At 38.5% G+C, this 72089-nt stretch overlaps 2 protein-coding genes and 1 long non-coding RNA gene across 5 annotated transcripts; 2 read left to right on the plus strand and 1 right to left on the minus strand.

The window, feature by feature from the left end:
• The first annotated feature begins 12583 nt into the window (after positions 1-12583).
• LOC137813672 (uncharacterized) lies at positions 12584-16073 on the plus strand. Its single transcript, XM_068616050.2, has 2 exons — positions 12584-12802; positions 15829-16073. Exons 1-2 carry the CDS (start codon positions 12651-12653, stop codon positions 15905-15907), a joined length of 231 nt encoding a protein of 76 aa, XP_068472151.1. The 5' UTR covers positions 12584-12650; the 3' UTR covers positions 15908-16073.
• A 10750-nt stretch (positions 16074-26823) lies between these two features.
• LOC137813673 (uncharacterized) lies at positions 26824-27701 on the plus strand. Its single transcript, XR_011081477.2, has 2 exons — positions 26824-26981; positions 27524-27701. It is a non-coding gene; the product is annotated as an uncharacterized LOC137813673 (long non-coding RNA).
• A 5524-nt stretch (positions 27702-33225) lies between these two features.
• Positions 33226-36809, minus strand: LOC137813674 (putative squamosa promoter-binding-like protein 19). Of its 3 annotated transcripts, none has more exons than XM_068616054.2 (5): positions 36510-36699; positions 36355-36430; positions 35667-36092; positions 35414-35550; positions 33226-34087 (listed from the first exon to the last, which is right to left on the minus strand). In XM_068616054.2, the coding sequence occupies exons 3-5, from the start codon at positions 36023-36025 to the stop codon at positions 33489-33491; spliced, it is 1095 nt and encodes a 364-aa protein (XP_068472155.1). In that variant the 5' UTR covers positions 36026-36092; positions 36355-36430; positions 36510-36699; the 3' UTR covers positions 33226-33488. The 3 variants fall into 3 exon arrangements, with proteins under 3 accessions (XP_068472155.1, XP_068472154.1, XP_068472153.1); XM_068616053.1 differs by having other exon boundaries at positions 36501-36650; XM_068616052.1 differs by lacking the exon at positions 36355-36430 and having other exon boundaries at positions 36501-36809.
• Between the last annotated feature and the right edge of the window lie 35280 nt (positions 36810-72089).

Genomic DNA, 72089 nt, shown 5'->3' on the forward strand with positions numbered 1-72089 from the left:
GCTTGAAGTAATTGACCATAATTTTCAGAGTTTGATGAGTTAGATGAACTTACACTACTTGAGTCATCTTCCTTTCTGGTCATGAAGCAGAGGTTGAGGCTTTTCGTGTTTTTCCTTCTTTTCCTTCTTGCTTGGCTTTTTGACCTTGCCTCCTTTGGTTCATTGTTTCCATGAGCAGCCTTGAGTGTGTCCCACATCTCTTTAGCAGTTTTGCATTTTGACACCCTGAAAAACTCATTCGTATCAAGTGCAGAAGCTATTATGTTTTGAGCAGAACAATCAAGCTTGGCCATTTTACATTCATCATTAGTCCATTGACACCAAGGTTTTGCAATGAAAGAACCATTCTTTTTAAACTTTGGAATGTAAGCACCATTCTCAATTGAATCCCAAATTCCTTGATCAATAGATTCCACAAAGATTTTCATTTTGGCTTCCCAATACTTGTAATTCAATCCACAGAATAAAGGTGGTTTGTAGATTGAAACACCTTCCTCAAAAGATTGTTTTCCAGCCATAGACAAAAAAGATTTTTGGATCAACTTGAATAACTTTCAAGAACCAAGCTCTTGATGCCAATTGTTAGAATATATGGCCTTAAACGAGAGGGGGGGGGGTGTGAATTGTTTAAGAGGGATTTTCGCAAACTTTGAAGTTTTGAATGAAATTACTTCGTTAAAACCTTGATTGAGCAATCAGTTTTTCAAAACACAAAGCTAAAAGCACAGCACCAGTAAAACAATCGGTTGTTTCGCAGAAACAATCGGTTGTTTATATCAGTAAACAAATATCAAAACTGAATTTAAAGAGTTAGGGATAAAGAGAATGCACACAGATGTTTATACTGGTTCACTCTAAACCCAGAGCTACATCCAGTCTTCTCAGAAACCACTTAGGAATTCCACTAAGCAATCAAACCTAGATCACTTATAACACAACCAAGAATGTGACCTTGATCCCCTCAAGACACACACTTCTCTTGGCCAACACACCAACACTAAGAATGTTGATCTTGATCCCCTCAAGAACACACAACACTTCTCAGCAAACACAAATAAACTTGTTCAACAGAATACAAGGATTACACTTGTTACAGAAGCAATTGTGAAATCAATACAAGCAGAAATCCTATCTCACACTCTTTGATCAATCACAAACTCTAAGAAATCTCAACTCTTTGAAAAACTAAAAAACTTGTATTCAAAAGATTGTTACTCAAATCTGTTTTTCTGAATATATTCAAAGATATTGTTTGTTATCAAATCTTAACAAACTTGTTTATTGCATTTAATGATGGGTCAAAGACTGGAGCGTAAACAGTTAAAGCATTTAAAGCTCAGTCAAAGCTAAAACAATTTTTCTGTTATGGTACCAAAACAAACAATCGGTTGTTTCCTCGAATCAATCGGTTGTTTTGGTTTTAACAGCTTAACCATTTGAAAAACAGTTTTCAATCTTTTCTCAAAACATCTAAGTATAAAACAATCGGTTGTTTCGACAAAACAATCGGTTGTTTTTCACTTAGTTTGAAAAACACGTTTTCTTTTAAAAGATTGAGAATGCCTATGCTTTGGATTCAATCTAGAGTGGATTACAAAACTCAAACTACCCCAGATCCTAACTAAGACAGCTCAGTAACAGCAAGCACAACCAAGTCTTCAACATTCTTCAAAGGATTTGGATTCTTCAAAGCTTGAACACCACTTGGTTCAACACATTTGTGACCAGCCCTCTCTATTATAAAAGGGATGCTCGGGTCTTTGAAATAACAAGTTGAAATTGATTTTTGAGAGTAAAGAATCTCTACCAAATTGGTGAGTGAGTGTGAGAGACTTGTGTCTTCTCCTCTTCGAGTCTTATCTTGGGAGATCTTGGGCTCTCAAGTGGCGGCAACACTTATCTTAAAGTCAATCCACCCCTTCAAGTGGCGTGCACAATTCCAAGAGCTTCATCCACATAAGTCCATTTCCCCCTTCACTTTCCAAATTACCCATTTTTGTTCTACTTGTTTGTTTTCACTTTCAATCGGTGCAATCTCTTCCTTATGATGTCCTCTTTCATTTGCTGTAATTATATTCAATTTTAATCAGTGCACATTGGTTGTTCTTGTTGTTTTGGTCACGGTCTCCATGGGTATAAATGCTATATGTTGTGTTCCTGAGCTTCTATCCATGGGTTTGTTTTTCTTGATGGGTTTCTATGTGAGTTTGGCTTGGTTCTTGTGTTCTTGATTAAGTTCTTGAATGGGTAAAGAATCTTGATTCAATTCTAAAGGTGCCTAATCATATTCCAACTCTTATTGAATCCATAACATGTTCATATCATATCCATATCATGTTCTTAGGATCACATCATGTGGTATCATGAGTCTTAGGTGTGTTCTTTTGTATGTTTCAGTTGTTTTGGCACTTTTAATTCAAGAACTTTACATTCTTGTCTTTACCTTTCTGTTTTAGGTTTAGTTTTGGGTATTTCTTGTTGTTTAACTGAGTGCAGTTTTATGTGTTTGTTTTCTTGATCCTCTGGTGCCTTTTCTTTTTAGATTTGAGTTCTTACTTGTATTTTAGATCTATACAAGTTCTTGAAACATCAATTCTATTATTATGTTTTTGAAGTTTCTCAATTCTGTTTTTTAATTCCAGAATAGGTTTCCTCCGTTTTTCTTGAAAATGTGCTGACTGTTTGGTTTATAAAAATTTCTATGCTTACTAGAAAATTCTGAAATTCTGGATTTAAGTATTTTGCGGTGTTATAAAAGAGTGAAAAAAAAGAATTACATCAAAATTCAATATACAAAAAATATGATAAATGAAATACGTAAAGTGTGTAGAATTCTGACGCTGAAACACGGTAATGCGGCAATAATTTTCGGAAATTTATCACAATTAATTGGCTTACTTTTTTTGAGTGATTCCAGTGCAAATTTTTAGATAACATCTTGAATTTCTAGTGGTTAAAATTTCACATTCCAGTTCGCTTTCTACAATTCCAGTTAAATCTTTTACAGTCACGCACATTTTATTAAAAAAAATTCCAGTAGTTCTGTTTTTTGTTTTCTTCGTGCTTTTCTTTAGGTTTCTTTTGTGTGTCATCCTTTAATTGAGTACCTTATTTTTCTTGATTGTGTTTTCTTCACTATTCTTTGAGTTTGTCATATATTTTCTATTCCTTTTGATATAGCCCTTTCTTGTTTACACCTTTTCTTGCTTGTCTTTTATTGTTCTTTAAGTTTTGTGGTGTTTTGGCTTTAAGAAAGAGTGGTTTGTTTTGACATATTTCATTTGAGAGTTACCAAATCCTCAAGAGCAGATTGGTTGAGGAAAGTATTCTTTCTTGGAGTGATTTGAGTGTCTTTTAATTTTCATTACAGCACCATAATTGTTCCATTTTCTAACCTTGTTTTTCTTGAAATTGTTTGTTCTTGTGTTTGCTGTTTTCTTTTTCTAATGGCTACATATTCAAGTGGTGACTCTTCCAAACCACACTCTCCTCATAGAGCTTATGTTCTTAATGAATTAAAAGAGGCAAAACGCGCCCTTGCTCTAAAGGATGAAGCTATGAAAAAGTTGGAGGAAAGATTACAAAAAGTTGAATTGAAGCAAGATAGGTCATCCCATTCCATTCATGGAAGACACCATTCTCATAGACATTCTTCTAAAGGTTCTTCCAATGCTCCCGGCCATGAAGAAGAACATAGAAGGAGGATACATCACCATCATTCTCATGGAGATAGACGTCACCATGAAGAAGGACATCACCAAGAAGCCAAATCTCATTTATCTTTTGTAAAAGTACCTAGCTTTAGTGGTGATAGTAATCCTAATGTGTATTTAGATTGGGAGGCTAAATGTGAACAAATTGTTTAGGCCCATGGGGTCAATGATGACCAAAAGGTGAAAATAGCCTTTTTAGAATTCTTAGATTATGCCATGAAATGGTGGCGTAAACTTGTAATGGACATTATATATAGCAAGAGACCTCCCGTGGTTTCTTGGAATGATTTGAAAGAGTGTATGCGCGCGAGGTTTGTTCCTCCTTCTAGGAAGGAACACTTGTTGAAGTTCCAAAGGCTTCCTCAAGGATATAGGACGGTAGATGAATACTTTAAAGATTTTGAAATAACTTTAACTAAAATGAATATGCATGCTAATGAAGAGTCAAAGATAATATGGTTTGTACGTGGTTTGAAAAGAGATATTAGAGAATTTTTAGAATTAAATGAATACTCTTCTGTAATGAAAGTGCTTCGCGTAGCCATCAAGGTGGAATTATACCTTTTGAAAACAATTTTCAAAAATACTCATGATGATGGTTTCTACAAATCTTCAAAGAAGGATGAAAACAAACTTTCACCTAAACCTTTTCCTTCAAATTTTTCAACGCTACCTTTTCTAATCACCAAGTTTCTACAACGAATTCTTCTACATCTCCTAAGTCACCTACCAAAACTTCAAAAATAAAATGTTTTAAATGTTTAGGTTTTGGGCACACAGCTCTTCATTGTCCACAAAAACAAACCTTAATGATAAACAAGGTAAAACAAGACCTAACTCAACTACCTACCAGAAGTGACAATGAAAAAGACAAAGAAGGCCAAGTTGACATGGGTCTTCTCCTTTCACCTCCAAGGTGTTTTCCTTCCTTATCTTTTTCATTACCAAAGGTTCTTACTTCACCACCATCTTGGTTAAAAAATGTTAGGGATGCTTTTTTCATACCTCCTAATGGTTTTCACCATTTAAGAGGACTTTTTTTCAAAAGATATCATCATTCCCAAACAATTTTTTCCAACTTGGTGTGTCTATAGGACCTCCTTTTCTGAACTCCTACTGTTCACAAATTCTAAGTCATGTCTGCCTTTCTCTTATTCAACTGTTAATTTTGATAGTAAACTGACTTTGTTATATGGAGGGATTTAGAATTCGTGGACGAATTCTCTCCAACTCGGGGAGCATGATGGAGATAAAAAAGAAGAGGATTTCACTAATGGAGGAAGAGGCCATCCACCCAAGCATTTAAAGTTCTTCCTTCTAGTCTTCTCAAAAATAAAGAAGAAATTAAATAAAGAGAGGACCAAGCCTAAAAGAAGACTACAAGCATTCAAGAATGGGCTCCAATTAATATCTCTCTTTGTAATTTCTTTTGTATAAATTTGTAAATAAAATAGAAATAGCTTTAGGAAGGTGCTAAGAGGGAAACCAAAAAGACACCTCTTTTGTAAAGTGCCTTAGGCGCTAGTTTGTAGGAAAATGCTAGAAGAAGTGATTCTTCTTAATTCCTTCTCTTTAGGGTCTAGTTTGGAAGGGACTAGAAGAATGACCTTTCAAACTCCTTCTCTTTTGTACATTTGTGACCAGCTCTCTCTATTATAAGGGGTGAATCTCTACCAAATTGGTGAGTGAGTGTGAGAGACTTGTGTCTTCTCCTATTTCTAGTCTTATCTTGGGAGATCGTGGGCTCTCAAGTGGCGGCAACACTTATCTTGAAGTCAATCCACCCCTTCAAGTGGCGTGCACAATTCCAAGAGCTTCATCCACATAAGTCCATTTCCCCCTTCACTTTCCAAATTACCCATTTTTGTTCTACTTGTTTGTTTTCACTTTCAATCGGTGCAATCTCTTCCTTATGATGTCCTCTTTCATTTGTTGCACTTATATTCAATTTTAATCGGTGCAAATTATCTTGTTGTTTTGGTCACAGTCTCTATGGGTATAAATGCTATATGTTGTGTTCTTGAGTTTCTATCCATGGGTTTGTTGTTCTTGATGGGTTTCTATGTGAGTTTGGCTTGGTTCTTTTGTTCTTGATTAAGTTCTTGAATGGGTAAAGAATCTTGATCCAACTCTTATTGAATCCATAACATGTTCATATCATATCCATATCATGTTCTTGGGATCACATGAAGATGCCACCATGCCCAACCTCTTTAGAGAAGGTCGCCCCAACAGCAGGTTATACGCGGAAGGGGTATTAAAACCGAAGTACTTCATCGTGATCGTTTTGGCTGTGCTTTCATCAAAGAACGTTGTCCTTAACTCAACATACCCTCGCACCTCAACTTGGTCACATGCGAAACCGACAAGGCAACTGCCATATGGTCTTAGCTGGTCTGGGGACATATGCAAATTTATGAATGTTCCCCAAAACATTACGTCAGTCAAGCTTCCTTGGTTGATGAGGACCTTGTGCACATTTCGTCCTACGGTGATGACTGATATTACTATAGGATTATCTTCATGGGGAAACACGCCCTCCAAGTCGGACGATGTGAAACAAAGAGAGGGCTCGACAAACTGCTCGTACTTCTTTATATTTAAGGACATCATAACTCTAACATAGTTCCTCTGGGCCAACCTCAAGGTACTTCGTCAAGAACCCCTCTTTGACTAGCTTTAAAGCTTATAGCCTAGGAAGAGGCATCGTTCAACATTGTACCCCCACGCCTTGTGAAATTCACACCAGCTCTCCTTTTGCGACCCCAAAAACCAATTTGTATTTTTGTGGAAAGTTTAGCTTATCCACTACTTCAGCCATGCCCATGAGTTCCTTGTAGGATATTTAAAACTTAGGCCAGATTAGCCTCTCTTTGCTAGCTTGATTCTTCGGCTCATTTTTCTTTTCAATATAAGGAACGTACCTCTGGTCAGTTCTCTTACCTGCAGACACTTCATCGCCTCTCGAGGAACAGTCATGGCTACTCTCCTTATCCCTAGGTTATTTCGATCATGAACTGCCATTTTTCCTAAGTACGACTTGTTTTGCCTCAATATGAGTTGTAGCTCATTCCCTTACTCCGCCCTGTTTCGAATTAACGAGTCGCTTAAGGGGCTTGTCGTTATTCCTTTAATGAAAGCGGTGACCATCACTTCCTCATTTGAAGTCTGAAGCCATACCGCGTAGAAACGATTTATGTATTCTTTGAGAAGCTTTCCTTCCCTTTGGTTGAATTCAAATAGATTGGGCAACCGCTGGGGGTCAACTTTATTATCCGAGAATTGCTCCTTAAACATTATGGAGAATTTAGGGAAATAGGTGATATGGTCGTCTAGGATCTCACTGAACCATTGCAGAGTAGTTCCTATAAAGATGTCCATGAGCATCTTACATCATATAGCATCTGAACCACCCGAGATGATCATTTGTGCCCTGAACGCCTTTAAGTGGCTCTTAGGATCTTCCACGCTAGAGAAATGGGTGATCTTGAGCGTGATATACTGAGACGATATGGATTCTTACATGATTTCCTGCGAGAATGGTTTGGGGTCATCTCTCGAGGATATGTCCGAGGAACGTGCTCGGATGAGGCGTTCGCCATGACGGTGCATATTCCTTCGCAATTCCTCATTGGCTTTCCGTAACTTCACATTGGCCTGTGTTCTCTTCCATGGTCTTTTGAGAGGCCTCGATTTCCACCACAAGACATGCTTGATTAAGTCACGTTTCCTCCCGAAGGAGATCTTGGTCGGCTCGGGCTTATGCCCATAACCATTCTTGCTCGGCTTAGGCTTCTTCCCAAATTCATTTTTTCTCCCATTAATATTCTTCATTCGCTTGCTAGAGAGCTCTCATGGTCTCCATTATTTGTTGCAAGGCTAGGATGTGGTCCCCCTCAGGCAGTTGCGCCCCTTGCCTCATCGCGTCGGGTTGCTTGGTGCTTCACGTCTCGATAGTAGAGTGTTGGTGGGATCAATTTTTACTTGGACCCCACGATGGGCGCAAATGTTCTTGCTGGCTAACCTAGATCGAAATTTGGTGGTGGACTCCGGGCTGACTTTTCTTTTTTGTTGTTGCTGCTTTGAGATGCTTATAATTCATAGTAAGGGGAGCTCCACCTGTTCACGAGACTCTGACGATCAAGTAACTAAGAGCATATAAGTATTTGAATATAATGTGTGTGTATAAGTGTAGTATCATAAGATTGAACTTACCTTTGTTCAAGGTCTTAAGACCCTTTTATATCATTCTTAGATATCCCTTCAGAAGTTAATAAATATAAAGATATTCTATTAATATACCCATTTACTTTAGGGGTGCAGGTAGAACATTATCTCTAGCTATTTATTTTCATCCAATCTCATAGTAAATACTTGTGCTTAGTTAATTCAGTTGTTTTTTTTATTTTAGTTATCTTCATGGGCCAACCACTTGAAGCGTCACTGGGCCTATCACTGTTTTGGACCGAGCTAAGCATTCAGCTTTTATAGACTAGGTGGGTCAAGATGGTGCACTTAAGTGCTCGGGTCGGGCCCCAAGCATGTCCAACTAGTACAGTAACCATGATATGATTAAAAAAATGAGGCATCTGCTGTAAAGACAAAATAATATTCCAATCACAACCAATCCAAAATTGAGAGATTGTATACGGAATGCTAGCACCATAAGATAGCTCTGCAATATTAGCTAATGTGTTGAAGATGGGAGCTTTGATATATCACATCCACATGAAGCTTGAAGTTGTGTTGCTTTCTAGGTTTGAGTTTAGATTAGGCTGTTTAGAATCTTTGTAAGATCAGTCCTTGAAAGCCTACACAAAACTTGATTAAATATGTTTTAAACAACTAAGTGTTTTTTTTTTCAAGTAAAGGAAAAACAACTGATTGATTTGTCGAAATAACCGGTTGTTTGTCACTTAGCTGGCTGGAAGTTTTTGAACTGCTTTTTGAATCAGTTGTGTAATTGCTTGACTCATTCAACCGGTTAAATCGTGCTTTTAACCGGTTAAATGTGTGTTTTCATAACAGTATTTTTGAAAACCTGTTTTAACTAATTTAGTGAAACAAAACTGCCTACAACGGTAGCTTTTCAAAGGCTATAAATATAGCTTCGTTTTCAAATCAAAAGACACGAGAATTACAACAAGTATTCATTCAGATTTGAGAAAGAGTTTTGGTTTGTGAAAGATTTTAAAAAAAAACAAAAGTGCTTTCAAGCTTTGCTGTGTGGTGACAAGTGCTGATCATAGGATCTCTGGTTCTGTAAATCCAGGTGCTTTCTATCCTGTTTAGTATCTTGTAATTATTGATATTACATACTGTTTGTTGTTGAAATCTCGTAAAGGCGGAGGGTGTTCTGTCTTGAGGTGTTTTGTGTGCAAAGGGGGTGAGTAGGCTTTGTGGGATTCAAAATCACCTCTTTGTGGTGTTTTCTTGTAATCTGTGATTGATTGCTAGTGGAACTTAGTGGTTTGACTGAGAACTCTATGTAGCTCAGGGATTGAGTGAATCAGTATAAACTTTGTGTGTAAATATCTCTTTTTCTCAAACTCTCTAATTGTTTGATATTTTCACTGCTATAAACAACCGATTAAATCGTGACTTTAACCGGTTGAAATTCTGATAACTGTTTTGTTGGATTGTTTGATTGCCTTCTTTAAGTGCTTATCTGATTTGTTTGTTAAGGATTCATTCTGAAGCAAGTATTTGCGAAAATCTTTGATAAAACAATTCACCCCCCTCTTGTTTAAGCCATCAATTCTTACATAAAGAAGTAGTAGAACACCATTTATCCTTCCAGAAATTAATTAAAGTACTTGTACCAACAATCCAAGAAGTATTATAAAGTAAAGTAGCATAAAACTGCTAAATTCCAGGCCATGGAAATGAGGATGGACAAACTATTCAAAGCTTGTATTTTGATTTAAGAACTCTAGCTTTAAGGAGAAAAGACCAAGGCTTGCTACTATAAGCAAGTTCCAAGCAAGCTTAAGAAGATATGCATTATTTTCAAGATGAAGATTAATAGTCTTCAAACCTTCATTCTTAAGAGAAGAACAAATAGTAGCCCAATTAACTGTAGCTATACTTTTTTTCAGAATATCTCCAGTTCAAATAAAATTTCTACACCACTGCTCAACTTGCTTAAGAAGGGAAACATGCCATTTATACATATTAAAGCTATAAGTTAGAAATCTAGTAATCACCACCAACTGAATTCGACCCATCATGCTAAGAGATTTGCCTTTCATAGATGCTAGCTTTAATTTGACTTTATTAGCCAAAGGTTGAAGAAATCGACATTTTGGAGCACCAACAAAAATAGGCACTCCTAAATAAGTAAAAGGTAAAACAACCAAGACTACAAAAAAGAAGATGTTGAATTTTGGTGACAAATCTTGCAGAATTATCCATGGTGAAAAAACTAATCTTAGGGTTATTAACATATTGACCGAAAAATCTTCATATATTTTAAGAAAAACACTCAAATTTCTAAGAGACTTATTATCCGCCCTACAGGAAACAAATATGTCATCAACATATAAAATATGAGAAGGAGTGACATAACCTTGCAGACTAGCCATATGCAGAATCTTCTTATCATTCACAAACTTAGAGATACCTCTATTGAGAACTTCCTCTACAAGACAAAAAAGTAAATGAGACAATAAATCTCCTTGTCTGACACCTCTACTACAAGGAAAAAAAATCCACCAAACTACCATTTATCCTGATAGAAAGCATAGCTGAATGGAGAATTGTACTAATCCAACCGAAGAACAAGGGATGAAAACCAAAAGCGTGTCAAAACTAATAATAAGAACTTTCAACTCAGAGTGTCAAATGTTTTATGAATGTCAACTTTGTAAGCTACATTACCTCCTCTACCATTTCTAGAAAGCATGTTAACAACTTCAGAAGCAATACCAATACAATCTTGAATTTGTTTATCCTACACAAACCCATACTGATTAGGAGAAATGATTCTAGCAATCAGGATTGCTTTATCCATAAGTATTTTGTAAATAATCTTAAATTTGAAATTAACAACAACAATCGGCCTATAATCTTTAATGGATTCAACATCCTGAAACTTAGGAATAAGAGATACCACATTACTTTCGTTCCAGGAAGAACCCAATTTTGTTTAAAAATTGTTGAACAACTTTGCAAACATCTATCCCAATAATTTCCTAACAAGAATGATAGAAAACACCACCAAAACTATCAGAACCAGGAACACTATTACTAGTAAGATTAAAAACAACATTCTTGATTTCCAAATAATCAAGGCATTTAATCAACATCATATTCTCCTCAGAGGAAACCAACTCAAGAATATAAGTATCAATAAAATTTTCCATATTACCTGTATCCTAATCATTAGAAACGAACTTAGCGTAAAGATCTTTTATAAAAATACAAATTATGATCCTCAATGAGTTGAAGACCCTCAATAACCTCATTATCAATTCGTACGCGATGAATTCCACTAGAAGTATTTCTCCTTTTAACCACAACATGGAAAAAATAGTATTTCTATCCCTATCTTTAAACTAGAGCATCTTGACCCTTTCTTTCCAAAACAAATATTGACAGTGAAGAGCGTGATCAAACTCCTCCTTAGCAATCTTTTCTTGATAGAGAAACCCATCAATATCAGACAAACTAACAGTCTCTAAGGTTTGTTGAATACCAAGGAGGAGACCCTGCTTAAGAAGCATTGTATTGTGAATATTACCAAAAGCCCTTCATTCATTCAGACACACTCCATTACATAAAGTCCTATCCAGTTTTCTATGAATTATGTGTAACTCTCTCCTCCCATTACACCAAGTATAACAAGATCCAGTAAAAGACATACAAGTAAGATCATTATATTAATCCAATCAAAAAAATTCATTGCAAGAAACTTAATTAGGAGTCATTCCCCTTTGCAATCATCAGTCGAAAGTACAACATTAAAATTTCTCAAAATACACCAACATCCGGTAAAGAAACTAAAATCCTCCATAAAAGTAGTCTATTATGCCACCAATTTAGAAACTTGTATATCTTTATTGGTACTCCACCACCCCTTCTACTTAAATCATTTATCTTTAAATTTTACATCAGTAGGTAAAATTATTTTCAATGCTTATAACTTTCATATATATATATATATATATATATATATATATATATTTTATAAGCATTGAATAAAGAACTGACAACATATCTTAGTATAGAACAATCTTGCAATTACTTTTATTAATGTTCTATTCAATAATTTAATTTATATTTTAATTAAATATTTTATTATTAAAAATGATGGTAAAAGGATTGTATAAGAAAAAATGTTTTTAAAATATATTTTTCCTATATTCAAATTTTAAAAAAACTTTAAATTTAAGGATAAATTTAAAAAATAATAATTTTAGTTAAAAAATATTAAATGATGTAACGTACTTACACTAATGCGTGTTAAATTGGATTGTTGCAACATTTTTATAATAGTAAGAAAATACTATAAATAATTATAATAAATTAATAACTTAATAAGTATAGTATTTACACTAACAATATATTTTTTTTTTCTCTATCATGTAATTCAAAATTATCACGAATTGTGTAAAAAAAATCATCATAATACGTTTGTTTTTTTTTTTTGTAGTAATTGTCTTAAAAATTATGTGAATAAATATTTATATTAATTGATAATGTAACAATATTTTAGATTAACAATGAATAAAAATTAAACTCTTTTTGATATTATTGTAAAAGTAAGAATCCATCTTTTGGCCATAAGATGATGCAAAATAGGAACTAAATTAGCAAAATATACTATTTTAAATCAAATGGTTGAAATTGAAGGAACATTAAAATGGTGTAACCTTTGTGTAGGTGCCGAATTCCCCAAAGAAAAGGAAGCCCTTGTGTTGAGTGGGAAGCGAAGGCATGGGGTTGACGAATTTTGTCCTGACCGTGGCGGGTGTAAGCGCCGTTGTGCTTCTCCTCAGGAGTGACGTCAAGCAATCTGCCTCCATCTTCCGCCGCAACATCAAGCACGTTCGCAACTGGCTCGAAGAAGAATCTGCCGCCTCTTCCAAGTTAGTACTTTTACTCTCTTTCTTCTTCTTAGTTGTAATTGAAGTTTGAATTTTTTGGTAATTGTACAAGAGAGACTGAATGGGAATTTGGGTTTTGGAGGAGTGAAATTTTAACTGAGATTGAACATCATAAATCGTTGAGTATAAAACATTTAAGGGGTATGGTTTTTTTTAATGCAAGCATATGGATTAGTATGGTTGTGCTTCGGGGTGAGGTTATTGTTTTAACAAGGAGAGAGAGCAACTGCGAACACCCATTTGTGCCTAGCAATGCAGCTGCTGCTGATTTTAGATGATGGTGTCTAGTCAAAGGGATTAGTTTCTCTCAACGTGGTGATCTTAGTTTCGAATCCCTGCTGTCTGATTGCGTCACATGATTTTCCCCCAAAAAGAAGTTCAGTGAAAATAAATAAATTGATTTTATATGGCGATTGTCTCATGCGCTTGCTATTGTAATAGTTTTTCAATTTTCAATATGGTTCTATAGATTTCATTTTCTGGCCATGACGGGCGTGACAATTTGAGAGAGAAACTATTTGATTGTGATTCTTTGGACATCTTTGAACATCTTCAAAAGTGAATTTTAAGTCAAATTCAATTGCATAAAACTTACTTGTATAAGGTGTATATACTAGTACATAAATTTGTCATATCTCTATTCAATATGGGATCTTCAACCATATAAGCTAATTTGTAAAAGTTTTGATAAATATCTAACCTCGGATGGGAGAAGAGAAAAATTAAGAAAATAGAAAATGTTGAAGGGGATTAGAAATGAAGATGACACAATCAAGATTGATGAGTCGAAGAGATCACAATTAAGATTGATAAGTAGAGGAAAATTTGTCACTTTGAATTAGTAGTTCAAAGATAAGGATCAAGAGTTGTTTTAAGAAGTGAAATTCTCTCACCAAAGCTCATACTTCATTCAAAATAAGTTTAAAGTGATTAAAAAAGTCAACATAGACCTATTTATATGATAGACCAAGACTATTCTGCCCATCCACTACTTAGGCTCTTCAAATAAACCATCTAATATTTAACTAATAGAAACTAATGTCCATAAAGTCTCTTATTACAAAAATATAAATTCTTATTCTTACTTCAAGCTCCTTCTTTATCTTTAATTCATGTACTCATCAAGTCTTTTATTCTTATTCCTCTCTCCTAAAAATGCTTATGGAGAAACTTATCTAAACAGACTCACTTATTCACAAACCTATGAATTGGATTGAGGCAAGTACAAAATCTTACTATAGTCCCCAATAGAGTACTAGCTAAGTATACCTCACTTGTGCTGCATACTTTTCAAAGTGATGCATTGCATATCCATTTTTGTAACACTTATCAGAGAGTACTGTGAACCTGGTAACTCTGTGCAAGACTCTTGCTTTTCTTGCATGCAATTAGAGCTTGTAACTAGTGTATGTAGTACATACAATGTAGCACCAGAAAGTTTGTATTGTTGGATGAAAAACACAATTTCCGATAATTTCCATTGAAATAGCTAACTTTTGTTCTTTATCTTTTTCTAATCTTCACCCTCTCTCTCTCTCTGAATTGAGAGGCTAATGTGAAAACACAAGTGAGGTATTGTTTCACTTTATTAGTACAAGGTAGTCATGCAAGGGATGAATGTTTATAGTTCTCTTATTGATATGCTGTCAAAATCTGTTTTGGGTGATGTGCAGATATTTTTATGTTGGTATGGGCCTCTTACTTGAGCATATGCTGTCTGGGAGAGTAGGGAAATCTTGTTCAAAGAGCCCTGTAGACATTTTGGTCATACTAGAATAAAAGGATACCCAAACATTTGAAAGTACAAATTTTTAAATTAAAAATTATTGTGATGTAATTTAAAAAGTTGCAATGATTGTTAAATCTTGCATGAGTGATCTTGGAGGAAGAAACAAGAAGTGATTAGTCACTAAACGTAATCTAGTAATTCCAATGCAGAGTGGCTATTTTGGTGTGCTCGCACTTGTTTGAGATTTAATTCTATCATGAGCAGGTAGGTGCAGTGTGAATTATTAATTTACGAGAAACAGTATGATTGAGATTGAAATACTAAAGGATAACAGTTCTCTTAAGCAATAACTTTTTCTTTTAAAAACCCAATTAGCAGGAATAGAAAAAATGAGAAAAATGACCATGTGTTAGGTGTCTATATTTTAAGTTGTATGATAAGTATTAATTAATAGATCCCAAACTAGCACACCTTAAGTATATACAATAACAAGAATACTAATAATATATATTGTACTTGCTATAATATGATGGTTAAATATTAAAGAAAAAACCTGTATGGAATGATTCCTGAAGCATATGTTTGCTTTAATGAGTAATTGATTTGTGGGCAAGATGATAAAAGAATATGTGGAGGCGGAGATTTGTTTGATTATTTTCAATGAATTATGATATGTCAAGAGTTGTTTGATGAGTAATGGAATGAAAATAAAGGTGAGTCATGGATTGCAAGGATTCCACAGAAACGTTATTATTTATGCGCATTTTGATCAAGTACCTGTAACCAGTGAGTCACTGATGGTGGGTGGGCAAAGTTTTCCTTGACCAATATCACTGTGGGTGGACAATGTTCTTCGATCGCATTCTGCCTCAGACAGATAATACATCCTTCATGAAGCGGATATGATCAGTGGCCTGATCAATGGATTATTTGAAATGGGCTAGTGGTCCCATAGGACATGCATGATATTTAAAAATGAAAATGGAATTCTACAATGAATGTTTGTGCGGATTGAAATTTATTCCCACTTGGATTATTCAAATGTCTCCATGAATCTGTTTTGCTATAAACTCTCTCACTAAGATTTGGATATTGAATGTATTCTCTCCTCTATGCTTTGTGCGTATTTTTGTGATTTATCTTTTTAAGGTATTCTTAGAAAAAAAAAACCCTACGCAGTTTGCCTAATAAAATAATGTTTTAAACTTGTAATTTTGTTCTACTAGTAAGAGCGTCTCAATGCTTATGTTGTAACATGATTTTTGTGCCAACTTTTCAGGTCAATGGAGAAGTCCACTCCCAAAGAACTTGAATCAAAGGTTCCTCCGAAAGACACTCATAAGGAGGACAAGCATTAATGTTTATGCAGGTGATGCGGATCTTAGTGCAGTAATTGTTTTTTTATGTTTCTCTTATTGTCTTTTAATGAATACTTGTTTTTGTGCCTTTACTGCATACTACTCTTGAATGACCCTTGTATTCGTATATATATTTAGCAATAATATGACATGACAGTTTTGGTTATTCCTCATTCCAGTTTTTTTACATGATTTGACTGCTGAGAACCATCTTGCTGTAACTTGGAATTTAAAATATTAACTTTGGAGTGCAAGTCATTGTACCACTACTGTAAGGTGATTTGTATTTTAACTGAAACTTAGGTCGTTTTAGGAAAAAAAATCTCAGGCTTATATATCTAAACTTAGGTCGTTTTTCTTTTGCTATGTTGGCGTGTATAGTGATGTAGTTCAACCCCAGACCTGCCCAAACCAATCAGCAACAAATGTTGAGTTGGTTTGATTGTGGTTGAGGTTTGGTCTGATCTGAAATCACTGAACCATTGAGCTTGGGTCAGTTTTCAGGATGTCTCAATCCAGTTGAACAGTCATATCCTAGTTCTTATCCTGTTCAGGTTATGGGAATTCATAGGGGCATATTTAATGAGGGGTTAGGATCCATTTAAGGCTATTGATCTTGCACCCCATAAGGTGTGGAAAATATTAAAAGTACCTTTCATGCAATTTTTTTGGGAAATTTTGGGTTCATTGATTTGGAAAGTTTCCAAAGAATTACACAGTCCGAAAGTTAAAATTATTTGATGTTACATTTTGGATTGTATAATTCGATATTATTTATTTTTAATGTCATTTAATGTTTAATATTTTGGATTGTGCAATCCGAAATATAATGTAAAATTTGTGTGGAGAAGCTGATTTAGAAACACCTGGGAAATAAAAATAAAAATAAAAAATAAGTTGATTTTTCATAAGTTAAAATTAGTTTATGCCTAAATTAAAAATATGAATTTAGAAAAGTTATATAAGAGAATTTCTACAAATTAGCTTATGTATAATAAACTAATTGTAGTTCATGATGAAGTTTATTTCATTTTGTTATATATTTTTTCTTTTAGAGTTGCTTTTTCATAAACTTATCCAAATATGGCCAAAGTTTATAGACTTAAACTAAATCTCACCTTTTAATTTTATCAAATTTGATGGCTTAGGGTATTCATTAGGACTTTCCATGTAATCTAAATACATGAAACATATAAATGATAAAAATTGATATAAAATGTTATAAAATTAAAAGGAAAGCAAAAACTTTAAATAAAAAGAAAGAAGGGATAAAATGTTAAAGAGATACATTTTAAGATAGTTTACAAATGAGAGTAAACTAAATGTTTTATAAATATATTATTGGTTTTACAAATGTGTATTAAGTTAACCCTTTAACATTTTGAAAAATTAAAACTTCCATCAACCTCCATTTCATACCTAAAACTTAATAAATGTCTTGAACATTGTTATGAATTATATGAGAGTTGTTGTGCTTGTAATAGTCCTTTGACTCTTTGTCCTTTTAATAACTATTTCATTGATCTTAATATTTAAATTTCTTTGAAGTTAGTTTACCTTCAGGTAGTTACATTTTTGTGAATATATTTTATCGCGAGATGGTTGATTTTTGAATTATTTTGAAATCAGCTTTATTGAGTGATGTATCTTAAGATTTACTAGTTTCTCGAAATACATAACATTATTTGAGTCTTTCTCAAATTTCATAATTTGTTTTATACACTCTCCTCTATTCTGGAATAAAAATGTCACACCTTAACACTTACAAAAGAAAATCATGGACTATTTACTGAACTTATTGACTTAAGAAATGGGTTTACGACTTATACTTATTGTTCTCGCCCGTTGATCTTGGTCGGACTTGAAAGTGGGCTACAAGTTGAAGCGAATTTGCTTGGTATTGTTGAACCAAGATGTTAGCGATTTGTGACGAAGGGGGCTCCACCTGTTGATCACACTCTGACGATTAAGTCAGTGAGAGCATTCAAACTAGAAAATATGTATCAGTGTAGAGGTCTTTGAAAACATACCTTTACTTAGGGTCTTAAACCCTTTTAAAGACATTCCTTCACCAATTTCATCAACAGGAATATAATTTCATCAACAAAAATATAATTTCATCAACAAGAATATTTTGTTATTGTATACCTTTATTTTTCGGGTACCATGCAACATTATTCCTAACAAATTTTATTTGCATTTAAAATATATATACGTTTAACTACTTCAGTTACCCACCTCAGTCGGTCTTTGATCGTAATTACCCCTTCTTCGGACGAGGGAAACTTCATATTCATGTGTGTGCTTAAGGCCACTGCACCCAACCTATTCAAGGAAGGTCGACATACCCTCGTACCTCTACTTGGCCACCTGCGAAAATGACCAAACAACCATCATAAGGCCTTAACTGGATAGGGGATATTTGTAAATTTGTAAATGTTCCCCAAAACCTTACGTCGACCAAGCTCCCTTGATCAATCAAGACTCTATGCACTTTTCGTCTACCATGATAACAGATATTACCACTGATCATCTTTATGGGGAGACACGTCTTCTTGGTCAGAACTTGTGAAACAAAGGCAGGGCTCTGTGGGATGACCAAACCTTCTTGTATCTAAGGACATCACTGCTCGAGCATATCGTTTGTTTTTAGAAGTTGAATTTCCACCTCCAGAGAATCCAACTGCGATGGTGTTCAAGTTCCCATGGATCAGAGTTTCATGTGTCTGCTCCATGGATGTAGTTTCCCCTTTCGATTCCTCCTGGCTGAGCTCGAGATATTCCTTTAAGAAACCATCTTTGACTAAATTAGCCAGTTGATAACTTATGGCAATGCATCACTCAAAGTCGTGCCCAAAGGTCGTGTGAAAGGCACACCAGGTATCTCTTCGCAATCCCAAGAATCGATCTCTCTGTTGTGTAAACTCTAGCCTATCTGCTACCCCTGCCATGCCTATGAGCTCTTTACACGGTACTCGGAACCTAAGCCTGATTGTTGTCTCCTCCTTGGCTTTTGTCTTAGGCTCATCCTTCTTGGCAACATACAAGATATACCTCGAGTCCTTTCTCTTCTCAGTGGATGTTTCATTTCTCCTGACAAAGCGATCTCAACTGTTTTCCTTGTATCCGGGTTGTTTCGACCGTGACCTGCCGTTTTTCTTGAGCACAACCTCTTCAGGCTCGATAAGGGTTGTATCTCGTTCATGCACCTCAGATAACGTCTCCGCCCGATTCTTGATTAATAAATCATTGAACGGACTTGCTGTCATCCCTTGCACGAAAGCAACGACCACCATCTCCTCGTCTTGAGTTTGGAGTCTTACTTAGACTGCACATAATCTATTCAAGTATTCTTCGAGCAATTCCTCTTCCCTCTGTTTGACATTGAAAAGATCATACAATCGTGGGATATTGCCCTTTTGTGCAGAGATGGCCTTTAACGCGGAGAAGAAAAAGAAACAGGCTGAGCTGTTGGCCAAGCGTAGGGTTGCTGCCGCTGGCACGGGTGCTTCAAACTCTTTTCCCCTGCCACTTTTGCCCCCAACTCGTCTGATCCAGCCCCTGTTGAGAATAGGCAGAAAGAGGTGGTGGTGGTTACTGGTACTGAAGACGAGGAGACCGACTTGGGCCTCGTCTTCAAGAGGTAAAGGTTTGGCGACAACAAGGCGCCATCGCACTCAGAGATCCTTCAGAGACAACCCTCTGAGCGCCTCCTCCCCACGCGACCTTATCGTGCACGAAGGTGGGGGGGGAGGGGGGAGAGAGAGCGCGCTTTCGCCATCCTCCAACGAGCCCTTGGACGCTTCCAAGACAAAGAGGTGGTGGAGAGCTTGGGTGGGAACCTCCTCCAAGATTGTGTGGCTCAAATCCTTGGAGACTTCCTCATCGCGTCCAGACGCACAAGACTCGCAGTCTCAGTCTGCGAAGTTGAGGGAAGAGCTAACTCTCCAAGCAAAGGTCTTCGTCAATCTGAGAAGGAGGTCAAGAGGTTTCTCTTTGAGAAGTCTCAAGAGGCCCTTCAACTTGAGGCGAAGATCTTGCCTCTCCGCAATGAGGTGGTCGACCTGAAGGAGAAGGTCGAGGAGACACAAGCTAAAATGGGCAAGCTGGAGGAGAGAGCCACCCAACGTGAGGTCCAATTGGGGCAAGTGGAGGGGGAGCTGGCTGAGAAGGTTTAACTCTTCAAGAAGACAGAGGAAAAGCTCACCAACGATGCCGTCGACGCTTATGGCGAGGGGTTTCAAGATGCCATGACTCATTTTGCCTGCGTGCATCCTGAGGTGGATCTTTCTCCTTTCGCAGAGTCGAATTGGGTCGTTGATGGGCAGCTCATGCCTAGAGAATAACTTCTTGTTGTAATTTACCTTCTCGACAAACAATTCGCACTTTGCATATATATATATGTTTATGAATATCTGTCATTTCTTGATATGCTCTGTCTTGATCATTTAACTGCTTTTACTTGCATTAATTTCGACTAACAGCGTCTTCGACATAGGTTTGCCTCTTAGGTAACACGCTTAACTTCGTCTGTTTTAACTTCTCTTAACCTTTATTGTCTTCAAGGCAATTGGTGGCACGTGCGCAAATCCCTTAACGAATTTAACCTTTGTCGTACAAGGATAAGGAAAACTCCTCTTGCTTTTTTTGATTTTCCTCTTGCAAGGTAAGAGAAAGGTCTCCCTGCTAATCTCTCCTCTGCCCTCTTTTAGATCATCGGGCCTGCCTTGTTAATTACACTGGTGAACCACACGTTCTCGACCTTGCTTCGTAAGGGCAAGAGTGAACTTAACTGTTGAACCATACTGTTCTCGACCTTGGCGTTCCCACGCAAGAGGGAGGCTCACTGAGGAACCATACTATTCCCAACCTTGGTGTTTCTAACCCAAGTGAACGGTTCTTAACTAACCGCATCCTTGTTGTACGAAGTCAAGGGACAAGTCTTAATAACTAACCGCAACCTTGTTGTATGAAGTCAAAGGACAGGTCTTAATAACTAACTGCAACCTTGTTGTACGAAGTCAAGGGACAGGTCTTAATAACTGACTGCAACCTTGCTGTATGAAGTCAAGGGACAGGTCTTTAACGGTTGAACCATACTATTCTCAGCCTTAGTGAACTCACTCAAGAGGGAGGCTCACCGAGGAACCATACTATTTCCGATCTTGGTGTATCAATCCAAGGGAGAGGTTCATTAACTGCACTGCACAACATATTTCTTAATTGAATAACAAAATTTTTTTTGGGTGACTTCGTTAAAAAACCCTTATAAGGGAAAAAGAGTGTCCCCTAAAACTGTTTACAATGCAAACAACTTAACTTAAATAAAACTTGAGGTGAGTCGCGTTCCAAGTGCGAGGGATCGCCCCACCTTCTAATTTCTCGAGCCTGTATGCTCCATTCCCAAGGGCCTCTGTCACTCTGAAAGAACCAGTCCACTTGGGGGACAACTTGTTCTCTAGCTGGTACGGGTGGCCTTTCGCATCACCAGGTCGACGACCTGGAACTGGCGAGGTCTCAGCTTGGAGTTGTACTTGTATTCCACCCTTCTCTTCAAGGCTTCAACCTTGATTCTTGCTTCCTCCCTTACTTCGTTCAGTAGGTCCAGGTTCACCCTTCTCTCTTCGTTGGACTCTTCAACTACGAAGTTCTGGAAACGTGGCGAGTTCTCTTGGATTTCTACTGGAATCATCGCGTCCGAACCATACACCAAGCTAAAGGGTGTTTCTCTGGTTGTGGACTGGGGAGTAGTGTGGTAAGCCCATACAATTCTTGGAACTTCTTCTTCCCAGGTCCCTTTGGCTTTATCTAGCCTTCTCTTCAGACCTCTGAGCAAAACTCGGTTGACAGACTCAAATGGGGGTGTTCGACAAATGTGAACACCTGCTTTACCCCCAGCTTTGTACATAGTTTGCCCAACTGTTGGCTCGCAAACTGGGTACCATTATCAGACACCAACCGTTTTGGGATTCAAAAGCGACACACTATGTTTTTCCACACAAAGTGTTGGATCTTGTGGGTTGTGATGTGCGCTACTGCTCTATCCACTTTGTGAAATATTTTATGGCAACCACAAGGTACTTCATCTGCCGCACTGCCAAAGGAAAATATTTTGAAAGAAACAGCCAGTGTATGAAATGCTTTTTTCATACAATAAAAGCAAGAAACAACCAGTTATTCAACTTATCAATTGGTTGTTTTTCTGCAATGGTTGAAAAAGATTTTGAAATGCCACTGTTCTTGCTATGTGGATTAAGGCTAAGTCCAGATTTTCCAAAGACACAATTTTGAGATGTTAATACATTCTCAAAGTTGGATTTTCCTTTTGAATGTTTATCCACAGTTTTCACAAGATAATGAATCTTATTTTCTAGAGATTCATAGTTTTTACAAAAGCTTGAGTCACACTCACAAGAAGAGTTTTTGTAAATCAGTTCAAGAGTTTCAAAATCATTTCTGGAGTTTTCCAGCTCTTCTTCTAAGGTTTTGACTTTAGTTTCCAACCATTTATTTAAGCCTTTCAACTTATTGCTTACGTGGGCCAATCTATTAGCTTCTTCATGAGTTTCTTTGAAAGCTTCAAGAAGCTGACTATAGTTTTCAACATTAATGGAAAAGTTTGAACTTACAGTACTTGATTCATATTCTTCCTTTGCCTTTGAACAAAGACTGACTTCTGCATCTTCTGAGGAGGAGCTAGAGGAAGACACCTCATTATCTTGCCAAGCTATGCATGCCTTCTTGGCTTTGCCTCTTCTCTCACTTTTCTTGATTTCTGCTTTCTTTTTGTTGTCACTGTTGGGACAGTCTGCTTTGATGTGTCCCTACTCACCATAGCCAAAACATGTATACTTGTTAGTGTTAAAATCATTTGACTTCTTGTACCTATTAGAGGAGTGATTCTTGTTGTTGTTCTTCTTCAAGAATTTGCTGAATTTCTTGGACAACAGGCTAAAGGTATCTTCATCACTATCATCACTTGATTCTTGACACCTTCCATGACCAGCAGTCTTTAGAGCAATGCTTCTAACATGCTTGTCTTCATTTTCTTGAACAAACAGCCTGTTCATCTCCAACTCATGCTCTTTAAGCTTCCCAAACAATGAAGTTGTAGTCTGGAAGTCAAATCTCTGGATTCTGAGATTGTTCTGACCTTTGGTTGCCATGTTTTGTCAAAATATTTGAGAATCTTGATATTGAGTTCCTCTTTCTCAAAAGTATTTCCTAGGCTCATAAGATGATTAATAATATGAGAGAATCTTTTCTACACTTTAGAGATTGTCTCTCCCTTCTGCATTCTAAACATTTCATACTCTTAAATGAGAGCATGCTTCTTTGCTCTCTTCACATCATTTGTCCATTCATGAGTGACTTCAAGGATATCCCACATCTCCTTTGCAGATTTACACTGTGATACCCTGAAGAATTCATCAGAACTGAATGCAGATGTTATTATATTTTTCGCAACCCAATCAAATTTAGCTTTCTTCCTATCTGATTCAGTCTATTCAGACCAAGGTTGATTGTACACAAATTTTCATTCTAATATTCCAGAACTGATAGTTTGCACCACAGATATTAATAGAAGCACTCTCCCCAAAGGGTAGTTTATCAGCCATGTAGAAGAAATTTTTGAATCAAAACTTGAGTGACTTTCAAGCACCTAGCTCTTGATGCCAATTGTTAAAATTAAAGGTTTATACAAGGGGGGGTGAATTGTTTAATGAAAGATTTTCGAAAATACTGGACAAGAATGAGGATTAATGCAGATTGCAGAAGAAGGAATCGGATCAACCATGAAACAAAATTGTTTTAAATTGATTCCAGAAAATCAATTGGTTCTTTATGTGAATCAACCGAATGTTTTTATCAGCGGTTTACAAAAACACAGATCAAACAGTTTTAAAGCAGTGAGGGATAGAGAGATTCACACACAATGTTTATACTGGTTCACTCTTAATTTGAGCTACATCCAGTCCCTAGAAACCTTTTGGTATTCCATTAGGTAATCAATCACAGATTACACAACACAAACACCAAAAAGGTGATCTTGAACCCTTCAAGAACACTCACCCTCTTTGAAACACAAACATTACAAGTTAGAACACCGTCTGACTGTACACACCAGTACCTTACAAGTTATCAAATATGAAATGAAATACAAGGAAGAACAGGAAAGATCACACCTAACAAAAGGATTACAACAGTTCCTATTCCACTCTTGACCAAAGCAAAGCCTTAAGCAATCTTGAAAAACTTTTAAACTTTTTGGTAATCTAATCTCTCTCATTTTTTAGTGATGTAAACAACAATTATATAGCCTAAAAAATAGTCGTTTTAGACTTTCAATCCACGGCAAAAAAAGTTTTGAATCAAGGAAAACATATTTACCAGACTTACATATTTACCAGACTTACCAATTTTGTTAAGATTTTTAAAAAAACAATCAATTGAAAGCTCGATTAAACGATTGAATTGGCCTTGACTGTGAGGTCAGCCAAATTCAGCTTTTTCAAATCCTTTTTAAAACCACCTAGTGTAAAACAACTGATCGAAACGATAAATCAACAAGTTATTTTTCACTACTTTGAAAAACATTTTTCTTTTGAAAGAACTTGATTAATTCACTTTTGGATTAAGCTAAGAGTGGATTGACAAATTCTAATCTACCCAGAACCCATGCCCAGAAGCAACAACCTAGTCTTCAAGTAATCTTCATGGATTTGGAGACATGAAAGCTTTAAGTTCAATAATATGGAGATTACTCCCCATGTGTGTGTTAGAATTAATGGCTTAAACAAGAGAGGAGGGTGAATTGTTTGTCAAAAGATTTTCGAAAAGATTGGACAAGAATGAAGTTTTAACAACAATCACAAAAGAAGTAATCAAGGAAGCCAGTCAAACAATGTAAAAGAAACTGTTTGCAGAATTTCAATAGGTTGAAACTTCGTTTTAACCGGTTGTTTATGGCAGCAACAAAAACAGAATTAAATCAAACAGTTTATAAGGAGTGAGAGAGAGAGAGAGAGATTACACAACCAATTTATATTGGTTCACTCAACCTTGAGCTACATCCAGTTTCCAGAACAACCACTAGGTTCCACTAATAACCAATCATAGATTACAATACACACAATCACAAAGAGGTGATCTTGATACCACAATAACCACTCACCCTCTTTGCTAAACACACAACCTTAGTCAGAACCCCCTCTGACCTTACAGGTTTTTCACACACTTCACAAGTTTATAAAAAAACAAATACAAGAATTAGAAAGGAACAAATTACACCTGAATTTACAAGAATCACAGGGCTCCTAAGATCAAATTTTGAATCAATGCACAACTATTTAGCAATCTTGCAAAACTTGATTTGAATCTCTTCTAAAAAACAATTACGATCTCACTGTAAATGTGTTTTCTTGTTGTTTTTGAAATACAAAGAGAAGTCATACTTATAGCTCTTAAAACTAGCCGTTCTAGGCAGTTAATCATGAGTCAAAACAGTTTTGATCCAATTGAAAACATATCTAACAGGTTTTCGAAAAGCTGTTATGAAATGTGACAATCAATCGATCGAAAAATTGTTTTAACCGGTTGAATTGGTTAGACGGTTATTAACCAAGTCAAAAATAGTTTTGAAAACCTTCAATCAAGCTAAGTCACAAACAATCGATTATATTGTGAATTCAACCAGTTGTTTTTCTCTTTGCTTAGAAAAACACTTTTCTCTTTTAAAATAGATTGAACCAGCCTGTGCAAGGGACTGGGAATGATCTTTACAAGAATTCTAAACATCCTAGACTAAGTTCAAACCAAAAGCAGCACAACTTCAACCTTCAACATAAATTTGAAACAACAAAATGCAGTATTATAGAAGTTGCCTCAAAAGTTCTAAGTCTAAAGTGAAGGGCTTTTTTTGTGGGAGGCTTGAAGTTAAATGAAAGATTCATTGCTTTCATAGTATCTTGGATGCAGACTCCAAGATGCACCAATCATTCAACTCTTACTGAGGATCTTGTTCTTATATACTGCATCATGAAGAAAATCAAGGTTAATTGGATTCATATCTTCAAAGAACACATGCAAAAATCAATGAGGTTAAGTGACTACCACTATCCCTATGTTATTCTTATCTCAAAGTTTATGCATTACTTTGAAATTGATCTTGAGGAAGAATTATCTGAGGTGGTGAAGCCATCACATGAAGTCAATAATGGATCACTTAGAAAGATGAGATTCATTAAAGTTGAAGACAAATGGGTAAGCAAAGATGGAGAATAAAGGGGGTTTCTACTGGAAACCAAGCTGAAGTTGATGACGATGATCAAGCTGCCGCTAATTATGGAGATGATGGAGTTGAAAAACACCAAACTAGACAGGGAGATCAAGGCATTGATGTTCCTGGTGAAGCCTATGGTGCTAGTCCAAGCACTAGAATTATGAATGATTGTATCACTTCCATGACACCCTTTGGGAGGTTGATGATAAATCCCATGGATAGCTTGGCATATGATCAACGAAATCATCATGAGTTTTGTATGGCTAGGTTGCAGAATCTGGATGAACAAATTGAGGCTGTCTAGAACCAGTTATTTAAGCTCCAATATGCAAGGAGGATTGAAGGATTTTATGCTTTAATTTTCATTCTTCTTATTGATGTATTTATTAATTATGTTTTTATCCCTTCTCCTATTTTATTTGTGAAGACAAATAGGGGGAGAATTGGTGATTTTTGTGTGTTGTATGTTGCTGCTACAGTCTATGGTGCCTTATTCTTCTATAGCTCTAAACTGAAACTTTGATCTGCACGTTAATTCTGCACTGATTTTACACTTTCTTTTACTGGTTTTTCTACTTAAAAGCTAATGCAGAAGCTATGTATGCTTTGTATGCTTTGTATATGCACAAATTAGGTTTTGCAGGATCTATCAAATTCAAACACTACAACAAAAGCAAACTAGAGATTTGTCTTCATCAATTAGAGGGAGATTGTTGAAGAAAGTGCTTTAATGTCTCCAAATCCAAGAAGAATGCTTGAAGACCTTGCTGCTAGTTGTGTGTGTGTCTATAGGTATTTTAATTTGTTAATCCCCTATTTATGATGATCCAAGGTTAATTAAATTTTAATCCTTTTGAAAAATAATGTGTTTTCTAAAGAGTGTGAAAATTTAACATGTTGAAATGTCGATTCAACCAATTTTTTTACACGTAGTGGATATTGAAAAAGATTTGAAAAGCTTGACTTTGCTGACAAACCAATTCAACCAATTGTTTAAAAAATTCATCTTTTTTTTTCTTCTGAAAACCTAAATAGAATATTATTAAGATGTACCAATCTAATTTAAATGATTCAAACTGCTTTTGGTTCTTGAAATAAATATTTTAACCATCTGATAGGAGTATAAAAAGGTTGTTTTATGCTCCTAGTCATTAACTAAGAAAGAGAGATCAATCAAAATTAGTTTTCAAGAATTCAAAGTGCTATTGGATCATCTCAAAGTGCGAAATAGAATTGTCTTGCAATTCTGGATTGTAATCTTTGATTTCACCTAGGTGTATTCTATTTCCTTTTTCCTTAATCATTGTATTTATTTGTGATTTGGTGTGATGCAGTTTGAGAGAGTTGTTCTGGAAACTGTGTGTACTTCCAAAGAGTGGTGTGTGTTCTTAAGGGGGTCAAGATAATCACTCTTGGTGTGTGTTGTGTAATCTAGGTTTGATTACATAGTGAATTCTCATTTGTTAGTCGAGGATTGGATGTAGCTTTTGGTTAAGAGTGAACCAGTATAAACATCTTGTGTGTATCTCTCTATCCTTACACTCTTTAAACTGCTTTAGCTTTGATTTTATATACTGCTGATATAAACAATCGGTTGTTTCGCAAGAACAACTGGTTGATTTTCTGGAATCAAACTAAAAACAGTTTTCTAATTGGCTGAACAGTTTATAATTGATTGATTCTTCATATTCTTTCACTCTACCTTCAATACTTGCGAAAATCTTTCATCAACAATTCACTCTCTCTCTTGTTTAAGGTTTATAATTCTAACATACTATTTCTCAAAGAGTTACTAGGAGCATAACACATAAGTTAGGGCCTGAGCACCAACTATTTTCCCTTCTCTTGTATTTGTCTAGATTATGGATTTAATGTAATAAATTGGGCTTCCATTTGGACCCAGTAGGGAGACAAAACCCAGCTTCCTAGAAAGCCTTGGGTGTGGCGTGTTCCTAGTCACACTTGACACATTAAGCACAAATTTGAATCTTCCTCTTTTCTCTTAATCACATGACACCTAACACTATAAATAGGCGGTCATCCCCTCTTGTAAATTACACCTTATTTTTAGTAAAGAAACTCTATTTGAGTGAATTTATAAGTATTCAAAAGTTCTGTAAGTCTTATCTTTAGTAGACTATTCAAGTGGAGACTTATTCATCACTTATCTTGGAATTCTCCTACTCTAAGTGGCGTGAACTCCTCCATTCTTCCATCTCCATTGAAGTTCTCCACACATCTAAGTTTCCTTTTCTTTTCTTATTCTAGTTTCACCTCTATTTGACATTCCCTTACTTGTACTCTTCTATCATATATTTGTCTTCTCTTGTTTCCACATTCATCACCTTAATTGTGTTTTTTTTTCTGCTTTTACTCTTTGAAAAGAACATTCACTCTTATTTAACCACCTAGTTAATTTCATGTCCAGTGGCGATCCTCACTGAGTCTCACCTTATTTGTGAAATTCAAATCTTAATAAAAGTGAAATTTAATCAATCAAAGTGTGCTAATCCTAATTCAACTCATATCACTTACCTTTCACATGAACAAATGGTATGGAACAACTACCGTGACTTTAATCACCAACAACACTGATCCTTGATTTTACTATCGAAAAAAAAAATCTCAAAAGTAGTGAACTGGCGACGAAGTTGGGGAATCCAGGCTCCCCTGCCCGTTATGAGCTCTACCAGTGGTATTGAGTATAAAAAATATATATATTTAAACCCTCATCTACCCTGCACAACTATTAAAATTAGTTTTAATCTGAAAAAGAAACTATTTTGAAAAATCATAAGTTTATTGATTTCTTGCTTTTTATGCCTATTGTGAGGTGGTAAAGGAAGGGCAAATTTCTCTCGATCTATATTAAAATAAGTTCACATAAATTAATAAAATTTTTGTTGATTTGAACAAGTTCACTGAATAAAATACTATATATACTACAAGAAAATCATGAAATAAAAACCAATTTTAGATACAAAAAATAATTAGTTGTTATAATGACTAAATTAAAGACCATTTTAGAGACTAAAAAATTTTTTGGTTTCTAAATTAATTTTTATTATTGTTAAATGGTTTTTAATTGATTTCTAATTAGCAACCAAGGTTTTTGCTACTAAATTTGGAAACTAAATAATTGGTAGTTAAAACTTTGGTAGCTAATTAGATACCAATTTAGAAACTATTTAACAATAGAAACTAATTTAGAAACCAAAATTTTTATTAGTTCCTAAAATAGTCTCTAATTTAGTTACTATAATCATTACTTATTTTTTGTCTCTAAAATTGGTTTCTATTTCATGTTTTTCTTGTAGTGATATATACTTTAATCTTTATTTTTGTTTATGTGATCACTAATATTGTTTCAAAGAAAGAAAAACACAAATTGAGACAACTAGTCTCTTTCACATTTTAACAACGACATAATCAAAGAAAAATGCTAATGTTTATTCTCATATTTCCTAATAATACCAAAATAAATGGCGTGTTGCTTTGAAGATATAATATTGCATTTATAAGAAAATATTTGTTAATTGATCATTTGAATTAACAAATTCAGTCTTGATGTCTCCAGACACAATCTTTTCTTGAATGAAATGACAATCAATCTCAATATGTTTGGTGCTTTAATGAAAGATGAGATTTGACATAATATGAAGGGCAGCCTGATTATCACATATGAATGTCATTTTATTGCTTCACCAAATTGCAATTTTTTTAGTAACTGTTTAAGCCAAATAAGCTAACAAGTAGCTAAAGCCATAACTCTATATTTCGCTTCAGCACTAGATATTGTCATAATATTTTGTTTCTTCCTCTTCCAAGAAATTAAATTATCATCAATAGAAACACAATATTCGGAAGTAGATCTTTTATCAGACGGAGACCTTACCCAATCAACATCTGAATAAAATACAACTCTAGTATGATTATTGTGACCATATAACAAGTCTTTTCCAGTAGAACCTTTATTGTATTTTTATATACGAATGAATGCATTTCAATTATCAACACATGGTGAATGAAAAAATTAACTCACCACATTAACAACAAATGAAATATTCGGACGAGTGACTGTAAGATAGTTCATTTTTTTAGATAATCTTCTGTACTTCTCAAGATCTGAGAGAGGCTCCCCCTGACTAGGTAGGAGTTTGACATTAGGATCCATAGGTGTTTCAGCAGATTTTGAATTCATTAATCCAGTTTCCTCCAAAATATCTAATGCATACTTTTTCTGAGAAATAACAATACCATCCTTTGATTGTGCTACCTCAATCCCAAAAAAATATCTGAGTTTGCCAAGATCTTTTGTCTGAAAGTGTTGACAAAGGTGTTGTTTTACTTGTAAGATTCCACTGCCTGTAAGAACAATGCCATCAAGATATACTACAAGATAGATACTGATGAAGACCTGAGAGATAGAGCATCCACTGACCAAGCCCAACCCTCTAGAAGGATGACCAAGAGCATGACACATGATCTAGGGCTAGGTCAGGACACACCACTAGCCAGTGCTTTAGGGTCCATTATTCCTTAGAGGATCATCAAGAGTAGAGCCCAAGCCATGGGAGTTGAGCAACAACTAGTCCCTTTATTTTTAATTTTAGTAGAGTATGGTCCATTTAACATAATAGGGAGGGTGTAGTTATCATTTTAGCTTGTGCCCTACCTTTAGAAGGTAAGCTAGGACTAAGGGGCGACATTGACCTAGGTCAAACCCCTAGGCCGCCTCTCTCATATACCTTTTCTACCGCTCCCCCATCTTCCCCACCAAGGCACCCATTCCTATAAATAGGGTGCCTTGCCTCGTATGTATTTTCAACTAGATTTTGAATATAGTAAATAAACTTTGCTTGAGTGATTAGTGAGCTTTGTCTCTTAAATGTTTTGGTCTTATCTTGAGTGTGTGAGCATTTCAAGTGGCGGCTCTTCCTTCACTTATCTTGGAGTTTCCCACCCTCCAAGTAGTGTGATCATCTTCACCATTCTTCACCATAAGAGACCTAGGAACATAAAGAACATTATCAATAGACAAAGAAGGAAGAAGATGAATAGTCCCAACACCATGGGATGAGACCCTAGAGTCATTGGCCATGGTAATGGATTGTAAATAACCAGAGGTAGATAAAGAAGAAGAAGAAAGATTTATTACCAATAATATGATTGGTGGCACCTAAGTCGAGAACCCAAGGACCAAGAGAATTGGAGTGAGTAAGGCCAACAAAAGGTGTACCTGAATGTGCAACAAAAGCTGGAACCAGAGTTCTGACAATCCTCATACCATTTAAGAAATTCATCGAAAATTGTAAGTTGTCCTGAAATATCAGATGAAGTAGGGTCCATAGTAGAAGGTTGTACAAGAACAGTTTGAGCAATCGCAACAGATCTAGGAGAACGACCATGTAAGGCATAACACCGATCAATTTTGTGGCCAAGTTTTCCATAATGGTCACAATTGTAACACCCTTTGTCCGACTTGGAAGGGCGAGTGCAATCATAACATTGAGGAATTAAAGTAGAAGAGCCATCAACTAGAAGAGGTATATTAGTGATGTGTTTACATGGCACACGCAAAAGGGTAGAACATCTGAAAGTAAAATTGGGAATAGGAGATCCCAAAATCTAATCTCGAACATGAGAATAATCATCAGGAAGGTTATGTAAGCCCAATAACATGAAGAGTTTGGATTGTTGCTCTGGTTCTTGAGAAGGAGTAGAGGCAGGAGGCAATAAGTCATTAAAATCGTGAAGAAGAGCATGTAGTTTACCCAAACATTCAGTCATTGTACCATCAAGACGTTTGGGAGAAACAACGGTAAGGAGATTTGAACATACACCATAAAGATGTTGAGTATCATTGGTGTATAATAATTTTGCATGTTCCCAAACTTTTGAACACGTCTCAAAAACACGAAAAACTTGTGTTTAAAGATGAGTGAATAGTAATTTTAATAACAATGCATAATTGATACCAACGAGAAGCCTCATCTTCAACAACATTGTGAACACATTGGGTAAGATGATCACATATCTTGACTCTTAAGCCATAATTTAATATCTGAGACCCAAGTGTAATAATTAGTTTCATCCAATTTGTCAATAGAAGAATGAAAATAGACATAATTAGTATAAATAGATGGATTGGGCATAGTGGCAGCGGAAGAAGTCATAAATCTAGTCGTCACTAGCATAGTGGTCGGAGACAGATTGGGTCCAATGGTAGGAGATAGATCCATAGATCCAGTTGTAGTCCATAATTTATATTATTTTGTTATTATGTTATTAATTTTGTTATTGTTTTCATCTATAAATAAACACCCTTATGTGTGTGTATTTTCCACAAAGAATTTCAATTTTATTTTTATTTTCTTCATTCTTGATATGATATCTAGAGTCTAGGGTTAAGATTCAATTACCGTTAGGCATCGCCCCACCATCACTCACTGTCATCACTGCCACCGAAATATCGTCAAAATCGCCGGAGCCAGAATATCGTGGGAGTCGCTACTGCTGTCGTTGTTGTACATTCACAGTTTAGGCAAGCATGAGAGTGAAAGATGTCATATCAACAATTTTCTAGTTGTCGGTCCCTGTCCTAGCTTGCTCCAAACCCATCAGTGAAAAATAAAACATATTGGGAAAATATGTAGAGTGACTCAAAGGCACTTCTTCTAAGAGACCGTGTTGGAATTATTTTTCTAATTTAAAACACCATAGCTATTGGATATACAGTGTGTTACCACTAACTTTTCTTCAAACCCCATCATTTAAGGGAACAAAGGCCATCTGAATTCCCATTTGATTCTGATTTCTTTCTAAAAGTGGACACCATCTGCCACCTTTCATCCACCCAATTAGAAAAGGTGTTGACCCTACTCCAACTTCGTTGATTTTGTCGTGCACATTACTTCATGTGGTCAATAATCACCAAGCTATGCTTAATACAAAGTTATAGTTATAGACATTGCATTCCATCTTGATTGTTTTTTAGTACATCAAATGGGATATTTATCTATCATGAACCAAAATCTCAACAAATATTAAAATCTTCCATCAAAGAAAACAACTCAAGAACTGTTCAAACTGATCTCATGACAAGTGAAAGAAAATAGATAACGGCAGACAATCGATTTCATCCTCAGCAGCACAATCAATTGTGCAACTACAACTCAATTGACAGCAACAAAGGACCCTTATTGAAAGCTTCAAGAAGTTAAAGCTTTAAGCATCGGAGTACACACAGATAAGGTTTTGAATCCATAAATGTCACAAAAGACGTAACCACTTAACTACCTACTCCCACAAGAAGGGAAGTGTCAGTGGGTCGTCATTTTCAACCAAACCATCGAGCCCCATTTGCAGCATTCCATTGTAGTGAAGGTTGGTGGTGTTTGCATCAAGAACCAATACTTGACCACTAGGCTTATCTTTTTCCGTTTCTGAGTACGCATATTCATTCACAGTATCAAAATGCACAGATCCTGATGGAGATTGCATTGGACAGGTGATGCTAGATTGCACCATACTCGATTCTGGGCTTTGTGATTGAAGTGTTGACAGAAGATAGAGAGCACAACCTGAGTCAAAGGATCCAGGTTTTGCATCTGAAGAGTGCTTTCGGCTGCTCTTTCCACCGGTTGATGGGGTAATGGTGCCATGAATAGGCTGACAAATGGGAGTTTCAAGCATTGCTTCATTACCATTGCCTACTATAGGATCATTTTCTTGCCAAAGAGGATGTCCCTTGTCTTGCTTGTGCTTGTCAATTCTGTATAAAAGTCGAGGTGGATCATAACCAGATTCAGCTCCAGTTTTAGCAGTGGCAGACCACATACTCCTCATAATAGGGTTGACATAGGTCTCCGGGCTCCCAAAATGCAGGATTCTTGGTCCTAATTTGTAGAAAGGTAGTGCAAAAGTTCACATTAATTACATTAGTGGAAGATGGGAAATAATGACAAGAAACTGTTGTTAATGAAAAAAATGACAAGAAACTGATTAGAATAGTTCAACATTTTTTGTTAATATCAAAGAAAGGAAGTAAATGAATTCTGTATTTCAGACATAATGATGTTCTATTTCCCTAAAATGTTCACTTTTGTATCTTTAATATCAGTCTAAAACCAATGGTTTAAGAATAATTTTATATCCTTCTACTTACCTTCTATTGTATGGTAAATATTGAAGTTGTCTTAGTACTTCCAAAACATTAAATGCATTTACATTTTCAATAATACTTTCTTTCCAAGATAGGAGGGGAATAACATTTTTTTTTAATTTAATTAAGGGTCTAGTTAAGGAGTAATCACAATACACTAATTAAGGAATCAATAACGAATAATTCTAAAGGACAACTTAAATGCATTTCTATAGGCACTTTTGATAAGTCGCTAGGGTTGGCCTAGAAAGTTGAGGTGATTTGCATGAAGTCTTAGGTTCTAACTTAAGACCTTAGTGTTGTTCAATTCTAAATCTTCCTACAATATTCTTCGACCAATCCTCCCACTTGCTTTGTAACATTAAATATTACACTTTCTCATTATACATTTCTACTTTTAATTCCTTAAATAATGCTTTTGAGGCTTTTTCTTTAATTAAAAATAAAAAGGGTTATGTATTTACCACACATGACAATCGAATTAGGAGTGACTTATTGTTTTATGAAATGTTATGCACTTAGCATTTAGCTTTTGAAAGTATAGCTCAAAATATTGAATATGTCAATAGAAGAAATAGACTGACAGCCTACAGGTAAATATAGCATAAACTAAGGTCTCTACTCTCATATAAAGAGTTTCAAGAAATAGAAATCCTCTTCTACTTATTTTTTTCTTCCAACAAACTTAACGAACAATTGAACTCCATGGGAACCATGTATGATCTAAATGTCATATTCCAACACCAAGTTTCTAGTAAAAGTTAAAGATTGATGATCAATTAGCTTTATCATGACAACAATCCAAATAGTAAAGGCTAAGTATAATCTTAGCATAGAATTCAGCATATTACAAAAATTGAAATAACCTTAAGCAAAGTTCTAATTCTAATTTCACATAGCTTCATATCACTAAGCAGCTTAAAACTAAAGGGTTACAGTTTGGTGACAGGGTTCTGTTGTTTCTGTCCAATTGGGGTTATCCTTTCACACTTACTCCAACTCAATCACACAACTGAGACCAATTTAACAATAATAGACAAAAGGCTCTCTTGGCACAAACCTTTGTAATTGTACATGAATTTCTCAGTAGCCATGAAAAGAGAGGGAGGCTGAGGTTTCCTCCTGCGCCTGTTATGCCCATCAAGCCTTTTCCTACAACTCCTCTTAACTTCATCAAACTCCCCAAGTGAGTGAAACCTACACAACAATTGTCAACACCCCATGTTACAAAACACATCAAACCAAACATCAGAAGGGAACACATCCCAATCCCTAAATCTCCAACTCCCACATAGCCAAACTCCAAACCATACCTGCTGCATTGCTGGCAGAACCGTTGTTGCTTCCCCCCCACCAACACAACTGGGGTTTTGGAGTGCTTTTCACAGACCCTATGGCGCCTATGATACTCTCTGCAATCACTGAGGTCAGAGCTGCATCCATCAACAGAACAGCACATATTCTGTGATCCATTCTGAAGGCGGGATCTTTTTGATGACCCAGATGGTGAAGACACAGTTTTGGAGTCTCTTGGGTCCTTAGCAACTTCTGGAACTGATTTTTCCTCACCAAGCCTCAAATCCACCGAAGCAGCTTCATTCCTCTGTCCTTCACCATTAGCCAGCTCCAACCCACGTGGATCCCAGGCAAACTCTTTCCCGTCCCAATCCATAACCAACAGTTAGTTCCTCCCACAAACTATGATGCTTTATGTCCCTTTTAAGATGCCAAAGCCAAACCTGTAAGGCACTCACTCACACAGGAATCAGAACTTGAATCCCCTTGTGTTATCACCACAAGCTGAAGAAGACTTTGACTTAGGAACCAAAACAGGATAAAGGGGTCAATCAACAACACCAAGAGGGAAATCAGAATTGGGTTCCCCGAGGAAACCAAAAGAATAAATGCATTAACTGAAAAGGTTGCAAAAAATTGAAAGAAAAAAATAAAAAGAGATGGATATTGGAAGATATTCTGAAAGACTATAGACATGAACGTCACCTCAACCTCAAATGCAACTTGACCCTCAGAGGGGTTGAAAAGAAATTAATGTCAATTCAAGGAGTTTTGTTGTTTTCTGTGAGAGAATATAAAAATAAGACACAAAGCTTTCACATTCAAAAATAAAAAATAGAGAAAAACCTCACCAAACTGACATAGTTATGTAAATCTTAAATCCCTTAAATTCTCAAAGCTGCAGATAGGCCTCCAAGAAAATGGGCAGAGAAGGTGCAAGACCCATGTTTTGAGTTTGTCTCTGAGAAGAGAAAAAACTTGTTGGAGCGAAAAAGTGGCTCACCAACTCCAATTCAATGAGCTCTAGATGTGGAGTAGGAGACACAATCTGGATCAATAGGAAGCAATTACCTTTACTCAACAAAAAATTATGCAAAACACTGTTCTTTTTCTTTCTCCTTTTTTTTTTCCCTGTTGTTTTCTTACCGGTAAGTTTCACTGGTCTTTGATTTTTGACTTCCTTTTTTAGGTCATTCTTCATTAAAGTAATGATAGAAAAAAATAGTTTTTTTTGTGTAGAAATTTCAAACTTATAAACGAATTTAAATCTCATATTAGTTAAACTTTGGTTTAATTCATCCTCAAATCTCGAACATTTTGAAAAATTTAATCATGTCTTCGAATTAAATAATTGTAACCATATATTTAATATTGTAATTTTTTGATAATTGCGTTTTTGTAATTAGTTTATAGTGGTTTAAAGTGTCAGAAAATAAAAATTTAAGGCGATTTCATTAACAGGTCTAATTATAAAAATTTTAAAAAATTGAGAACTAATTAAAACATTAATTTAAGGACAGAATTAAAAAAATTCAAAATAGGCCGCCCAGTATATTAAATAAAATTTCCAAGGTAATCAAAATATTAATAAACCTTTTTACAAAAACCTAGATGAAGGAATGAACTCAAGTCATGGAACTCAAAATACTTATAGAAGAACTCATATTTGTCTCATCCTAGAGTGATAAGTAAAACTTCAAATTTACCATATGTCGAAAACAAAATCACATGTCTATTTTTTGTTTCAATCTTCGCAATGTAATAACACCCTTTTGTATGCTGCTTTCAATTTATTACTAATTACGATTTATTAGAAAATATAAAGATGATGAATTTCAGTTTTAGTTTAATAAGTTCTTTATAATTCATAAATTTTAATTGATGATGACACAATGAGTTAACACTCCTAAAATAATGTATGTAGAATGAATAATGGTTGTGGCCAAATGAAAATATAGTAAGGCGGAGAAAGTGACTTCAACTTTGGACTGTACATGCAACTTTCCAACAATCAGCAATAGTAACAAATGAAAAAAAGTAAGAACACAAAAGGAGAGAGAGACACATAGAGTTGAGAGTTATGAGTTGTTGGTTTTGGTTTTTGTGGGTAGAATTGTACTTGAACAGGCTCAAGTTTGATAGTCCAAGGGATGAAGCTTAGGTGAAACAAAACAACAATGTTTTAGTTCATTAGAAATGATTAGTGCATATTCTCCACACTTTAGGGATTGGTTAATTGGTATAACTTTTGGGATTGGTTAATTGGTTAAACTTTTGGTTTTGGTGCTGGTTTAAGATGACGAATTATTGTTGATTCCCACTTTCTTCTTATGCAATCTCTTTTAAGGTTTTCTTTATCCTAAAAAAATATTGCAAATAAAATTAACAAAGATAATTGCATAATATTGTTAGGGATGAAAAAAATCAATAAAATTATATCAGTTTTGTCATTCAACTAATCTAATATATTTTAAACATGAGCTCTTAGTTAAAATAATATAGTATAATGAAGATTAATAACTGAAATATTATTTATTTTGAAGTTCTAAATTTCGTCACGATTTTGTTTTTAAAAAACATATCACAAGATTAAGGAAGTAAGATGTATTAAATTGTTATTGTTAATGAACAAAATCTAAATAATGTAAAAATATCAATCCATTTTAAATTTAAATAATGCATTAGGACGAAATCTGAATCCATATTGTCTAAAAAAAAACTAAATTGAGCTTTTATAAATTCAAATTCAAATAATTAGATTAAACTTTATATATTCATATTTCTAAAAGAAGATAATTCCTTAAACAATCTAAACAAAACGATACATGGAGAGTTTATAATACTATGGAAAAATATAAAGAAATGCTAGATGACATATTTGTTATACAAAATATGTTCAAGCTTATTGCTCAACCATAAAACCATAAAGAAGCAAGCTTATCAACATAGTGGTTGTCCTCTCTAAAAATATAAGAAACTTTAAAATCAATATCTTTACAAAAATATAAATATTTATTCCATATATTGGAGATAGACCTGGAACCGAGATGCTTGGAAGAAAAAGCAAAGCATACCAAGGTAGAATCACTCTCCAACCACAAACGTTTGTAACCAGCCTCTTTAGCATGCTCAATAGCAATGATAGTCTCATAAACTAAGCAAAGAGGGAAGATTGAATCCAAGCAAAGAAGAAAAGCCACCAAAACACTCCTCCATACTCACTCTATAAAGATCTTGGCACAAACAACAAGGCCAATAGAACCTCTAACAACACCATCAATGTTGACTTTAACCCAACCAACAAGAGAAAAACTCCATAAAACCTAGTTAGGCTTGGAGACTTTTTCAAGCCTAGTACTGATACCAAAGAACTTTAAGATAGAAACATCAAATATATTGTAATGTAGCTCTTAATAGAATAAATGGAAAAATGGGTACTAATCACCTATTGAAACCTAGAATAACTCCTCCTCATCCAAATTGAAAACAAGATAGTAGCAAGTCCATCTAGTTCAACAAGAGGACTCCCAAGAAACTTTAAAAAAAAATATTAGGTCCACAAAAGAAGAAAAAGTCATCATAGGAAAAACTTTATGAAGCCAAGTCCAAACATATAGAACATCAGAGCATTCAAAAAAGAGATGAGAAATAGAATCTTTGTGAGATTTATATAAAGAGCACATGGAACAAAAAACCACCCCTCTATGTTGAGCCTCAAGATCAGTAGGAAACCTATTGTGAATGAGTTTCCATAAAACCAAGGTTTTCGCAAGGGGAAGGGAAGAGGACTAAATAATATTACCCAATCATAGATGTTTCCAGGATGGGAGAAAAAAAGATGAGCATAATTTTGATTTAAAAATGTCAAAATCCTCAAGCATCCAATTGGGAACATCCTTCTCTTGTGAAATAACAATATTCTTTAAACTCGAAAACTCAGGTACATCAGACAAAGGAGATGGAAGAGACTAAGAACTCTGATTCGAAGCCTCAAATACTTTTAAAAAAAGCTTAAGCCTGCTGAAATAATGAACACTTGCAATCAAGGATAAATATTTAGGTGAACACCCCATAAATTAATTTTTTCAAGATATTTTTTCTTTTTCGTATGAGAGATTTTCTTCTAATTTTTTTTTTTTTTTTTTTTGCATTTTTGTATTCTTTGCCTACTATTCTTGAGGAATCTTGTTTTGACCTTTTTTCAATTGAAGATTTTGATTTCGTGATCACATCATCTCCCTTTTCTTGAAAGAAATTTCTTCTTGAATTTGGTGGCACTTCATCCTCGAGAGTTTCTTCTTTTTCTTGGGTCTTGAAGTCCGCTAGGTTTTGTTTCTTCCTTGAATGTTGAGGATCTTTAGGGTGGTCTTCAAAATATTATTTGAAATACTTTATATTTGTTGAAAGTGGAAAACTAGAAGCATACAAACTAGAGAAAGGGTAATAACTAGGTTGTTATAAGCTACATTCTTTTGACCCGCATTGTTCCAAGATGCAAAATTGAAGAAAAGAGTCAAGCATATGTCAACTCTGATTCAATTATTTGTCTTGCACGGTCTTCGATTTCACTTTGTTTTAAGTAAAAAAGCTCTTTAACCTAGTGTTGATAAGTATTGTCAGCTATCGAGATGTTGCTTGAATAGGAGATTAACATTTAATGCTGCATGGAGTATATTTAATGTGTTTTTGCGTTCAAGCTTGTTAGATGCTAAAGGATGAAAATATTTGATTTCAAAACTCTCAACGGCCAGAAAAGGATTTGGAACAACATTTCTTTTGAGTTTTTTTTATAAAGTTATCCTTTGAAGAATAAGAAAGAGAAGAGAACGATTCGTAAGTGCTAAAACGCTACAAAAATATTTTATGCTCAGAAATTTTCTTCAAAGAACATTGTTATGTTCATTTAACAACTTAGTAAAGTGTTTATACTTTGTATGCATCATAAGACGTTGATCGTCTCTAGTGAATGAACCTATGTGATATTTTTTTATCACATCTTTATACAAACCCTAATTGTGTTTCCTACGACTAACTGTTGTCCAAACAATACTTGTTTATCCAAGAAAGGGTGTTGTCAAAATAATACTTTGTCTTAGTTAGGAGTGATTATGTTCCAAAGAATACGCAATGGGTTAGCTAGGAATGGTTGGGGTTCAAAAAATATTCATGTAGTTTAGTAAGGAGAGGTTAAGTTTCAAAAAATACTCGAGTTTTTGGCTAGGAGTGGTTGCATGTCCAAACAATACTTGGGTGTTTAGTTAGGAGTGGTTGAGTTCTAAAATATACTATAGTTTTTAGCATGAAGTGATTGTGTGTCCAAATAATACTTGAGTATTTAGCCAAGAGTTGTTGTGTTCCAAATAATACTCGATTTAAAACTTGTAATAGTAGTTTGCATACTAAAATTCAATTAGTTGATTGAGAGTTGGATGTAGTCTACACTATTAGATGAACCCGTGTGAAAATATGAAAAAATACAAGAAGGCAGGGTTGAATTGTGTTCTTATCAAGTTTAAAATATTTTTGCAAAAATCGTTCGATTGACAATACTTGAATGATAGTTTAGTTTATCAAAACGGTCAAACTATAACTATTTCATCTGATGTATCATATCAGATACAATTACAACTCCATTGAGTGACTTGCCTAATATGATTTTCTAATCGGCTCTAACAAATTATCATATCATATTTCTTGTGTTTGATGGATCATGGCAAATGCAAGTTAAAAAATTGATTGTAATGATTAAATAAATAATAATAATAATTAAATATGTGTTTTCACAATCACTTTTCTTCTTAAGTTTGTACAAGGAATAATAACATGTAATTTAAATAGATTAGGGAAGAGAGAAATACACACACTAATTTATACTAGTTCGTTTGTCACAACAAACTATATGTAGCTCTCAATCTACATATTGAGTTCCATTAGGAAGGTGAATGTTGTGAAGTACATTTTGAGTATTATTTGGACTCATGGTCACTTCTAATTGTTCCCTTGAGTATTCTTAACTACAATCACTTTAGGCTTAATAAAGTATTCTTTGGGATTGTACTTACTCTTGACTAACCCCTTAAGTATTCTTGACTTCAACCGGTCTTGGCTTAAATTACAATAATATTATTTCTTTCATACCAATTAATTCTATTATGATCATTCTTGTTGGTGGATAATTCATCATTTTGTTTCACCAATTTAAAACATTTCTTATTTTTTAATATATAAATGGCTACACACCTAAGAGTATAGCAGTTGATCATGTGCGACTCCTGTGACTTTAATAATTGAAAATAATACACAGATGGAATTAAAGGGTGGAAGATTGAGGAATTTACAATAAAAAGAAAAGAGAATGTGATAGTGTCGTGAGTGCCTTTATCAACAGGAAAAAAAAGTCCTAAAGAAACCAATTAAATCTGAACTTACCCCGAAATCATGAAAAAAAAAGAAGTGAGAATAGAGTCCCTTTCTTACAAATTTAGAGATATCTCATGAAAATAACTGCCTCCATTTTAAATATTCTCAAACCTGAGTGTTTGAGTAATATTGAGGAGAAGTTTAATCTAGGGTTGCATATGTTATTCAAACTTTTATATTCTAAAAAAAATATTTCATATACTTTTAATAACATTTATATATTTTTAATTTTTTAAATAAATTTATAATTTTTTATTTTAATAAATGAGGTTACATTTTTATATCTTTTTAATAAAGTAATACTTAATTATATTATTTTATTTAAAAATAGGTGTTGATAATATATTAACTTAAATATAATTATATTCATATTTTATTATTTATTTATTTATTTAAATATATTATCATGTCTATACTAAAGTAATAATTATAATTAAATAATTGTATATTATACTTTATGATGTTAATGACAAACTTCAGTGCATATTTTTATAAATCAACATTGATAAATTGATAAACCTAATTTCAAAGAAAATAATTGTATTTTTCTCATAATAAGCCTAAATACTAACATCTTATCCATTCTCTCTGAGATACATATCTACAATTGAAACAATACATGATAACTGAAAGAGTTTGTCTTTCTCTTATGCTAACCTTTCCTGGGATAATTATCTTATCCTATTTCTCCTCTCTTACTCTTCACGTAACCTTCATACTTCATAAACTCTTGCGCTCCCAAACCTCTCCTACACCAAAAAGCTTCCTTCACACTTCTTCTTTTAAATCAACTATCACACCAGGTATTTTCCTTCCACCAATCTCTAAGATCGAATGCTCATTCTCCTTACCAATTGCATTGTTTGAATTGGGATTTTCTTTCGATTCACCTTCTTTGTCTGAACTGTTATTTCCTTTGGACTCATTTTCTCTTCCCTGAATTGCTTGTATCTAGTTTGTGTTTGTGTTTGTGCTTGTGTGCTAGTTATCTATGCAATGGATTACAGTGTTATGTACCCTTGGTCCAAAAAAGATCTTTTGAAAGAAACCTCTTATTATACCACCCATCAGCGTCTTAAAGATTTAAGAGAGAATGGTTACCATGAGTAAGAAACATGAGAGTCATGTAAAAATCGTAGAGTGTAGAGGGCAGGCCCATATGTTGTGATGAGTCCCCAGACCCTGAGGGTCCGTTCTGTTTCTTTTTAGCTACCTTTTTCAAAAGGGTCCTCTTACATCTCCCTTTGTCCATCTTCGAAAAAAAGCTTTTGACCAAGCTCAACGTCGTCCCTACCCAGCTACACCCTAATAGTTGGGCATTCATCCATGCTTTACTTTTTGTGCTCAGTTCGACATCTCGTCGTCTGTTGAAGTCTTTTTATACTTCTTTGAAGCTAAACACACAAGTAGTAAACTGTGGGTGTCCCTGAACGGTGCCCCTAGAAGAGCCATGCTTTCCCTCTTCTAGTCTTTGTATAAGAATTTTAAAGGAAAATTCGTTAAAGTTCGAGTCTCAACAAGAAATCCAACCTTTTTGGATGGATTTCCCTTATATTGGACCCTTGAGCCCAGATTCCAGAGTGCTCGGTGCCTGAAAGATCTATCAACAAAAGATCAAGGGATCTGCCAATTCCTTTCGAGCTTGAAGGTCGTCTTCGACACCTCCTACCTAATAACCAAAGAGTACCTTCCCGGTGCCCTGAAGGCTTATATTGGTACTCCTCATTTCCCACGCTTGGTGAAAATAACTCTGCTACCACTTATTAACCATTTACTTATTTTCTTTGCAAGGAGGATGTTATCTAATATCAATAAGGCATAGCTAGCCGAGATGGCTAAAAGAATAAGGGCAGCTACCAACATGCCCAAGGATTCCTTAGCTTAGAAAAAGAAAGCTCCAGTCACCATTACTCAAGCCCCGACTGAGCAGAATGAGGAAACCACCTTAGGGCTTGTTTTTAAATGAAAAAGGAAAGCAACTGCTCCCCTACTGAGCATTCTCACTTGGATGGTCGAGTCCCCCATCAGGACGTTGTTCCCTCAGAAGGCCAGGCTCTGCACTGAGATGTAATTGTCATCCAGGAAGGCGAAGCGGAGAGTTCTAAGAGGAAGAGCTTTGTGGGATCCGAGCTTCGACGTCCCAACCTATGGTGAACACGCCTTCCTGCCCAGCAATTCCAAGGACAGGCTCATGGCCCTCGACGAAGACCACCTTTTTCGCGACGCCATGAAGCAGATTGGGCAGACCTTTGCCATGGGTTGCTTGGCTATTTCTAAAGCACGAGATCAGAAATAATCTAAAGATCAAAGGGTCGTGGAGCTTCAGAGGGAGGTAGAAAACCTACGGGCCGAGATCAACCGCTTGAACGACCATGCTCTTATGCCAAGTTAGGTCGTCTTATCTTGCATTGGATTAAACAACTCAGTCATAACAAATCAATTTGTAGAGCGTCTATATTCGGGTAGTCGTTCTTACACTGAGTTAGGGCGTCTTACCTTGCCAAATACTTCCTTTACATCAATTTTACGCATAAGACGCCTATACTCAGGTAGTTGTACTGACACCGAGTTAGGTCGTCTTACATGACACTAGATAACCATTTCACGCACAGGGCGCTTATACTCAGGTAGTCGTGCTGACACCAAACTAGGTTATCTTACCTGACACTAGATAACCAATTTACGTGTAGACGCCTATACTTGGGTAGTCATACTAACCCCGAGCTAGGTTGTCTTACATGACACTAGATAACTGATTTATGCGTAGGGCGCCTATACTCGGGTAGTCGTACTGACACCGAGCTAGGTCGTCTTACTTGACATTTAGATCAAGGGAATCACCAGACAAACTAGTCTCACAGGGCGCCTATGCTTGGATAATTGTACTAACACTGAGCTAGGTCGACTTATCATGTGGTAACTCAAATAAATCAACAAAACTAATGCACCATATTTCAAGAACAAATTTATCACTAGATGACCTCATTAAAAAACCCCTTCAAGGGAAAAAGAGCATCACCTTAATCATCATATTGTTAAAAAAGGAAGAATTAAAACAAAATCTTAACTAAATTAAAACTTGAGGTTTGTCACGTTCCACAATCAAGGAATGGCTCCCCCCTCCAGGGTTTCCAGCCTATACACTCCATTCCCGAGCACCTCAACTACGCAAAACAGGCCAGTCCACTTTGGAGCTAACTTGTTTTCTAACTTGTAGGGATAAGCCTTTCACATCACCAAGTCGACAACCTTGAACTACCGAGGTCTCGTCTTGGTCTTTTGCCTCAGCTCCACCTTTCTCTTTAAAGCCTCCGAGTTAATACGGGCATGTTCACGCACCTCATCTAACAAGTCCAGGTTCGCCTTCCTTCCTATGTTAGATTCCTCAACCACGAAGCTTTGAAACCAAGGAGAGTTCTCTTGTATTTCTACTAGTATCATGGTGTCTGACCCATATACCAAACTGAAGGGCGTCTCTTTAGTTGTTGACTGAGGGGTGGTGTGATAGGCCCACAAAATTCTGGGAACTTCTTCTGACCAAGCTCCCTTAGCCTTTTCTACTCTCCTCTTCAATCCTCTCAATAAGACTCTATTAGCTTATTCAACCTAACCATTTGTCTGAGGGTGTTCTACCGAGGTGAATATCTACTTTATCCTGAGCTCCGAGCATAGCTTACCCAACTTTTGACTAGCAAATTGGGTTCCATTGTCGGACACTAGGTGCCTCGGAATCCCAAAATGGCACACAACGCTCTTCCACACAAAGTGTTGCATCTTGTGAGCAGTTATCTGTGCCACTAGCTCAGCTTTAACTCACTTGGTGAAGTACTCAATGGCCACAATGAGATATTTCATCTGACGTATTGCCAAAGGGAAAAGGCCTAAAATGTCTATTCCCCATGTGTTGAAGGGCCATGGGCTATAAATGGACTGCAGTTCCTCAGTTGGCGCATGGCACCAATGAGCGTGCTTCTGACATCGCTCACAGTGTTGTGCATATTTCGCGCAACCCTCCTTCATGGTCGGCCAATAATACCAACTCAGATGACTTTCAACGAGAGAGCTCATCCTCCTATGTGACTACTGCAAATGCCTTCATGGAGCTCAGTTATTATGCAGACGCATTGATCTCCACTTACACATGTGAGGATTGGATGGGTATAACCATGACGGAAAAGATTGCCATTTATCAAGGTGTACCGCCCTGCATTCCTCTTAACCATCTTGGCCTCCATAGGCTCGACGGAAGTAACTTGTTCCTGCCGCTTTGACTTGGACACCTTCGCACGTCTTCACGAACCCTTTGCTTCTATTCCAACGTCGTTCTTCCTCCGCCGCTAGCACCTGAAATAGAGAGACAAATGGCGCCTTCGCGGTCGTTTGCACTCCGACGGTCAAGTCAGCTACTGGACAGGAAACACCAAACACCTCTCGTCACAGAACACCGTAAGGTCAATGTTCAGAGAAATGTGTAACTCTCAATGCTCTCAAACTTAGAATCTATAAAAACGTACCTTATTCTGTTTACCATAAACCTTATATACCTTCCCAGTGTTCTTGTCCACTTGTCAGCCTGAGACTTGCGTATTTTGTGGGCTCTCCTTAGCAACATCGTTCCCAGTCTTAGGATCTTCTCAGTGTGTAGATTGCCCTGTCGAAGTGCAACTCGCGCGGGGGTGACTGCATGGGTGCCAACTCATGCGCCCATTCTCTGAGTCACTCGCCCTGGGAGTACCCTTCCTACCTTGCGTGCCATGCATGCAGATCACCTACTGGGACGTGACCTCCCCACGGGTCGTTTCCGCCCCAGTGGCTTTCCTGCGGTGGTGTGTACTGCCGCGTCCCTACACCTCATGCATAAATCCTTTGTGAGTCGGGTCTCTCCCTTCTGGTACTGGGGGTGTGGTTTGAGAACCACCTTTCTTTATCTTTTTACTACTGTCTGGGATGCCGAGGCCCTCACGCCCCTACCGTGCCACCTCCTATTGTGCTGCCTCCTCCACGATTATCCTTACTCGTGGGTATCAGGAGGGAACACCTCCCTGGCTTACGAAACCGCCTCAAACGCCTTTATCATGTTGATCCTGAAGACGCCTGAGGCCATGGACTTTAACATCAACTCCTTCCTGTCCTGTAGTACTTTCTAATAGATTCCTCTCTTGATGTCCCACCATGTTGACCTTGGTCAACGCCCGAGGACCGTACGGTACAGAAGCCCCTCAATCTTAAGCTGACGACTCGTTCAGCAAAAAGACTGTGGCCTCGCCCTACCGTCCTATGTGGCGTTTGGTGACAGGACAGGCACAGTGCACTGAAGTGATGCCTTCTTGTTCATACTGTAATCCATAGACACGTGGCCCAATTGCGCGGTTAAGACTTAACGCCTCTTGCGCTTCTAAAGTTTACGTTAAGTCCTTTGAAATTGCACGTTTCAGGCATTGTTCCATCATTTGCGTTTGTTCTTCCATTCTTCATCTTCTTCCTCGAGTTCTCTCTGGTTTCTTCTTGCAAAGATCAAAACTTTCTCCGATCATCCATAAAGGAATGACTTTTATGCATTGATTGGTCTTTACTCTTGCTCTTATGTACTGATAAACTGCCTAGGACTGTTTAAACTTCTGCATTTTAGTTTTTCTCTGGTTTTTTCTCTATTCCTCTGTTTTTGGGTTTCTTCGAGTGGGTAGGGTTTTTCTGAGATTTCTCACTCCACACCGTAGTTTTCCCGTTGTTGAACCTTTGTTTCTTCCTTTCTTTGTTTTTCCTAGCTCCTCTTCATCATGGTGCGAACGAAAGTCACTGTCAACCCTCCTCCTCCTAGCATCAACTATAAACCATTATACCCCTGGGCTTTTGATGAACTTCTCGCTGAGACTTCTTCTTTGACCTCCCTTGCGGACTGGAGGGCTCACTTAGATAGTGAACCTGACTTCAAAGGTAGAGCGTTCGGGAGGGTACACGATGTCTATATCTCCATTCGCCCTTGTATAGCTGGCGAACCGGTATGCGTTGATAACCGCTCCAATGACGGGGGGGCATTCTTTTTCTTCTACCAGACCGTTTTTAAGCGCCTTAGGCAGCGCCTCCCATTCACCAACTTCGAAAGGGAGCTTTTGACCGAAATAAACGTGGCTCCAACTCAGCTGCACCCCAACAACTGAGCCTTCATCAGAGCCTTCTCAATTCTTCGCAATTTCTTCGGCCATCCCCCTTCCGTAGACGTTTTCCTCCACTTCTTTGAAGCCAAAAGCCTGGAAAAAAACCTCTGGGTGAGCTTCAGCGGCGTTATAGGAAGGGTCATACTTACCCTATTCCAATCGTTGTATAAAGGATTCAAGAAGAAATTCTTCAGAGTTTGCTGCTCTGAGCATGAAAAAACTGCTCTGGATGGGTTCCCCTTGTATTGAGTAGGGGAACCCAATCTTAAGAAGGCCAAAACCTTGGACGAGCTCTCTTCGGCCGATCGTGAGGTGTGCCAAGTATGGGCAAGTCTCGGGGTGGTTTTTAACGCCGTAGAACTCATCAAATATGAGTACATTCCCGCCAATCTTGCCCACTACATTGGTACATAGACTCGTTCCTGATCCCCTGTGCACATTGCCTCTGTTTCTACTTGCTTACACTTGTGCTAACTTTCTGTCTCTTCCTTGTTTGCCTGACTCTTATATCTTTTCTCTTTGGTACAGGCATGGTGCTGAACGTGGAGAAAATGGATAGGCTAGCCGCGCGTCAGGGCGCTACGGGCACCTCGGCGCCCCCTCCCCCTCCTTCTCCACAAGCCTTACCTACACCTCCTCCCACTTCTCCACAGGCTACTTCCGGTCCCATTGTTGTTGTTCCTCTGGCGGTAGTTAGGGCTTCCCCACCTCCAGCCCTCCTAGAGGGGAACGACGGAGTGGTGGTCGTTGCCTCGGATAATGAGGAGGGCACTGCTGATGGCCCTGTTTTCAAAAGACGCAAGGTCAACACGGTGGCCACCTCTCACTCTTCCTTTTCTGGACACACGGGCTTACTCAGAAACAACCCTCTCAGCGCCTCCTCTCCCCAAGGCTTTCCTGCACTCGAGGGTGGGGCCGAGAGCATACCTGAACCAGCTCCAGCCCCTGAGCTTCCCTTGGTCCTTCGATAGATCTTGCAAGGCTACCAGCGAGGGACCACTAGGAGCTTATCTGACGAGGCAGTGCAGGAACACTGGGCTCTCTACCTCGAGGAGTTCCTTGCTTGTGCCAACCTCTCCTCTCGTGAAGTTGAAAAGAGATCCCAAGAGCATCAGGCCCTTGCGGAAGAGCTAGCACTGTTGAAAGAGCAAATGGCGAAACAGGCCAAAAGCTTCTCTATCCGTGAGACGGCTCTGAACCAAGAGCTGGGCGTACTTCGGGAAGCTGAGCTGACGGCCAACAAAAGGTTGCATGACGAAGGCCAGAAGTACACCACCTTGCTCAGCAAAGTGGTGCCACTGCGCATTGAAATGGAGGAGCTCAAAGCGGAGATTGCGGCTAACAAAGAGAAAATGACCACTCTGGAAGAACGCTCCGTCGCCCGGGAGGTGCTCTTGGGTAAAGTGGAGGCTGAGCTCACCGAGAAGATCGAAACTCTCGAGAATACTAAGGCTGAGCTCACCATTCAGGCTGAAGACTTTGAGAAGGCCAAGGCTGAACTTCTTGATGATGTCACTGACGCCTTTGCTGCTGGGTTTGAGGAGGCCCTTGCTCAGGTTGTTTGCAAACATCCTGAGACAGATGCTTCACTCTTCTCGACAGCGAATTGCGTCATTGACGAGCAGATTGTGCCACGGCAGTCTCGAAAGGACATTGCTTAGCCCTTTAAATCTTATGACTGCTTTTTTTGTGGAAACTTTCCAATGTAACTAACTTGGACATTAATTTATCTGCTTCGTTTATTTTTGCTTGCATTTTTGGGCTTGTCTCCCTTTTTAACAACGCTTTTGATACTGACCCCCTTCGTTATTCTAGGTAACCCACCTTCTCGAATTATAGGTAGCACACCTTGTCGACTTTCAACTTCGCTTGTCACAACAATCTGCTATGGGACAAATGTAGGCGAACCTTCGATTGTCCTTATTTTTCTTTCTTTCTTGAGCGTGAGAGCTCCTTCACTTGGCACCTACTCGAACTTTGTGGTCTCGAGGCGTTCAGCCTTAAGAGCGTTACTGGCCTCATCATCGCTCAAAGGAGAAGGAGGACTTATCTGGGCCGAAGCATACTGTTTATACTTGGTGCCCACGCTCAAGGAGGCGCCCCCCTGCCGCTCTCTCTCGAGGTGTCTAAACACCAGGTCAATCGATGGGCTTGGTGCCCATGCTCGGGGAGGAGGCGTCCCATGGGGAACCGTCACCCTCCTCGAGGTGTCTAAACACCAAGTCGACTGGTGTACTTGGTGCCCACGCCCAGGGTAGAGGTGGCCCAGAGGGCGCCCCTACCCTTCCTCGGGGTGTCTAAATACTAGAGCAACCAGTTCACCACCAATCGGACCTTACTATTTGTGCTCGATGCCCACGCCGGAGGAGAGGTGTGCCGATGCAACGCCGCTCGTCCTCAGTGTGTCTAAACATCAAGGCGATCAGCGTACTTGCCTACGCTAAGAGGAAGCGACCCCCGCCGCTTTCCTCGAGGCGTCTAAACACCAAGACGACCGGGGCACTTGGTGCTCACGCCCTAGGAGGGGGCGTCCCTAAGGATACCGCCTCTCCTGACTGGGGTGTACACACACCAAGGCGTCCGGTTCTCCACTAATTTAAACTTCACTTTCGCGCTTGATGCCCACGCTCAAAGGAGGCGCCCCCCGCCGCTTTCCTCGAGGTGTCTAAACATCAAGGTTGCGGGTTCGTTTCTTACTGAACCGCGCCATCTTTACTCGGCACCTCCTTACATCGTAATGAAAATTTCAAGTTACATATGCTCGAACTAACTCTTTATTGGATGACCTCATTAAAAAACCCCAGAAGGGAAAAAGAGTGTCCCCTTAAACTGTATACAATGCAGAGTTTTCAACTAAAATAAAACTTGAGGTTTGTTTCATTCCAAATGCAAGGGATGGCGCCTCCCTCCAGAGTCTCGAGCTTGTACGATCCGTTCCCTCGGACCTCGGTTACCCTGAAGGGACCAGTCCACTTGGGGGACAGCTTGTTCTCTAGCTCGTACGGATGAGCCTTCCACATTACCAAATCAGCAACTTGGAACTGTTGGGGCTTTACCTTGGAACTGTATTGGTTATCCACTCTTCTCTTTAATGCCTCGGCCTTGATCCTCGCCTCCTCCCTGACCTCATCCAACATATCCAGATTCACCTTCCTCTCCTCGTTGGACTCCTCGACCACAAAACTTTGAAAACATGGCGAGCTCTCGTGAATTTCTATCGGGATCATTGTGTCTGACCCATACACCAGGCTGAAGCTCCTTAGTGGTCGACTGTGGCGTGGTGTGGTATGCCCACACTATCCTGGGCACCTCTTCCGCCCAGGTCCCCTTAGCTTTCTCGAGCCTCCTTTTCAACCCCCTAAGCAAGATTTTGTTAGCGGATTCCGCCTGTCCGTTCGTCTGGGGGTGCTCAACAGACGCGAACACTTGCTTTATGCCGACCTCTATACACAGCTTGCCCAACTACTGGCTAGCAAACTGTGTGCCGTTGTCGGAGACAAGACGCCTTGGTAGGCCAAAACGACATACGATATTCTTCCATACAAAATGTTGTACCTTGTGAGCCGTGATCTGTGCCACCAGCTCGGCTCCAATCCACTTCGTGAAGTACTCGATGGCCACTATCAAATACTTCATATGCCTTATTGCCAACGGAAATGGCCTCAGAATGTCGATTCCCCACGTATGGAAGGGCCACGGACTGTAGATGGACCTCAACTCTTCTAGTGGCGCCTTGTGCCAGTTGACGTGTTGTTAGCATTGCTTGCAGCGCTAGGCGTACCTCACACAATCTTCTCTTACTGTCGGCCAGTAAAACCCTGTGCGTACGAACTTCGACGCTAAAGACCTCCCCCTAACATGGCTCCCACAATTCCCCTCTTGGAGCTCAGCCATTATTCTCGCACATTCATCTCCGTTCACACACGTCAAGATCGGGTGTGTGAACCCATGCCTGAACAGTGCTCCGTCCACGAGGGTGTACCTTGCGGAGTTTCTCTTTATCTTCTTGCCCTCCTTGGGCTCTACTGGGAGTATCCCATCGGCAAGGTAGCGCCTATAGGGCGTCATCCACGTGTCCCCCTCCTCCAGCACGCATATCTGCATAGGGTCCTTCCTTCCTGGTGAGACCGGATAAACACTTACGATGGGCGTCTTCAACGTGCCCTGAGTCAACGACCGATGACTCCTCGCCCTTCCCTTAAACGTACTGATCTGGAGGACGCTTACCCTGTTATCTGCAACAAACGTTCGTGGCACTTTAAGGGTCTCTTATATGACCGTCCTCTGCCTTCCCCCATTGCCCGAGCTGGCCAGCTTGGCGAGCAGGTCAGCACAGGCATTCTGCTCTCTTGAGACGTGTACCAGCTTGAACGCCACGAACGCCCGCTTCAAAACTTGAACATAGCCCAAGTATGCAGCCATCTGTGGATCTTTGGCTTGGTACTCCCCGATTACTTGTCCCGTAACCAACTGGGAATCAATCTTTGCCAGCAGACTCTGTGCGCCCATTTCCTTGGCCAAGAGCATTCCAGCTATTAAGGCCTCGTACTCCGCCTGATTATTACCCGCCTTGAAGGAGAACCTCAGGGCCTGTTCGATCAACAACCCATTTGGCCCCTCCAAGATCACGTCGGCTCCACTTCCCTGCTGATTGGAGGAGCCATCCACCAAGAGTACCCACTTGAAACTAACCTCCTCTTCTTGTTGTGCGCTCACTGGGGAAAGCTCCGCCACGAAGTCCGCGTAGACCTGGCCTTTTATGGGTCCTCGGGGCTCATACTGGATATCGAACTCTGATAGCTCTACTGCCCAGCGAACCATCCTCCCTGCCACGTCTAGCTTCTGTAGCACTTTCCTGATAGGGAGGTCCATCATCACCACCACCGTGAAGCTTTGGAAGTAATGACGGAGCCTCCTGGCCGAGAACACCACAGCTAGTGCTGCCTTCTCTAAAGCATGATACCTCGCTTCTGGCCCTTGTAGGACCTTACTCACGAAGTATATCGGCTTCTGTGTCTGATCCTGCTCCTGAACAAGTACCGAGTTGATCACCCGCTCGGTCACTACGAAATACAACCGGAGGGGCACGCCCGTCTGTGGCTTACACAGCACGGGAGGAACAGCCAGGTACTCCATAAGCTTGAGGAATGTCGCCTCACACTCCCTGGTCCACACGAACCGACTGTTTCTTTTTAAAAACTGGAAGTAAGGGTGCCCCTTGTCTCCTCCAACGGATACGAATCTGGACAAGGCCGCCATCCGCCCTGTCAGTTGTTGTACCTCTTTCACCGAGGCGGGGCTCCTCATGGCAAGGATCGCCGCACACTTGTCGGGATTCACCTCTATCCCATGCTCGGTGAGTAGGAACCCCAAGAATTTACACACCTCGACCCCGAATACGCACTTTTGGCTATGTTAGCGAACAACTCTTCCAAATCAGCTATGTGTTGTCCCCTTTCCTGGGGGGTCACCACCATATTGTCCACGTAGGCCTGGACGTTTCTTCCCAACATAGGTGCGAGGACCTTATCCATCAACCTCTGATAGGTGGCACCTGCGTTTTTCAGGCCGAACGACATCACTGTGTAACAGTAATAGGATGTCTCGGTCATGAATGTCATTTTGCACTCGTAACGGGGGTGCATCTTAATCTGATTGTACCCAGAGAACGCATACAAAAAACTAAGCATCTTGCAACCTGAGGCGCTGTCCACCAACGCGTCGATGCTTGGCAAATGGGTACGAATCCTTTGGGCACGCTTTGTTGAGGTCAGTGAAGTCTACGCACATCCTCCACTTCCCGTTGGCCTTCTTAACTAAGACCACGTTAGCCAGCCACTCGGGATATTGAATCTCCCGGATGTGACTGACGTTCAACAGCTTCCTCGTCTCTTCCTGCATGACCAGTCGCCCTTCTTCATTGAACTTTCTTCTTCTCTGGCGCACGGGTCGGACCTTGGGGTCCATGGTGAGACGATGGCATAGAAAGTCCGGGTCAATGCTAGGCATGTCCGAGGCGGACTACGCAAAGGCGTCCAGGTGGCGCGATATCACTTTTGTCACCTTGTTCTGTTCCCTTTGGTCTAATGATCTGCCCATCCTGAACGTCTTACCACCGATCTGCCTCTCCACCACATCCTGCCGCCTCTCCTGAGCGTTCTCTGTGCGAGATACGCCTACGCGGTCTTCCTCCATGGGTATTGCCTCCGCAGGCGCCTCCTCCATGGGTACTATCTCCACGGGCGCCTCCTCCATGGGTGGGTGCTCCACCACCATGAATATGCCCCTCCTTGTTTTAAGGCTATTCTCATAGCACTTATTGGCTTCTTTCTGATCAGACTTGACCATGATCACCTTCCCACTGAGATCAGGCAACTTCAACTTCATGTGGCGGGTGGACGACACCCCCCTCAGCCGATTCAAGGTTGGCCTTCCCAGCAAGATGTTGTACGACGAGTCGGCGTTCACAACTAAGTACCTTAGGTTTTCTATGCGAGACGCGATTCCATCTGTGAAAGTCGTCCTCAACTCCAGATAGCCACGCACTTCCACTTGATCTCCTGCAAAACCATACAAACATCCTGTGTATGGCCTGAGCTGATCAAGAGACAACTGCAACTTATTAAACGTAGGCCAGAACATCACATCCGCCGAGCTGCCCTGGTCTACCAGCACTCGGTGTACTTTCCTTCCTGCAGTTACGACCGAAATCACCACGGGGTCATTGTCGTGTGGGATGACGTCGCGTAGATCATCCTTCGTAAACGTGAGATCGACGTCAAATGTATCGTCCACCACCTGCTATGCTACTGACATAACCGAACGCACGTACCTTTTACCCTGAGAGGCAGTGCACCCTCCACCCGAGAATCCACCTGAGATGATGTGGATTTCCTCGTGGATGGGCATCTCGTGGGCTTGGTCCTCTGTTGAGGCTGTTAAGGCCTCGATCTCTGATGACCCCGCCAGATAGTCATTCAGGAAACTGCTCTTTACGAGCTCATCGAGCTGATGGCCCAATACCAAGCAGCTGTTGATCAGATGTCAAAATGCCTGATTGAACTCGCACCATGCATCCTTGTGCGGTCCCAACACCTTATCCGTCTTAGCCGACATCTTCAACCTATCCGCTATGTTGGGCATGGCGATTAGGTCTTTCAACTCCACCACGAAGTTGTGCCTCAATGGCTTATTTCCCCCTAGGCTCCCCTTGGCCTAAGGCTTTCTAGCCTCGTAAGGCTGCTTCCTTCCCTGAGTCTTCTTGCCCGCCGCAGCCTCATGCACTCTCATGGACTGCGCACGCGGCGGTGCACGGGGGCCTGATTTCAGCAAAAGTCTTGGGGCGACATCTGATGAGTGATTCGCTGAACGGTCATGGGCAAATTCCCTTCTTGAACGCATGAACTATCATCGACTCATCATTGGTGTTGACCCTCACCACCTGTGCCCCAAAGCGATTAACGAACTCTTTCAAAGTTTCCCCCTGATACTTCCTCACGTCAAAAAGATCATACGAAACGGGTGGGGGAGCGCGGTTCGCGATGTACTGTTCCCTGAACAGTTCCGACAGCTGCGCAAACAAAGTCACGTGGCCATCTGGGAGACTGATGAACCAGTCCATCGCCACCCCCACCAACATGCTCATAAACAACTTGCACCTTACGACGTTAGAACCACCGATCAGCATCATTTGCATGTGAAACGCAGTGAGGTGCGCCTCTGGATCTTCCACTCCAGTGAACGTAGCTTTCAGCCCTACAAAAGCGAGTGGTATTACTGCTTCCATGATTTCATGCGAGAAGGGCATGAAGAACTCTCTGGGAGGCGTGAAGCATTCTCGATCCTCTATTTCACGACATCCAGACTGGTTGCGCAACCCCCGACGTAACTCCTCGTTAGTCAATTCTTCGTTTCGAGCTTGCGAAGCCGCAAGATCTAACTAGATGCGCTCATGCTGCGCCCTCCGACGCAGCCATCGCCTCCTGTAGGCCCTGCATCACCCCCATCACCTGTTGTAGGGTCAAACCCTCATTCCCTGCGCGTGTTGTAGCACTCTACCTGGTATTCCTCATTCTTGGATGTTTCTTGGCGAATCTTGCAGCTTTCTTTGGTGAATTTGAGCGAACCTTGAGGATTCTTGATGAACCTTTCAAGAATCTTGAAAAATCGTAACGAAATTCCACAACTCTCACTGAATCTTCTCCTTCCTGCGGTGGGACACATGTTTCAGATCAGGCCCCACCGTGGCCGCCAAATGTTCTTGTCGCTTTGACTTGGACACCTTCGCACGTCTCTACGAGCTTCGCTTCACGAACGCCTTTGCTTCTATTCTAACGTTGTTCTTCCTCCGCCGCTAACACCTGAAATAGAGAGACAAATGGCACCCTCGCGACCGTTTGCACTCCGACGGTCAAGTCAGCTACTGGACAGGAAACACCAAACACCTCTCGTCACAAAACACCGTAAGGTCAATGTTCAGAGAAATGTGTAACTCTCAATGCTCTCAAACTTAGAATCTGTAAAAACGTACCTTATTTTGTTTACCATAAACCTTATATACCTTCTCAGTGTTCTTGTCCACGTGTCAGCCTAAGACTTGCGTATTCTGTGGCCCTCCTTAGCAACATCGTTCCCAGTCTTAGGATCTTCTTAGTGTGTAGATTGCCCTGTCTCTGAGTCATGCACCCATTTTCTGAGTCACTCGCCCTAGGAGTACCCTTCCTACCTTACGTGCCAGGCATGCAGATCACCTACTGGGACGTGACCTCCCCACGGGTCGTTTGTACTGTCGCGTCCCTACACCTCATGCATAAATCCTTTGTGAGTCGGGTCTCTCCCTTCTGGTACTGGGGATCTGGTTTGAGAACCACCTTTCTTTATCTTTTTATTATTGTCTAGGATGCCGAGGCCCGAGGCCCTCACACCCCTACCGTGCCACCTCCTATTGTGCTGCCTCCTCCACGGTTATCCTTACCTGTGGGTATCAGGAGGGAACACCTCCCTGGCTTATGAAACCACCTCAAACGCCTTTATCATGTTGATCCTAAAGACGCCCGAGGTCGGTCAACGCCCGAGGCCATGGACTTTAACATCAACTCCTTCTTGTCCTGTAGTACTTTCTAATGGATTCCTCTCTCGGGGTCCCACCATGTTTACCTTGGTCAACGTCCGAGGACCGTACGGTACATAACTCATCAGCTAGGTAACGCTTGTAAGGTGTTATCCAAGTCTCTGTGGTGCCGACCTGCAAAACCTCAAGAAACTCATCCCCCAATAACCCGGAAGTTGTTATCCTTGGAACTTTTAGGGTTTCCTGAGTCATCGACCAGTGTCTTCACCCCTTTCCTGAGCTAATATTTAAGACCTCCACGTGGCTGACCTCGGTTGGTCCTCCTTCAGCTATCCTGAGCGAATTTAATGTCTCCTGGATTACTGACCTTTGCCGACCTCCCTTCCCCGACTAGCCAATTTAGACAACAGGTCTGCTCGAGAGTTCTGCTCTCTGGGAACGTGAATGAGGTCGAACGTGTAGAAGGCTGCTTTCAAGATCGTTACGTACCTGAGATTTGAGGCTAAATGCGGATCCTTTGCCTGATACTCACCCGTGACTTACCTAGTGACAAGCAACGAGTCACTCACCAACAAACTCCAAGCTCCCAACTCCTTGGCTAGCAACATCTCTTCTATCAAGGCCTCATACTAAGCTTGAATTTTGTTCGCCTTAAACACAAACCTCAGAGCTTGCTCGATTAACAACCCGTTTGGTCCCTCTAAAATGACCTAGTTCCACTCCCCTATTCGTTGGAGGATCCATCAATTGAAAAGACCCATTGTAACCATAAAATAAAGACGAATAGGGGTACCTAGGACTGGCTTACCAAAAACAGGGGGACTGGCCAAGTACTCTTTCAACTTGGTGAAGGCTTCCTCACATTCATTGGTCCATACAAAACGATTGTTCTTCTTGAGGCATTATAAATAAGGATACCCCTATCGCCACTGACTGACAGGAAACGAGACAGGGCGGCCATGCGCCCAGTTAACTGTTGGACCTCTTTCACATTGGTTGAGCTCCTCATTCCTATGATTACAGCACATTTGTCGGGGTTCGCTTCTATGCCCCTTCTAGTTAGCAAGAAACCAAGGAACTTCACTGCTTCTACCCCAGACAAACACTTATCTGGATTAAGCTTCAAATTGTACTTTCTTATTGTTGTGAATAGCTTTTCCATGTTGGCAATATGTTAGTCCTTCTTTTTTTACATGATGACCATGTCGTCTTCATACGCCTGTACGTTTCGCCCGAGCATTGGGGTGAGGATCTGATCATCAACCATTGATATGTCGTGCCAACATTCTTAAGGCTAAAGGGCATGACCTTGTAGCAGTAGTTGGCGAACTCGACCATAAAGGCTCTCTTGCTTTCGTCCTTCGGATGCATACGAATCTGGTTATACCTCGAGAACGCATCTAGAAAGCTTAATAACCGACAACTTAAGGCATTTTCCACCAAGGAGTCTATGCTTGGTAGGGGGTACAAATCCTTGAGACAAGCCTTGTTTAGATTAGTGAAGTCGAAACACATTCTCCACTTCCTGTTAGCCTTCTTCACCAACACAACGTTCACCAGCCACTCAGGGTATTGAATCTCCCTTACGTGGCTAGGAACCAACAAATTTTGAGTCTCTTCTCGAATGAAGAGGCACTTATCCTCATTGAACTTTCTCCTTCTCTGGACCACGAGCTTGACACTTTCATCCATAGTAAGCCGATGACATAGAAATCAGGGTCTATTCTGGGTATGTCTGCGGATGACCAGGCGAAAGCATCCATGTTCTCCGATGTCACATTGGCTATCTTATCTTCGAGCTCTTTAACGAGGTGCCAAGCTTAAACTTATTCCCTTTTATCTCCCTTTCCTGAACCTCTCCAGTAGGTCCAGGTCGCTTATCATTGACGACTTCCACCTCCGCAATCCATCATGGCTCTCCTGCTCGAACAGTGATTGCGTAAGTCCCTCTTCTATTCTTCAGGATACTCTCGTAGCATTTTCGTGCCATCTTTTGGTCGGAATTTATGGTAATCATTCCTCGCTCAGGAGAAGGAAACTTCATCTTCATATGGGTCGTTGAGGCTACCACACCCAATCTATTCAAGGAAGGTTGCCCCAAAAGAAAATTGTAAGTAGAAGACATGTTAATAACGATGTTCCTCATGATGATCGTCCTGGTCGCGATATCGTCAAAAAAGGTCGTCCTTAGCTCAATGTACCTTCGTACTTCTACTTGATCTCCCGCGAATCCGACCAAGCACCCATCGTATGGCCTCAACTGGTAGGGGGACAACTGTAAATTAGTGAACGTTTCCTAGAACATTATGTCAGCTGAGCTCCCTTGATCGATTAAGGCTTTGTGCACCTTCTTTCCTACAGTGACAACAAATATCACCACCGGATCATCCTCGTGAGGAACCACGTCTTCCATGTAGAAACTCGTGAAGTAAAGAGTGGGTTCCAGAGGGAGATAAGGTCTCCTCGTGTCTAAGGAAATCAGCATTCGCGCATATCATTTACGTTTGGACTGGTGTCTCATGTGCTTGGTCCCTGACAACAATCTCTCATTTTTGGCTCTTCCTGGTTAGCCTCGAGGTACTCCTTCAGGAATCCTTCCTTCACCAGGCTAGCCAGTTGGTGAGCCAAGGCTATGCATTGTTCAACGTTGTACCCATATGCTTTGTGGAACTTGCACCAGGCATCTATCCACGATCCCAAGTTCCAATCTGTCTTATGGGAAAACTTTAGCTTGTCTACTACCTCTGGCATACTCAAGAGTTCTTTATATGACACTTGGAACTTTGGTCGAGTTGTTGACTCTTCCCCGGCCTTCATCTTGGGCTCATCTTTCCTGGCTACGTATGGTACATACCTCGAGTCCATTCTCTTCTCAACAGAGGTTTTGTTGACCCGCAGGGGCCGATCTCGACTGCTCTCCTTAGGGTTTAGGGTTTAGGGTTAGGTTTCCTTGAGTGCGAGTTTTCTTTCTTCCTGAGCATGGCCTCTTCCGCTTCGATGTGGGTGACAACCTGCTCACGTACCTCGGGAAAGATCTCTACTGGATTCCTAATTAACGAATCACTTAACCGTCCCGCCGCGATCCCCTGCTTAAAAGCGATGATTATCATATCTTTATCATGTGTTTGAAGTCTTACCGCACAAAAACCTGTTTAGATAATCTTTCAGCGGCTCTCCCTCCCTTTGCCTCACGCCGAAAAGGTTGTACAACCTCGGAGGTTTGACCTTGTTGACCGAGAACTGTTCTCTAAACATTCTGGAGAATTGAGAGAAAGAGGTGATGTGATCATCCGGGATCCCACTGAACCATTGTAGGGCTGTACCTGTAAAAGTGCCCATGAACATCTTACATCGGATGGCATCCGTTCCTCTAAAGATAATCATCTGAGCGTTGAATGCCGTAAGATGATTTCAGGGTCCTTTATCTCTGTGAAAAAGGAAATTTTAGATGTGATGTAATGAGGTGGCACGGGATTATCTCTCGCTGGCAAGTTTAGATATCGTTCCCTGGTGGAACGTCTGACACGTTGGTGCAGACTCTTTTCTAATTCCTCATTAGTTTGCGCGTGCTCTTCCATGGCTTTTCGGGAGGCCTCGATTTCTACCATAAGATGATCTTGTAGAAGTTCTTACTCAGTTTGGGCTTCCGCTCGTAGCCTCTCATGCTCGGCCTTGGCTTCTTCTTGGATCCACTCTTGCTCTCGTTTGTGCTCCTCGTTCACCTCTTGGAGGGCCTTCATGACATCCATGAGTTGTTGTAAAACGGGGGCATCACTTCCTTCAGATCCCTGTGGGCCTTGCCTTGTGTTTCTCATCACGTCAGAAGGCTCAATCACGAACGCCGATGGGATCAAGCTTTATCGGGCCCCACGACGGGAGCCAAATGTTCTTGCCGATTGACCTCGGTTGGAGTGGATGAAGAGCTCCGCTTCTGGTTTGTCTCCTCTTGGTGCACTGGAACAACGCTCCACTAGGACACAAAGGACTCTACATGTTGATCACACTCCGACGATCAAGTTAGTGAGAGCATACAAAATAAGTATTTAGTTTCAGTCTTAAGTATTCAGAAACAGCGTACCTTTACCGGGGGATCAAGCCCCTTTTATAGATTTCCCTGCAACAACTTCTACTAATGAGAACATAATCTCAACAGAAAGCATATAATCATAACAGAAAAACCACCTATTCATGTGCACCTCTTATCTTTGAATGCTAACAATAAGAAAATATTTTGTTTACACGTGCACCATTATTCTCGGGTGCTAAGAACATTATTCTCAACAACTTTTATTTGCATTTTAATTAGCGTATGTGTTATAAACAAACATACTATTTCTTCTATTTTAACTATCTTTTTGAGTTGTCTTACCAGCGCTTGGGCCAAGCTCATGGCCCACCCTTTGAGTCCAGGTTGACCCAAAACCCGAGCTGACCATACCAAAGTGCTTGGGCTGAGGTCCCGAACACTCTGTCCAGTCCATATATCTATTTATTTCCATCTATCTATATATCTATTTACTTTATTTATTTATTTATTTATTTATATATATATATATAATGAGAGAGAGAGAGAGAAATAAATAAATAGAGACAAAAAGAAAGAAAGAAAGAATAGTTAGACCATTAAAATTTTATATATGTTGAATTTAAATTTGAAGTAAATATGTTATTAACTAATATTATAATAAAAAGTAGAAAGATCTAATTTATAATGTTGGAGATTTCATATAATATATAAGTGAATGCAAACCTCATATTATAATCCAATTTTATGTGATTGAGTTAGACTTAAAATCTCCTTTTTAATATGTTATCAAAATCATTTAGAACTTATCCTAGAGTTTATCCATAAATATATAATCTCATGTATGAGTTAACAACCTTAGTATGAGGGATGTGTGTTCCATATCGATTAAAAATAAGAATATTTCAAAGTATATAAGTAGAAGGAAACCTTATAAATTAGTTTTATAAGGTTGAGTTAGGTTTAGAGTTCATTTCTTAATATCTATTTTTTGTTTTGAAGAACTAAAAGCTAATTGTATGGAAATGAAAAACTCAAAATATATTTAAATATTTTAATTTTCTAATTAATTATATAATTATTTTAACATATATGATAAATTGATATTTTCTAGTGCGTGATCAACCTCGTATCAATTCAAATCAAGATAAATAACATTACCAACATTTTGGGTCAAGACTAATTAAAATATACTTACGGCTATCTCTTCTACAAATATCCATACTCAGAATCAAATATTTCTTTTATTTTAACTCACTAATAAAATAAGTATATGCTCAAAATCTACCACAATATAATGCACATAAATATACTCACATAAACTATATATAATAAAAGCAGAATATGATTAATCATTCAGAAGAATGTCTAAGTACACTTTGGTGTATATAATTTCTTTTTCACTGACCTTCTAACCATATTTTATCCACCTACACTTTGGCTTTTTCCTAATTGTTTTATTTCATCAGAGGCTGCACAGTAAATTAAGTTGTTGACTTGTTTCTCTAATTAATTTCACATAGATTCAATCATTATCTTTAAACTTTAAACAATACGAATAAACATGCATTATCTGGGTGGATTTTAGCACGGGCTAGTGGGAAAATACTGCATCATGGGTCACTCTAAAAGTTACTAGTTGTGGAGGTTACTCACATTTTAAAATCATTAAGAGTTTGGTCCTTTAAAGAATGAAATTGTTAGTGTTGATAGATATTCTACATCCTATATCCCAAAGAGGGGGTAAGGTAACTCTACTCAAATAAATAGATTTTTATAAATTTCTTATAAAAAAGTAAAATTAATTTTTTATTTATCTTTTATAACAAGTTTACCTAAATATATTAAAAATTATAAAATAAATATTATTTTATTGAAAATATACTTTTCCTAAAAATAGGTCAAACAAATACCTATTGTTGATTTTAGTGAAACTTAATTCTAATATTTTACATAAAAATTCAAATCGGAATATTTTAAATAAAAAATATTATGAAAAAGAATTAATAAAAATAGTTGATTAATTTTTTTTAGATAATCACAAGCAAAAAAGGTTTCAATCCAGGAACTTGGTGATCCAAAATTAGATATCTCAATTAGGTTTTTTCAAAAATCCATTGAGGGATTGGAAATATTTGTGGATCTTTCAAGATTTTCTCACAATTATTCAACTTAATGTTTCAAGGTTTTTGTTCTTGTACCTTTTGTTCAATTGAACTCTAAACCTAACATATTTATCTATCAATAAAAAATACAATTAAAAATGTAAAAAAAAATAAAGGTATTCAAAATTAGAAAGATTTCAAAATTAAAAATTGAAATTAAAAAAGTTAAGAGAACTACAACAATTTCGAATAAAAAAATCCAAATAATATTGTATGATCATATGATGTGATCCAACACCTAATTTATCATAGAGCAACTACTTATTTGAGGATTTATTTACGATATTTGTCTAACACATTGAATTGTCATCACTCACTCAACTTACATATAGTTTATTGTTTTCATTTAAAATATTATATATATATATATATATATATATATATATATCTATCTCACTCATCATAATCACTCCATGAAGCACAAGTTTTATATTCCTCGTAGAGTACTCAAATATCAAAATACGTTACTTATAGTGTGAAGTATATGTAGTGTATTTAACAAATCTGACTAAAATAATTTGTCCATGAAAACACTATAGTATTATAGTTAAATATTTAATATTTAATTTACAAATTGAAACCTGTGTGATAAAAGATGATGTTGATAAAATAATTTATCATATAAATCTTATTCCTTGGCAAACAAATGTCTGCAGAAAAGTGGGAACCGACAGTTCTTATCTTATAAGCATCCACTTTCTTTTATAAAGAAAAATATGCAGAATAGTAATATTAAATAATAAGCAATATGATTAGTAAGTTTTATCTGTTTTTAACTTCAATTTAATGTCAACTTCAACCAAATACACACAGTTTTACTATTTTTAAATCAACTTACAAGGCAGCAGGCAAGTTGACTTTTCCAAATTTGTCATTGGCCATATTAAATTTGGAATAAAAATAACTTATACTACTCCATGCTCTCCATCTAGATTTTTAATTCCATAATCATAAGCAATAAATTTAATGAAATAATTAATAAAAAAAATTCGAAAATTTAATTAGTAGTGGGTTGAGAGACAACAAATAAACTCTATTCGCGAGTGTTGCTAGATTATGTCCCAATTTTAATAGAAAATATTTTCATTGATCAAACACGAGCACGAATATGAATGAGTAATAACCGTGTAAGGATACAAACAAACATTTTCTCAAAATTTGGATAAAATATAAAATTCGAAAAAAACCTTAATAGTGGAAAGTTTGAAAGAATGTAATGTATTTCAAGAAAATGAAAATCAAGAAAATAAAAGTACATAAAGTCAATCTCGATTTAAATTTAGAGACATCAACCTCCTAAAAGAACTTTAAAAAAACTTTTGATTAAAAAAGTATTAAAGAAAAAAAAAACAATTATAACACACTAAAAAAAATTCTAGTTTTAGTAGAGATTTATTAATGGAGGCACTGGTGCAGAAAGACAAAACGAGTGCGACTATTTTAAATTTATAAGGGCGCTGTATAGCGGCATTTGATCAGCACGCACTTGTATATCGAAGAGATAAGAGTGCGGCTATATAGTCGCACTTGTAAATACCATTTATAAGTGCGGCTATTTCTTATAGTTGCACTTGTATATGCCAAAACACTAAAAAAAATCAAAAAATTTAAAACATCGTCAATCTTGTGTGAAGGGAACGTTGATGAAGAGTGGCATGGGAGCGCCAGCAACGACAACGGAAGCGGTGGTGGATAGGGAAGCAGCGACGGAGCAAACCAAAAAACCCACAAGAACCCACGAAGACAATGAAAGAGTACTGAACAATGCAAGAAACCAAACAATGTAAGAAAAACGAAAAAGATTTATACATGAAGTGTGGCACGGGAGCGCCAACACGGCGGCAGATAGGGAAGCAATGACGGAGCAACGAATGCCAGCCAATGAAATAGTGCTTCGAGACCACCAATGCAAGGAAAAAAATATATATAAGAAAAACGAAAAACATCTATGCATATATTTGTGAAGATGAAGAGGAAGAAAAAGAGCTCAAGAAACTTACATTGGCATAAATGAAATGCAGATGCAGTAGAAGAAGATGAACTTAGAGCACAAACGCAAAAGGAAAGCAAAGACGAGAAAGAAAGTATGAAATTGTGTATGGCGCGCTTCAAAATTTAGGATAAAAAGGGATTTACGAATGCGGCTAAAGGTAAAACCGCATTCGTAAATCAAAACGCTTTGATTTACAAGTGCAATTATACAAATAGACGCATTCGTAAATCAAACGCTTTGATTTACAAGTGCGGCTATACAAATAGCCGCATTCATAAATCAAAATAATTTAAAAAATGCCACCGCGTTTTTTACGAAAGTAGGTAGTATAAAAGCCACACTAAATAAAGAGTACCCTTTTATTCTTTTTGCATTAGTGAGGTTACTATAACCTCTAGTAAAACACAAATATAGTAAAGGTTTTCTAAACCTCTAATACGAGACACATTTAGTAGAGGTTTTCCAAATCTATGATAAAGTTAATAATTTTTTAATGAATCAAAATAAAATATATTTTTTGGCTTCTTGTGGAGTCTTTTCCTTCACTCTTGTCCCTTCACCCTTCTCTAATCCTAAATTCGTTCACTCTTCTCTAAGCCTAAATTTGTTCACTCTTCTCCCTTCAATCTTCTCCGTTCACTTTTATCCCTTCAATCTTCTCTATTCACTCTTCTTCCTTCACTATTCTCTAACCCTAAATATGTTTACTCTTCTCCTTTCACTCTTCTCCATCCACTATTCTCCTTTCACTCTTCTCCATTCCCTCTCCTCCTTTCATTTGAATTCAATGATAATTTTCGGTTCCTCATCGCTTACCAAAGGATTAGGCCAAACAGAGCCATGGTTTCTAGTTTTCATATATTGTGTTATCTGACACACATAACATTACTCTGTTTTACTGCGGGAAAAATCCTGAGATCTTCTTAATTTGCATCCTAATCCAATTTATGGCATTTTTCTCCATTTGTTGACAGGGGAAGGGAAAGAACAAAACTTGTTGTTATTGGATTATTATCGCGTATATTATATGCATCCATTTCTTTTGCTATCTCCCTTATGTAAATTGCAGTTGTCCTGTCCACACTATTTTTTTGGGTCCTTTATTGTAATGTTTTCAGTTTCTTTAGTAATGTAGGAAGTGCTGGAGGCTCATGATGGTGCCAATAAACAAAAATGTATTATTGGACTTGGTCAAGATTGCATGGCGTTTTGTACAAAAGTAGAAGTGTCGTTTTGATGAGGTTTCTCCTTTGGATTTTATAATATTTATATTTTATATTCTAGAAATAGTAAATATTAGATGCTTACTTTGTTTGTACTTGTTATTGCATATAGTCACTGTTCTAGTCGGTTGACTTCCTCACTGGTTGACTCTGGTGACAAGTTCTACCTCTGGTTTGTCTCCTTTGAAATCTATTCTACATCTTGTTGTACTGGAACGTGACTCCATTGAAACTGAGAGGACTCTACTTGTTGATCACACTCCAACTATCAAGTCAGTAAGAGCTTTACTAAAATAGATAAGTATTCAGTCTCAGTCTTATAAACAACATACCTTTACAAGGGGACTCAAGCCCCTTTTATAACTACTTTTGTAACAACTTTCTCTTATGAGAATCTTATCTCTGCTGAAAGCATAACATAATAACAAAAAAGTCACCTGAAACCACTTATCTTCAGGTGCTTACAACAGGAAAATATTTTGTTTACGTATGCACCCTTACTCACGGTGCTTCTCTTATTTAACAACTTTATCTTTTCAACCAACAACTATTAATTAATATGTAACTAACATGTGTTACTTAATATATAACTAACTTGCGTATTATCACAAGAAATAAAATATCTCTTTATCTTCAGAATAATATGATAACATATTTAAACAATAATAATTATATCTTTCATTTTTAGAATAATACGATAACAGATTTAAACAATAACAATTATATTTTTCATCTTCAAAATAATATGATAGTAGATAAAATATCTCTTTATCTTTTATCTTAACTACCTTTTCTGGGCTGACCAACATTTGGGCTGAGCTCACGACCAACCTTTTGAGCCCAAACACCTGGACCGAGGTTCCGAACATTCTTGTCCAGTACACAAGCTTCCAGGCTCGAGCTGAGCTTGGCTAAACGAAGAGTCTTACGAGAATATAATCTCAACATATAACAAAAAAGATATTCTTCCTACGAGCACCTTTATTCACGGTGCTAACACAAGAAGAGAATCTCGTGCATCATCTCTACCTCTTAAGCATAAAGTAATAAAGATAACAAGAATGCAACTTAGGCGATATATCTTGATTTGCATAGGTGTATCTCGCAAACTTGGTCCGAGGCCATATATCTTTATCTCACCAAACTTTGTTTCGTAGAGTGCCTACTCTGTTGATCATCTGATCATTCACTCACCGAGATAGCTTGACTTACCATGCACCGAAACAACTTAACCATGACATTTGCTTGCAAAGCGCCTATAACTCGTTCTTGCACCAAGTTAGGTCATCTTACCTTGCCTTAAATCAAACAACTTAACCATAACAAATTAAACTGCAAAGTGCCTGTACTCAGGTCGTCTTACCTGCCAATAGATAATCAATTTGCCCACAGGGCGCCCACTCAGATAATCTTACCGAGACAGGTCGCCTTACCTGACAACAGATAATCAATTTACACACAATGTGCCTGCTCGGATAATCTTACCGAGACAGGTCATCTTACCTGACAATGGAAAATCAATTTATACCCAGGGCCTACTCGGATAATCTTACCGAGACAGGTCGTCTTACCTAACAACAAATAATCAATTTACACACAGGGCGCCTACTCGGATAATCTTACCGAGACAGGTCATCTTATCTAACCACAAATAATAAATTTACACATAGGGCGCCTACTCGGATAGTCTTACCGAGACAGGTCATCTTACCTGACAATAGAAAATCAACTTACACGCAGGGCGCCTACTCGGATCATCTTACCGAGGATGCTCGTCTTACCTGACACCAGATAACCAATTTGCACACAGGGAGCCTACTCGGATCATCTTAGCGAGGAAGCTCGTCTTACCTAATCATGGATAAACAATTCGCACACAGAGCGCCTGCTCGGATAATCTCACCGAGACAGGTCACCTTACCTAATCATGGATAAACAATTCGCACACAGAGCACTTGCTCACATAATCTCACCGAGATAGGTCACCTTACCTTGTGCTCGCACATAGAGCGCCTGCTTGGATAATCTCACCGAGATAGGTCGCCTTACCTGATCATGGATAAACAATTTGCACACAGAGCACCTGCTCAGATAATCTCACCGAGACAGGTCTCCTTACCTTGTGCTTGAACACAAAGCACCTACTCGGATAATCTTACCGAGATAGGTTGCCTTACTTGATCATGGATAAACAATTCACACATAGAGCGCCTGCTCGGATGATCTCACTGAGACAGGTCGTCTTACTTGGTGCTCACACACAGCGCCTGCTCGGATAATCTCCCCGAGACAGGTCGCCTTACCTGATCATGGATAAAAAAATTGGCACACAGGGCGCCTGTATGGATAATTTCACTGAGACAGGTCGTCTTACCTTGTGCTAACTAATAAACGAATCTCATGCACCACCTTTCAAGAACAATTTTTTTTCATTAGGTGATCTCGTTAAAAAACCCCTTCGAGGGAAGAAGAGCATCACCTAAAACAACATTATTGTTCAAAAGGAAAGCATTAAAGCTAAATACCTTAACTAAAGTAAAAATTGAGATTCTCCACGTTCCACGTTCGAGGAATGACTCCCCCTCTAGGGTCTCTAGCCTATACGCTCCATTCCCGAGCACCTTGAGTACGTTCTCCTTCGATTCTTCAAACTATTCTCGTGGCACTTTCTTGTCATCTTTTGATCGGCTTTTATGGTGATTACTCCTCCCTCGTCAGAAGGCAATCTGATCCCCATATGGGCTGTCGAGGCTACTACTCTCAACATGTTCAAGGATGCTTGACCTAAAAGCAAATTGTAAGCAAAAGACACGTTAACAACAATATACCTGATGACAATGGTTCTAGCCACGTTTTCATCAGCAAAGGTCGTCCTCAGCTCAACGTACCCTCGTATTTCTACTTGATCTCCCACGAAGCCGACCAAACACCCACCGTATGGCCTCAACTATTATTTATTGCGAGAATGACTAGGGATTGTCTTTCAATGACAAATTCATAACTCGTTCCCTGGTGTAACTTGGTCACATCACTACAGACTCCTCCACAACTTCTCATTGGTTCTACGCAACTCCTCATTGGTTTGCGCGTGCTCCTCGATAGCTAGTCGAGAGGTCTCGAGTTTTTCCATCAAACGTTCCTGCAGAAGCTCTTGCTCAACTCGAGCTTCTGCTCGTAGCTTTTATTGCTCGACTTTAGCTTCTTGCTGGATTTGTTCCTGCTCTTGTCAGTACTGCTCATTGGCTTCCTAGAGAGCCCTCATTGTCTCCATGAGTTGCTATAAAGTGGGGGCATCACTTCCTTCGGATCCCATGGTCCCTGCCTAGTGTTCCTCATCACATTGGAAAACTTTCAACATGAATATGGGTGGGATCAGGTTTTATCAGGCCCCACGATGGGTGCCAAATATTCTCGCCGGTTGATTCTGTTGACAAGTTCTACCTTCGGTTTGTCTCCTTTGGAATCTGTTCTACGTCTTTTTTCACTGGAACGTGGCTTCGTTGAAACAGAGGGGGCTCTACCTATTGATCACACTCCGACGATCAAGTCAGTAAAAGCTTTACTAAAATAGATAAGTATTCAGTCTCAGTCTTAGAAACAACGTACCTTTATCGGTGGACTCAAGCCCCTTTTATAACTACTCTTGTAACAACTTTCTCTCATGAGAATCTTATCTCTACTAAAAGCATAAAATAATAACAGAAAAACCACCTGCTAACGGGGCACCACTTATCTTCAGGTGCTAACAACAAGAAAATATTTTGTTTATGTGTGCACCCTTACTCACGATGCTTCTTTTATTTAACAACTTTATCTTTTCAACCAACAACTATTAATTAATATGTAACTAATGTGTTAATTAATATATAACTAACTTACATATTATCACAAGAGATAAAATATCTCTTTATCTTCAGAATAATATGATCACAAATTTAAACAATAATAATTATATCTTTCATCTTCAGAATAATATGATAACAAATTTAAACAATAACTATTATATCTTTCATCTTTAGAATAATATGATAACAAATAAAATATTTCTTGTACCGACTCGTCCTCGATGGGACCCACCAAGGGGCTCTAAGGAGGAGAGTTAGTGTGTTGACCGCCTTGGGCGTCGCTAGGTATGGGCGTCGCCAGGTATGGGCGTTGCCCACCTTAAAGGCGTGACTCGTTATCCTAAGAGCGTGCTTTGGCCCAAATGGAACCACCCCCCGATACCCACGGGTAGGAAAGACCGTGGAAGGGGCGACACAGTGAGAGGCCACGGTACAGGCGTGGAGGCCTCAGGCCTCGGTGCCTCAGAACAGTAATAAAGAGAAGAGAAAGGTGGCTTCAAGGCCATATTCCCAGTAATAGCAGGGAGTGACCTGACTCGTGAAGTACCCATGCATGAGGTGTAGGGACGTGGCAATCCACGCCACCTTTGGAGAACCGCTGGGACAGACACAATTAGGGAGAGGGCCACGTCCCAGGGGTAATCTACGTGCATGGTGCGAGAGGAAGGCTGGGGTACTCCCAGGGCGAGTGACTAGAGGCTGGAGCGCATGAGTTGGCACCCAGGTAGTCATCCCCTACGCCGGATGCACTTCGATGAAGGAAGACTTACACGCTGGGATTTCCCTAAGTTGGGTTCCAGCGTCGTAAGGCCTTCCACGTAGAGTTGCGCTTAAGAATAATATGATAACAAATAAAATATTTCTTTATCTTTTATCTTAACTAACTTTTCTGGGCTGACCAACATCTAGGTCGAGCTCATGACCCATCTCTTGGGCACAAACACCAAACTGACCTCTCCCAAATACCTGGACCGAGGTCCTGAGCATTCCTGTCCAGTACAGTTACTATTGCTACTTCCTAAGGAAGAAATGTAATATGAGGAGAGACAGAAAAAACATGTATAACAATAATGACATAAAGAAACAATCCCTTCTTATTTTATCATAAGCCATTTTTAACCATATAAAGGAGATGAGTTTATAGCATTATACAAAGCAAATGTTCAATGCCATAATATTATTTTAATCTTCTGTAGTCTTATATGTTTATGTTGTTTTCATTTTAGTGCTTATATAACACTAGACATGCCCGCCAAAGCAATCTAGATATATTGCTCTGTTTGCTTTTGTGTTAAATGTTAAATAGTAATTAACTCTGGCATTTTCAGTTTGACAGCTTCTAGAGAAGTATGGGATAGATCTTAAACAAATTGGTCGGCCGGAAGTAGGTAGTGAGACTGTGATTGACAAAAGCAAATCCATAAAAAAATTCCTAATGTAGATCTTTGAGGTATGGTTTCAGTGTCAAACTGCATGGATAGATGATTCTCTTTGTTAATGTAAATTGACTTTCTTCACCACATAATGGTAGTTTACAAATTCTTA

Source organism: Phaseolus vulgaris, chromosome 1 (assembly GCF_051622355.1).
Source record: "Phaseolus vulgaris cultivar YP4 chromosome 1, ASM5162235v1, whole genome shotgun sequence".
Lineage (NCBI taxonomy): Eukaryota > Viridiplantae > Streptophyta > Magnoliopsida > Fabales > Fabaceae > Phaseolus > Phaseolus vulgaris.

Coding starts and splice junctions, on each gene's coding strand:
- LOC137813672 (XM_068616050.2), top strand. CDS start 12,651: ATGGGGTTGACGAATTTTGTCCTGACCGTGGCGGGTGTAAGCGCCGTT. Junction 12,803..15,828: donor GAATCTGCCGCCTCTTCCAA/GTTAGTACTTTT, acceptor CCAACTTTTCAG/GTCAATGGAGAAGTCCACTC.
- LOC137813674 (XM_068616052.1), bottom strand. CDS start 36,025: ATGGATTGGGACGGGAAAGAGTTTGCCTGGGATCCACGTGGGTTGGAG. Junction 35,551..35,666: donor TTCTGCCAGCAATGCAGCAG/GTATGGTTTGGA, acceptor ATTGTTGTGTAG/GTTTCACTCACTTGGGGAGT. Junction 34,088..35,413: donor ATTCATGTACAATTACAAAG/GTTTGTGCCAAG, acceptor TCTACAAATTAG/GACCAAGAATCCTGCATTTT.